This window comes from Peromyscus eremicus, chromosome 5, assembly GCF_949786415.1.
Source record: "Peromyscus eremicus chromosome 5, PerEre_H2_v1, whole genome shotgun sequence".
Taxonomy (NCBI): domain Eukaryota; kingdom Metazoa; phylum Chordata; class Mammalia; order Rodentia; family Cricetidae; genus Peromyscus; species Peromyscus eremicus.
The window spans coordinates 105,321,688-105,393,776 of record NC_081420.1 but is presented as its reverse complement, the minus strand read 5'-3'; the positions used below and the strand labels follow the sequence as shown (position 1 = coordinate 105,393,776).

The 72,089-nt window shown below is 43.7% G+C and overlaps 1 protein-coding gene and 1 long non-coding RNA gene across 2 annotated transcripts; one reads left to right on the top strand and one right to left on the bottom strand.

Moving 5' to 3' along the window:
• Window positions 1-5,973: 5,973 nt before the first annotated feature.
• LOC131911121 (nuclear pore-associated protein 1-like) lies at window positions 5,974-11,023 on the bottom strand. Its single transcript, XM_059263072.1, has 3 exons — window positions 10,879-11,023; window positions 8,411-8,580; window positions 5,974-7,829 (listed from the first exon to the last, which is right to left on the bottom strand). The coding sequence occupies exons 1-3, from the start codon at window positions 11,021-11,023 to the stop codon at window positions 6,855-6,857; spliced, it is 1,290 nt and encodes a 429-aa protein (XP_059119055.1). The 3' UTR covers window positions 5,974-6,854.
• A 34,109-nt stretch (window positions 11,024-45,132) lies between these two features.
• On the top strand, window positions 45,133-53,387 carry LOC131910732 (uncharacterized). Its single transcript, XR_009379204.1, has 2 exons — window positions 45,133-45,270; window positions 53,222-53,387. It is a non-coding gene; the product is annotated as an uncharacterized LOC131910732 (long non-coding RNA).
• The last annotated feature ends 18,702 nt before the right edge of the window (window positions 53,388-72,089 follow it).

Sequence of the window (72,089 nt, the reverse complement as noted above, 5' to 3'; positions counted from 1 at the left end):
GCTGATAAAAAGTGACTGTCACTAATACAATAATAATGGTCACTATTATGATGGCTAGGTAAAGAGAGCTGTGCATTAACATCATCTCCTAGAAGGTTCAAGAACTCCCCTAAGATGGAGAAGAGAAAGACCTGCAGGCATTGGAGGAAGAAACAGTATCCCTGGATGCTGGAGCATCTGAAGCATCCAGAGAACCCTCACCATTCTGGAAAGATAGAAAGAATCCACATGAGCAAGGATATAACTGGGCTAAAGAGGAAAGGAACTAAGGCACCTGCGTAGGCCAGTGCTTAACAGGCAGGGAATGGGACATGAGCTTGATGCTCCCCTTCAGCATGGCCTGACTCTCTTTGAGTGTTCTCTTAAATTTCCATAAAAGTAGAAGCACTTCAATAAAGCAAGAACAGATGGCCAAGATACTGCTACCTCACTACACAAGGACCCACCCTGGCTTTACCACTGCTTCTCACCTGTCCTGCTTGCCTTTTTTTCTGATGAGCTTCTTCAGAGACCATCTGCTGAGTGTTAAAAGCTCCATGGGGTGCAGAGGGCTGATTTGGGAAAGAAACATCCTGGAAAACTAAAGTTTCCCTTCAGTTTCATGATCTCCTGAGGATATGGATTTCCTCCACACGGGACTGTTATGGTGTCTTGAGTCTCAGCCAGTGACAAAGGATCACATGATCCCGCTGAGATGGGGGAGGGGACACGAGGAGGTGCTGAAACTTCCTAATGCTACTCTGGAGAAAAGCAAACCCTGATGTCACCACCCAACCTTTCTTTCCTTATCGACTCTGCTATTATGATCAGGCCATTCAGAGCACCGTGACCTCCAGACCATATGAGCTGGGGAGCATCGGCATGTCCAGCTCTGCTCTGCTTACCTAGGTCCCGTGATTCACAACTATGATTCTCCTCTCAACAACCTGTGTCTTGGTTGTTTGTGTTTTGCTTTTTTTTTTTTTTCCCCCAAGGTTTGTAGAATCCAAGTGAGGCTTTACTTTCCACAGGTCACAAGATCATAAGTGAAACTAGCAAAGGTACCCAGCTACTGTTACCACTTTCAGTGGAGAGGCATGGGGCGCAGGGCAGTTCAATGTGACTGGTAAACAAGCCAGATGTGGCAAAGAGGAAATCTGGGGAGTCAGGGCCTGGCTTTCAGATCAGAACACAGGTCCATCTCAAAACAAGGGGGGAAACAAAGGGAAGGAGGCCAGGCCGGTCCGACACTGTGAAAGGCAGGTGCAGGCTGTTTCCAACCGCTCGGATCTAGGTTAGTTGATACTGGCGTTTACTCCACTCCTGCTGTTCGTCAGAAATTCTTTAGTGTTTCATTTCCCTGTAATCCCTGCTGGGCCCCTCTAATGGGTTTGTCTATTGTGGTAGCCTTTTGTCCTGTAACACATACTCAGGACTGTCACTATATCCAAGGGAAATGTTTGTCATGGCTCAGAATTTCAGAGATCTTGGTCCATTATTCATTGATTCCATTGATTTGGGGCCCATGGCAAAGTGGCCTTGCACAGAAGAGCAAAACTGCTCAGTATGTGGCCTGGAGACAAGAGAGAGAAAGACCAGAACCTGATCATTTTCTTTGAGGTCTTTTCAATGGTCTGAAGTCCTCCCACTTAGCTCCACCTCTTAAAGTGTCCAAAATTTCTCACTAGCTCTCCCTGGGGAGGAAGCTTCTCTTACCACATTAGGGGATGCTTTAGAGGACACTTCAGGGGATATTTAGGGTCTAGCCTGCCACATGTATTTTCATATTTTATAGATGAAAGTGAGATATGGCTGTTTATAAATTCCTGTTCTTGCCTTTCATAGCACACTGGAGGGTGATACCTTCTGTCTGGCTCTTAGGTGGCTAATTCTATCCAGTCAAACTGGCTGAAAGATGTACTTCCTGCTCCCTGTTTTTCCCCCACCCCGAGAATCTCTGTGCTTCATTCTTCTTGTATGCTGGCTAAATGCAAAAGATAATGCGCCGATCTCAGAGGCTTAGAGCACTGAACAGAATCCTAGATAACAGAGCACACATGGAGGTAGGGCCCTTGGCAGATGCCCAGGGAACACAGTTCTCCGCATAATCTTCTGGGACACACATTTCTTTTCTTTCCTGTGGTGGGCCTCAGTTTCCCTTTCTGTACAAAGTAAGGGTGTGACTAGATGACATGCAAGATCCCTCCACACCTGCCATCTAGAGGTGCTGTGTCCATTTAAGAAGGGAAGGAACACTACGGGTTCCTCTCCTCTTTGGCTCTTGCTGGCACTCTAAAAGACTATGTGATGCCTCTGTTTAGAAATCAGTAGAAAGGTTCAGGACCCAGAAATGGCATCTGGTACCCTTCCTGGGATCCCCTGTGTTAGCACCACTGGTAAGTGCATTTTTGCCTCCAATAAGCATGGACCACTTACCTCTCTCTCCAAGAAAGGTATTCACTCAGCTGACAGAAAACCTCCCCTGTGTGAAGTCCCCTGTCACCTGTGGTCTCCTGTGGCCCAGCACTCTGGAGGCATGTCACTAAGAGAGGTTTGTCTTCTGTCCTTTGGACCTGGACACTCCTACTGGACAGTGACGTTTTATTTTCCCCTGAGGCTCACAACTGGTTTTATTATGCTTAAGTCCCTGGAGACCTGTAGAAGCAACAGGAAAAAAAAAAATCTACAGCTGCCTGCTAGGGCCATGGAGACCATTTCTGCTGCCAGAGTCCTAAACAAGGGACATGCCTGGCTTCCTAAAACCCTCCTGATTATTTGTTGGTGGTGTTATTTCTCTCCCCATTCCCGCTTCCTTGTCTCCTTCCCATGAATATCTGTCTTTAGCACTCACTTCTCCAGAGGCATTTGTCTGCTGGGAAAATAGCAGCTGACAGCAAAGGTCACCGCGACCAGGTCTGACTCGCCGCATACAAATGTGCCTTTTAGCGGTGGGCTCTGCAAAGACGGCCCAAGTCTTATTATTGATAAATCCTTGAAAAGACTCTAATGTATCTTCATTTCAGGGAAAACAACTGCCTTCAAGGTTGTACCGAGAAAATAAAGCAGGCGGCCCAGTGACGGATTCGAGAAGTTGGCGTTTTCCCGAAGATTAAAAGATAATAACACTTCTATTAGGATCACTCGGCCACGCTGTATTGATCTCATCAGGGAAGCCACTGCAGGTCTCATATGAACAGAGCGCGTCCTGGAATTAATCACGAGGGTTTTTATTATGGTTCATAGGGCGTTTCATTCAAGCCACATCGTTTGCAATATTTATGATCCTGCTCCCTGGCCATCGTTAAGAGCGAGCGAGCGAGCGAGCGAGCGAGGGAGGCTGGCGGAGCTGAGCCTGCCGGGATAGAACACAGAGTCATTCTTCAAAGGTAAGTCTCATCCAAACTGGGCACACAAAACCCACCATGTTTTGATTTACATTTTAATTCGAGGAACAGGCTACATGCTGGAATAGAGGATTGGGGCAGTGGAAATCCGTCCAGGCCCTCTTTCCAACCAGAGGTACCACCTCCAACAAGCTTCCCTCAGTTTCCAGACCTGTAGAATAGGAGCAACGGAACCTATACCTGAAGGCAACAGGAGGAGGAAATAAAACAGCATGCACCACATACAAAGCCAGGCTTGAATGGTCTCTCAGAAATAACCAACGCTCTTCTCATTGGAAAACGTCCCTGACCAACCTAAACAAAACTCCCAAGGAAAATGGGCTGATTGAAATCTTGAGCTAATGATGAATACGGGTGGGTTTCATGACTAGTGGAAGCCTGGGCTGTAGCTCTCCTGCTGGATTCCCTTGTACAGCCACTGGTGGACTACTCAGGCCATATCATGTAAGCCAACCTACTAAACCACCTTTGTAGTACAAGTCTGTTCTACTGGTTCAGTCCAAGAAGACAAATATGCATTGAATGTTGACATCATAGAAATGCCCCCTGCTCACTTGAAAAGGGTTCCTCTGCTGTGAGGTGCAGTGTTTTATGTATGTTAGGTGTAGGTGGCTTGTAGAACTGCTTGAGGGTCCTATAACAAGACTGAGCTAAAGCTCGGTACTCTATCAATTATTATTTGTAGAGCTATTGGATTTGTCCCTTACACATTAGTGGCCAGGCCACTGGAAACTCAGTCATGGTATGCTGTGTATTTAGCTTTCCCCAGGCTTTGGTTTGGTGTGTATGGGTCACATGTACACATGCACAGTTAGCGGTGGTCCTAGGAGTTAAGATATAACTTCATTGGATCCTTGCTTGGGATCTCTCCATGGACTTCCTAGACATTCAAGGTCCTAGGTGGGCTTTATTCAGAAAACTGGGGCGATAATTTCTCTATTCTGTTTCATACTTGATATTGAGTGTATCCTGAGAGAAGAGCAGAGAGAGGAAAGGTAGCATGGAGAGACAGAGGTAGGGAGCAGGTGATGAGAGAAGAGCAAAGTGGACTGTCCCCACAACCTTGGGTCTATAGCCAGTCAGAAAGCAAGCTACCCAGCCTTGGGGTTTACATTCCTGCCTGTTAGCCTGCTGCCATCATCCATCACTGCTGTGGACACCATGGTGTTTTCTGAGGGCTGGAATAGGAGAAAATAGTAAAACTAAACACCCCTTACCATTTCCTCCATCCTCTCAGGTAAGAACTCTGATTCCTGCTCCATGGACCAGTATGTTAGTCATCTCAGGCTCCCCTATCAAAATGCCCCAGACTGAGTGTCCTAAATAATAGGCATTCTGTTTCTCACGTAGGTTTTTTCCCACAGCCCTGGAGGCTACATATACATGATAAAAGTATCCTTGGGTTAGCTCTGATGAGGCCTCTCTCCTAATGGGTATCTATTCATTATGTCCTACTGGCTTTTCTTCTCTGTCATTCAAGGGGTTGGGGAGGAGGGTACCAGTGCTTTCTGGTATCTTCTCGTAAGGCCACTATTGTGTTGAAGCCCCATTTTTAAGAGCCAATTTAGGTTGAATTAATTCCAAAGAGGCAGCATTTCCCAAACACAGCCACACCAGGGCTTTGGGCCTTTAGGGTTTGCATAGGAAATGTCCTCTTACTGGCTTACGCATTGGAGTGGTCTTCTTGCTGATAGTACTATTTTGGGAGGTGTTAATTTTAGAAGTTGGTGCCTAGCATGGAGGAAGTAGGTGACAGAGGTTGCATCTTTGAGGTACATATCTTGACCAGAGCTTTTCTTGATCCTTCTGTTTCCTGGCTATCATGATGTTAGAAGCTTTCATATCACATCCTTCTCCTGACATGATGATTAGCCTGACTTCAGGCTGGAAGCAAACAAGTCCAGAATCATCCACAGAAACCTATAAACGCGTGGGCCCAAATAGGTCTTTGCTCCTTTAAACTGTATCGAACAGGAAATTGGCAAAGATATACACACACTCTAACACAGTGGTCTCACCATATAATTACTTCGTAGGGGAGACACACAAAGAGGCATTGTATAAAAACTACAAATAGAAGCCTTTTCTTGGAACTCTTTCTGTCCATACCAATTGCATTCTTATTGATTTTTGGTTGGCTTAGAAAACCAGTCCAGAAGATACTGGAGGAGAGAAATAACAAACAAACAAACAAACATAAATAAATAAATAAATAAATAAATAAATAAATAAATAAATAAATAAGCTTCAACAGAAACCCCAGAAAATTCATTGCTGCTTGAGTGGAACTTAAATTCTGGTGTTTCCCTAAACTCCTCTGTACATTTACAATTTCAGTAGAAAAATCACTTCAGTTATTATTGAAAAATTAAATACAAAGTGTTCATGAAACTCAGCCATGCCATAAATGCAAAGTAATTTACAAGAATATCAACACCAGTTTCTTTTTAATAAATTACTAAAAATAACAAAAAATACTATCAACATAAGAAGAAATTAACTTAGGATTGCCCAGAATACTACTCAGGAGAATAATCAATACACTCATAAATGCAGGCTAAATACACAGTACCCACACTTAGTCAACAGGTCTGTGGGCATCTGCAGAAGTGAATTTTATACTTGCATATGAAGATCTGTAAACAGCAAAGGTTGTGCTTGCCAGCCTTGTGTAGAAGTCAGTCCAGGGAGGGCCACTCAGCCCTCTTCTAGTGTCCTCCAGCCTCCACTTGCACAGCATCACCACTGTGTGCAGATGAGCGGCAAAGTTTGAGAACAATAGGGGCAACAGAAGCTCTACTGTCTTTCCCCTTCCGTCCAGCAGTGTATCCTGTGGACACTGATCCTTGTGTGAGCTTGCCATGGGCACAGTTCTCTCCAATCAGTGGCACCACAGGTCTCACCAATGGTGATGTGCCAGGAGTGAAGTTGATGGGTGATGAGCTGTAGTTCCGAGCCCACTCCTGTGTGGAGGGTAAACCCTGAAGTGGGCACAGCAATGTAGGAAGCACCTGAGCGCTTCCCACAGACCAGCACAGTGTCATTAGGCTTGCCCCAGTGAACAGGTGATGTTGAGCCTGCAAATCCTAGTTGAGCGGTGCTACCACTAGCAGGTTGGCCAGCTAGTGAGGTGAGGCCAATTGCTGCTGTTGACGTGGATGGATTCCTCAGAAAGACACAGCCGTTAGGCCGAGGCCCATTTAGCAGTGCAGGGGTGGACTGAGAGGTAGCTCCAGTATGGTTGCAAGCCTTAAGAGGCCCCCAAACTGACTGGGGAAGCAGACTGTTGGAGACATGGTCAGCAGCAGGGGAAGAGTGCAAGATGACAGCTTTAGAAGGAGGGGTGGTATCCATGAACTCCAAGTCCATGGCAGCATGAGAAGGTGTTATTGCTGCTATGGCAGGAAGAGCTGGGTCCAGCCCAGGCTGAGTCCAAACACCAGGATCACCAGAGGGAGACACTCCCTGCTTCTACCCATTGCTAGGCCTAGGAGTGTACAGATTATTCCCAATGGGGGTGTGGCAGGGCACCCTGAGTGTGAGTGGGCCAGTGGACACTGCAGCGTTTGCAGCCAGCCTCTGGTGCATACAGCCATGGCTAGGAGCAAATGGCAAACAGCTACCACTGCTGACTGTGGGTGAGCTCAGAATAGCTGCCTCAGATGGGGGTGTGGTATCCATGTCCATCACTGCAGGCCCTGAAGATGGCTCCCAGCTCATGTCCTCACAGGCATGGGATGCCATGGTAGACACTGTAGGAGGGTTCCTGAGGGAAGGGGCTAGAGAAGTATCAGGGAAGGGGAGGGGAGGGTGACCAGCTATGCTCATTGGGGCTGGGGACACCCTCCTGCAGGAGGGGAGGTTGAAAGACAAAGGTTCAGGACCAGGCCTGGGGAGATGAGAAATGGCAGAAGCCAAAGCTGTGGTCAAATCAGCCGGGCCTTTCTTTGCATCTGGTGGAGTCTCCACACTGGGCCTGGCCCTACAGGGAGGAAGAGGCTCAGAGGGGAGAGCTGAAGGAGAAATGGGGATTGTGGGTATATTTGCTGTGAGGGGAGGTGAAGGGACAGATGGGATTGGGGGCCCAGCAGCCTGGCATAAAAAGAGAGTTGGGGCAGGAGGACCAGGGCTGGAAATCCCATCAGTGGGCAGAGACAGAAAGCCTGCAGGCCCTGAAGGAGGTGGGGGGCTGGGCAGGACAGGCAGAGGGGCAGTGTGGACTGACACCATCTGGTTTTCAGGCTGTAAGGCATCTGCTTTACCATCTGAGATCTGGGTGGCTTGACCCTTCACGCTCTTCATGCTGTCTGATTCTTTCTCTGTGTCAATACGTGGCATCTTGGGAGGTGGGGGCAGGTCACCTCGATCCCAGGGTAGTTGTAGTAGAGCTGGCAGCGGCAGCGGCCCTGAGGAGGGCAACAGAAGATCCAGCATGGTTGCTTTTCTCTTTTGAGGGATTTTTCACGCAGGCGCAGGAATAGCAGGGCTCCCTGGTGCACTGGTCTCAGGTTCCCCCCCCCCCCCCCCCCAGCTTCTCCTTCCTTTGTTCTTGAAAATCTGCAGAACCTGGAAGACTAGTTAGCCCTAGTTCTTTCTTGGGAAAAGTCTCCCAAGTGTGGCGCAGCTAGCTGAAACTGGTTCGGGGCACTCCAGTGCACCCTCAGCAGCCTGCTCAAGAGGAGAGTTGTCTCCCTCAGAGACGTGAGAGCTGGGCAGCCAAAGCCATGGGAGAACTTCCTGGGACACACCAGGGCAGTCACCTCCATGTAGTGTGGTGAGTCCTGGGGGTGCCGATTTCCCTCTTGTGGCCCGTAAGTCTGCCTCAGAGAAATCATTTCCACCTTGGCAGCCAAGGTTCTAGATGTCTTTCTTTTCTTACTGTCTTGACCTTCAGTCTCCTCCAGCAGCCGTGAACCCTCCCTTTCCCCCTTCTCTTTATTGTCCTCCTCCTTCCCCTCCTGCCTTTCTTCCTTTTTTCCTCCTCCTTTTCTTCCTTTCCCCCTTCTTCCTTTGCCACATTTTTTCTCCTCTTCCTTCTCCTCCTCCTCCTTTTCTTTATTCATTATCTCCTCTTCTTTCCTCGCTTTTTGATATTCTTCTTTGGCCCTCACCTCTGTCGTCTTTGGAGAAGGCAGATGGCCCAAAGTCTGTGGGTCTTGAGCGTCAACCACTCTCCTTGGCCCAGCGGTAAGGAGAATGGGATTTCACCTTGGAGGAGGGATCATCGCGGTTTTTGAACGACAGAATATCCCGAAATCGTGCTGTCTCCTTGGGGAACTGTAGAGGCCAGTAGACCAGGGGAAATCGCGGACGTCCTGCCTGCGCACAGACGAATTCACCGTGGCCAGAGAAACCTGGCGACGCTGGCAGTGCAGGGGCTGCTTCCAGGCCATGGGAAATGGTCAGTTATGGCCCAGAGTGCGCTGGCTGCTGGGTGGGCAGCCACGCTGCACAGAAAGCGTTCTCAGTTAGGGTAGTTAACCCAGAGATCTGCACGACGTCAGAAAGAAAAGTGAGCAAGTGCCAGCTACTCTGGATCCAGGCAGGCTCTGGCCCTTGTGACATCAGACGGGAATGTGTGACAGATAGAGCGGAGAGTAGGTTCGGTAGGTTCCAGAAGGGAGAACGAGGTGCCAGCAAACATTAGGAGAGGCTCCACAGCTCTAAGGATGAAGCCAGCTTGACTTTCTAGCTCCGGCACCTCCTGTTCTTCCACGTGTTGGCATACAAGATGCCACACAGTTTGGGGTGTGCGAGGACTGTGGGATGTCTCACCAGAGCTCAGAGACCTTGGACAGAAAGGAACTGAAAATCCAGATGAGCAGGTGAGTGCGAGCCTACCAAACCTCCTGGGGCCTCTATAGTGTCTCTGTTACCACCTTCTCAGAGGCCACCTTGGTGAACTTGGGGACACTGCTTGCCTGCAGTTTCTAAGTGTCCAGGATAGGTCATAGGTCCCTGAGCTGACTGGGTGCTGCCATCCAGCATCATGCTGGCATGCAGCTTCTGTTCACTTCTTCTTATTCACTTGGTAAAGACACACTGAAGATCACCTTTAGGTTACACAGTTGTGTTCTTCAAAGGTTAGCCAGCATGGGCAGCCTTGACTTGGTTTTTCAGATCACTATTTGGGATTTAAACTCTGTCCATCCTATATCAAACACTTACTCCACCCTATACCCCTGTTCCTCCAGAACCCACTTCTAATTCTGCCTTCTTTGTTATGGACGTATTTTTTTCTTATTGAAAGCATACTGATTAGGATGTTTTAGAATCCTTATTTGATCACTCAGTCCTATGGGCTCTGTAACCTAACTGAATCTGTGGGAGATACACCCTGTACCCTGGGCCTGTCCTTGCTCTAGGCAGCTACTTAGTGACAGAGCTTAGCCTACAGCACCCATCCTTGTCCTTGAGGTGGTCCTCTTATCATGAAAGATGCTGCAAGGCATGACCAGCCCCAGCTCAATCCCGCTTCTGGCTTCATTACATTTTCTGACTGGTTTCACTGTCTCAGTTTGGTGACCTACTGCAGAGATACTGCAAGTGGAATATCAGAAGAGTAGCCCCCCCCCTTGATTGTAAGACAGGGCATTTAGCTTCCATTGTTAATTAAAATATATACCCACTTGAAAGGTATGGATCTTAAAGGGACAGCTGAATATTTTACCAGATACGTATACCTTAGTGAAATAGCAGCTCGAAGGAAAGGAGGAGGCATTTCCAATTCCCTCCAGAGTTCTCTCCTGTTCCTTGGCAATCCACCCCGGTCCTTCACTCCTCAAGAACTACTGTTGTCATTTCTTTGTTCAGTTCTTATACATCTTACAAATAGAATCATATGCTATATATTTCTTTCTGTGTCTGGCTTCTTTTTCTCAATTTGAGGGTGTCACTTGTGTTATTCCATTAACAATTTATTTTGTGTGTATGTGTGTGCATGTGCAAGTTCATAAGTGTGTGCTGGTGGTGTGCAGTTGTGTGCACTCAGGTAGAAGCCAGAAGACAGCCTCAGATGTCATTCCTTGGGAAAGCCATCTGCCCTTTGGAGTGACTGTCTCTTAGTCAACCTCAGATTTGTCAAGTAGGCTAGGATGGTGGGAAAGCAAGTGCCAGGGACCCTCCTGTCTCTGAATCTTCAGGGCTAAATGTGGGTTCTGGTCATCAAACTCAGGTCCTCATGTTTCCAAGACAAGCCTTCTATTTACTGAACTGTCTACCCAGCCCTTGGCAGATTATTCTTTATGCTGATGAGTAGGATATGCCATTGTATGAGGGAAGCTCAATCTGTCTTCTTTGGAAGACAGGGCTCTTTCAAGTTTGTTGGCTCTTAAGAACATTCTAGTATACCACTGCTCTTGGCTGGGTACCTAGCAGCAGGACAGTACAAGCATCTTCTACTTGCTGCTCTCACACTGTCTGGCCTGAGGGAGCAGGAGGACTGGGTGTCTCCAGGATCCTGGTGCTCCTACAAGATGTTTTCCCAGCACCTTACCTCTACCAACCTGAAACAGAAAAGCCTCCTTCCAACTGACACCCTGTGCTACAGCCAGCTGTTCAGTATTCTCCCCAGCAAGGGACAGATCCTGCCCCTTCTTTATCTTCAGAGAGTCCTTTTCCACCGATGATGAAGGCTTCATGGCCCCCAGCCCGGTCTCCAGCTCAGTCTGGCTGTGTTTTAAATTCCTCCTGAATGTCTTCTTTACATATCTCTTTAGGGGCCTGCTTTCCTGTCATGAAAGTGACCCTTCTTCTTCCAGGATGGATGGTTGCCCAGAGAGAGTGAAACCCAGATGAAGCGGCCTGAAAGGCCTAAGTGTGGAGATGACCAGGCCAGGTCCTGGTGGAGCCTGAATTGGGGTGATGCTCACTTCCTCTGATCCAGAAGGCAGGCTCTAAGGGACTTCCCTCAGGCTCCCATTGTGCCCACCTTGTTTTCCACCCCAGCAACCTGATTCAGCCCTGAAGCAATGATGTTGCCCCTTTGCTATCTTGACAGTAAACTTCAAAGAGTCTACATTAAAATCCAAATTAAGAACAGAGAAGGCCGGCACACGGTTCCTATTACCTGGTGGTGTTGTAGCACGTGATGTAGGTGCTTTAAAACATGTCAAATAAAGTTACAATAAAATGCATCCAGTTTTTGACTCCCTCATCTTCTTAGGTTGGACAGTGTTGACAGTCATTAGTGTATCGATTATTACAGTTCCTGCAAACTCTCTGTGTCCTGTGGCCCATGAGCCTCATATTCTTATATAGAGAGATCTGGATCCCAGACCTAACTCTACCCTTATCTTCTGCATCATAATTTCCAGTAACTTCTGTGGAATGAACTAAATGATGTTGAACATTTAGTGTTTAAATCCATCTGGACAGAAATTTATTTTCCAGGAGAAGGAGGTCACTAAAACGGAAGCCATCCTGGACAGCAGACAAGGGAAGAAGGTGGAAATGCTTTGCCATAAAGCACACTGCTGTCTCCTGCCAGAGAGTGGCCTTCCAGTCATTTCTTTCCCTTTCCTCCTTCATCCTTCCCTACTTTTTCATTTGGTTTATGTTCTTTGTGTGTGTATGTGTGCTGCCTGGCCAACATTGGTGCTGTGGGTTGCTGGATCTGGTTCTCATAGCCTGCCATCCCTGTCTGAAACAGCCAGGTCCATCTTTCTCCGATTTTTGCCTGTGATGTGCTTTTGTTTGTGTTTTTTTCTTTTTGAAGGCATATATTAATAAAAGCGAAAACTTCAGTCATGTGCATAAGTTCTCTGGGAAAATGAAAGCATCATCATTACTTTGGCTTTTCATCCTAAAGGAAGGTCTAAATTCCCCATTCCTCTCTCCATTCCCTAAAGCTTTCAGACCCCAAACTCTCAGCCTGTCCTATCTGACTTAACATACTTCAGGTCCACAACCCTGTCATCTTGTCTCTTTTCTTTTCTCTTGACACATAGGACCAACATGAAAGACTCTAATAACTTGGTGTGCCTCCCTGAGGGTCACCTTTGTCTCTCCACCAGAAATGGTCATCACCGTTTCTTTGATCCCATTTTTTAGAAAGGCTCTCATGTAGTCCAGATTGGCCTTTAAGTCACTATGTAGCCCAAAATGAACTTAAATTTCTGATCCTCTTGCCCTTACCTCTAGAGTGCTGGGACTACAGGCATGTGGTACCACATCTGGTTGTATTGGGTGTTGAGATCAAACTTGGGGTTTCATGCATGCTAGGCAAGCACTTTATGAACTGAGCTGTAACCCAGGCCCAAAATAATAATGCACCATTTGAGGCATCTAATAATTTCCCTCCACAGTATCTGCCACAGCAGCTCATGAGTATGAATCAATGATAGTGTTCACTATCCCAGGACTCTCAGCCCAGTTCCTCATCAAACTGTTATAATGAAGTGAAGTTGAAATGGATGTCTTCATAACTTTCCTTATTCTCAGTTCAGGCCTTTAGAACACCACAAAACACTTTGACAAGAAATATTTAATGTGGACCATTGGACTTCCCAGTCCTCCTGTAGATTTATCTATTTCCTTCCTTCCTTCCTTATTTATTTGTGTGTATGGGTGTCTTGCCTGCATGCATGTCTATGCACTATGTGCATGCTGTTCTCACATAAGCCAGAAGAGGACATCAGATCCCCCTGGAACTGGAGTTACAAACCAGATGGTAGCTAGCCAGGTGGGTGCTGGGAATCAAAATCTTTTAATCACCAAGTCATCTCTCCAGCTCCCTGTCTTCCACTTTTACAGGATAGATAACAGGCCTTCAGCTCCTGTTCTTGTAACTCAGCTCACCGACTTAACAAGCCAGGATATGCTAGTTATATGTGCATCTAGAGCAAGTCTGCCCTGGTTGCTGGGAGCACAGCAAATGAAAATGGGCAGCCTTCTGTGAAGGGTGCTAGGGGCCCTACTTCCATGTGTCTTTGATGGCTTGTCAATCTCTTTTCTTCTGTAACTGTGTCTCAGGGACTCTCTAATGTTGATTTTCATTTTTTTCTCTACAACTTCAGACACCAAAATTGATCCCCAATTCCAGGTCATGGTTTGACCAATGCAGAGAGGCACCTCAGCTCCTTACCTTTGCTCCACTCTGCTCTGAATGTCCAGGAATGAATGTTTTCTAGATGGATATTTGCTTTCTTCCTTCTAAAGATTTTATGGTTACAAATTCCCTCATCTTACAGGGAATACCAAGGAAGCAGCTAGTTTGGAATTGGTCCCATGGGACAAAAGCCAAGCTTTTAAAGCACTTCTTGTCTAGAGCAATGAATAAACTGAAATTAGAAATGTGGAAGGTCCAAGTGCAAGTGTGTGAGTGTGCAAGTGCAAGGGCTGTTAGCTACAAAGGAGAACTTTCTGGTCCTGAAGGAATAGCTTAAGACAGTTGCCCTTAGCAGCAAGGTATTGAAGGATGATGCCTGGAGAAGTAAAGGATGGAATGCTCATAGGGAGAGTTGAGAAGAGGTCAGACAGCTAGGACAGAGGGATCCCTTGGGGCAAGTGCAAGCTGAAGGATGAGCAACATCAGAACATGAGCAGGAATGGAACTTCCCCCAGATAAGTGGGTCTCATTTGTGGCCAATGGTCGATACAAAGGCCAGAAGCACAAGTTTCAGATGTAAAGCAACCACACACCTGTGCTTCTGATTGGGGGTTGGATATCAAAGAGGACAGCAAATAAGGTGGGCCGTGAGGATATCTACAGCATATTCAAACACTGAGCATCAACCTAGTGAGTACTTTAATAACCTAGTTTTATTGAATAAGTCATCTTTGCTATAAAATAGATTTGCTTCCCCTGCCACCCCCAGTGCTCTGGTGTTGTAGCCTGATAAACGTAAGTAACCCTGTTGCTGCCATAATATGCACCTCATAAATCCACAGGTGCCAGCATCATCGGCTTCTGAAGAATCCCAAATAACACTGCCAAGAGGTCCTGTGGAAGCCCTGGCTACTCCCAGACACTCCTCTCCCCGCCCAGAAGGAGCACTTCATGCAATACCCAGATGGATGCTAATGTCTGTGCCAGAAAAAAAAAGCACACATCACATGTTCAGTTTTTAGCTAAGAAACACTCTACTTTGGGAAATGGCATCAGTAGAATAGTCTAGATTTCAAAGGAGCACAGAATGACATTGCTTAAACACTAGAATATTGACTCTGCCTCTACATCTGGCCGTAGAAGTGACCAGTGACCAGAAAGGCATCAAGTGCTGTGTAAAAGACCAGTCCATGGTGTGTGATGCTAAACTCAGAAGCTAATTTCCCAGGGTTTATAAAGCAACTGTTGCTGCTCTTCATTGTAAAGCATTTACATTTTGACTCACAGATCCTCATTTGGCCTAAGTGGAAAACACTCTTACTTCAGCTATAGCTACCAAGCCTTCCCCATTAAAGTCCAACCCATACTTTAAATTTAATACATGTACATATTGAATATTTATGAGTGTATATACCCCATACATAATTGACTATATACAAGCATACATTGTATCTTTGGATGGATGGATGTGCTTGAGAGTGTGTAAATTTGTGTGTGTGTGTGTGTGTGTGTGTGTGTGTGTGTGTGTGTTAGAATGCTCACATGCATATGGTGAAGAAGAAGAAAATGATGTCATGGCAATACATACAAATATACTAGTATGTATCTGACCACTGGCTGTTTGATTTTTATGAATTTACCCAGAGAAAGCCAGAAACTAGATTGGCATTTCTGGGGGTGGAGGGATTTTTGTTTTATTAATTCATTAAGGTAAAAGATAAATTGCAAAAGAAGAAATGCAAATGATTGATTAACATATGAAAATTGCTCCATCTTTTGGATAATTAAAGGAAAATTAATAAAATGGGGCCAGTAATGAAATTCCATCACAGTGTCTTTTAACTTGGCATAGACTAATAAAAAAGAGTAATATTCAAAACTGGAAAGGCTGTGGTAAGACAGTTCCTCTCATCCATTAAGGAGGCAAAAGTGAACGTCCCTCGCTGCAGTGGGGGTGATGGTAACAGCCTTTAAAATGTTTATTTGATGCCTACAGTAAACGGGAGCTTTGCTTTGATGCATCATTACAGGAAGTCTAAGGATAGCCCAAGACAAGAATATGACATTGCAGCAGCCCAAGGAAGAAAGACTCTGGAAAGAGAAGAGGCTTCACCAATGGGATAGCTCAGAAGATGGTCTAGTCAATAAAGAGCTAGAAGCTGACAAGCATGAAGAGCTGGCTGTGATCTGCAGCACTCACGTGAAAAGGTTGAGCATGGTAACACAAGCTTGTAATACTAGCACTGAGAAGGTAGAGACAGGCAGATTCCCAGGGCTGGATGGTACCAGCCTACCCAACAAGCCCCAGTTCAGAAAACAAGGCATTCACACACAAGCACGCGCGCGCGTACGCGCGCGCGCACACACACACACACACACACACACACACACACACACACACACACAAAGACAATATAAGGATAGATAACCTGACCAGTCTAGGAGGAGATTTCCCCAGAGTGAATGCTACCTACAAGTTTGATCAGTTGTTCAATAGAAGGGTCAGAAAGACCTGTTTTGGAAGCCTCCCATCTTGAGTGAGATCAGAGTGAAAAAAGAAACTCACCCCGTAGTGGTGGCACACACCTTTAATCCCAGCACTTGGGAGGCAGAGGCAGGTGGATCTCAGTGAGTTCAAGGTCAGCTTGGTCTACAGAATGATTTCCAAGACAGGCTCCAAAGCTACACAAAGAAACCCTGTCTCAAAAAAACAAAAAACAAAACAAAACAAAAACAAAACAAAAGGAAACTCTATATGCTTCAAGCAGCAATTTCAGCCCATTAGTTATTACTAAGTAAAAAAGAGAGTACTGAAAAGTACATTCTGGCCCATGGAGGTGCTGGGGCCTGAGTAGAAAAATTGTACTGGCACTCTCTTAGAACTCCTTAAGAATTCTAAGCCCAAGAAAGCTTGTTCCCACCTGGACTTTTACTACTTTGGTATATGGGCTTCTGGTGACCAGGTTTTACCCACTACAGCTGCCAGCCAGAATCCTCTGAAGGGTTCCTTTGGTGCCACTAGATAACTTATATGACACTGGACTCCACATTTAAAAAAAAAAAAATCTACCCAGCATTCCAGAACATTAAAAAAAAATTTTTTTGAAAGAAAAAGCTGAAGTGGAAAATCCTCAACTACCCATTCAGATACCTCAGTTTTTGGAAATTCATTTCTACATTTGTATCAATAAGAATTAATATGACAAACATATATTTCAGTGTATTCATTCGGCAAATGTGTCTTGTGCCTTCACCAGGCTGAGTCCTGTGTCCTGAGATGAAGCAAAAAAAAAAAAACAAAACAAAACAAAAAAACAACAACAAAAAAAACCAAAAAACAAACAAACAAACAAAAAAAACCACCATGGGGGCTGGAGCAATTGCTTGGTGCTTAAGAGCAAGTAATGCTCTTGCAGAGGACCCAAGTTCTATTCTCAGCACCCATGTGGCAGTTCACAACCATCTCTAACTCCAGTTTCAGTGACCTAGCGCCCTCTTCTGACCTCTGCAGGCATCAAGCCCACACATGTTATCCACACGTACATGCAAGTAATATCCTGAAATTAAATCTTTTGGGGTAAAAAAAGAACAGTACCTTTCCTGCAAAGATTCTTCACATTGACAAAGGAGGCATGACACACATAACAAGTAGGTCACTTCAAGGCCTGCTTGTCTCCCTCTCCTCCTCTCCTCACCCTGTAACGGGAGCCAAAACTTCGCTTACTGCATTTGCCACACATGGTCCTAAGAGTGACTACAGTCTCAGTTGGAGCCCTTATAAAGGCACCAAGAGCATCTAGGGAGCAATAAACCTGGCTTCTGTGGGGCTTTGCAACAGGACTCAGATTGGTTTGTAGCCAGCTCCTGTGCCTCAGGTTGAACACTGCAGTCCTTCCTGCGGAGAAGGACAGAATTACTGTTCTAGTTAACTCTCTACTTGGGGGAGAAAAAGGGTTTCTTCGGCTTACACTTCCAGGTCATAGTCCATCACTGAAGTCCGAGCAGGGGAGCAGGAGCTCAAGCAAGAACTGAAGCAGAAAACACGCGGCACTATGCTTACCGGCTTATTCTCCAGCTTGCTCGCTGCCGTTCTTATATAACCCAGGCCCCTCTTACCCAGAGATGGTACCACTCACTGGAACCAACTGAGGAGTTGTGCCCTCCATGTCACATCAATCATAAATCAAGACAATCTCTCACAGACGTATTCCAAGGCCCCTCTGATTGTGACAATTCTTCAATTGATACTCCTCCTTTTGGGGTCCCATTAGGTTGTATCAAAATTAACCAGAACGATTACTAAACTCACCAACCACATCAGACCCTGGAGGAATGAGAGCCACAGTTTCTCCTCCAGTTATTCAGAAGAGTACATTTCATCTACAAGTTCATGTAGGATACAGCACCGTTGATTACTGGGGAATAATTTTGAAAGGAACTCAGGGCCAGACAGTAAAGAATTTTGTGCCTGACCACGCCCTGATTTATTAGAGTATGTCTGATATACAAAGAACTCAAAAAAAAAAGTCTATAATTTGGTGAGTTCGGGCACATGCATACATTCAGGTTACCTTCACCATGATCAGGGTAATAAATACATTCATCCCTTGCAAACATCTCTGTGTGTGTGTGTATGTGTGTGTGTGTGTGTGTGTGTGTGTGTGTGTGTGTGGTGTGTATGTGTTTGGTGTGTGTGTGTGTGTGTGGTGTGTATGTGTGTGTGTGTGTGTGTGTGTGTGGTGTGTGTGTGTTTGGTGTGTGTGTGTGTGGTGTGTATGTGTGTGTGTGTGTGTGTGTGTGTGGTGTGTGTGTGTTTGGTGTGTGTGTGTGTGGTGTGTATGTGTGTGTGTGTGTGTGTGTACATCCATGAGCACACACACATGCTTCAAGATCATTTAACCTGAGGTCTAGTCTTTTAAAAAGTTGGTAAGTGCCTAATATCTACTGTGGCACTGTGCATTGTGGAACCTATTCAAGTCTTATGTAACAGTAACATTAGAGCCATTGAAAGGTTTCCATGCCAACCCCCACTCTCAGAACCCAATCCCCAGCCTCTGCTTCTATATGTTGACAATTGTAGATACTCTATCTGAGAGGACTCCTGGGTTGCTTGTCCTTCTGTAACAGACATTTTTCTTAGTGTGTCTTCCATATTTATGGACACAAATAATAGGACAGAATTTCTTTTTAATTTTTACTAAGTAAAACCTGTATTTATGATAATGTGGACTGTGCTTTAATAGATGTACATGATATGGAATAGCTAAATCAAGCTAATGGACATACAAAATATGTCATATGATCCTTTTCAGCAGGGAGACTGTTCCAACTGTTCCCTTATTGTTTTTCAGATATAAAACTGTGATTTTCTATAGTCAACATGACATACAGTAGAGCTCTTGAGCATGTTCATTCTCTCTATGATTTTGTTTCCTTTGACTAACACCTCCAAGGTCTTCTGCCCTTTGGTCTGTGGAAATCTCCAGTCAATTCTGGGCTGTCAGTTAAGTTCAACATTTGTAAACGGCACAATGAGCGAGATCATGGGATGTTTGTCTTTCTGTACCTGGCTATTTCACTTAGCTAACATCCTAGTTTCATTCATTCATTCACCTCCTTTCTTTATCCAGGCATCCTCTGATGAACACAGGCTGATTTTAGATCTTGGCTGCTGTGAATATCACTGGAGTCAATGCAAGAGTACAGATAATCTCTTCAACCAACATGTCATACTTGCATCCTTTGGATCTAGACCCAGAAGTACGATTATGGGTCAAATGGTGTTTCTATTCTTTTGTTTTGTTTTGTTTTTCGAGACAAGGTTTCTCTGTAAAACAGTCCTGGCTATCCTGGAAACTCACTCTGTCCGCCAGACTGGCCTCAAATTCACAGAGATCCACCTACCTCCACCTCCCAAGTGCTAGGATTAAAGGTGTTTGACACCACTGCCCAGTGGTATTTCTATTCTTAATGTTTTGAAGAACCTCCATATTGTTAATTTATAATGGCTTTCCTAATTTACATTCACACCCACATTTTGTGAAAGATTCCCCTCTCATTTTTAATCATATTCTCATTTATAGTTTCTCTTTTTGACTTCATGCATCCCCAGCTGATATTTTTATTGTAATTTAATCTGATGATTGGTGATGTTCAACATTTTTAATATAGATATTTTCCACTTTATGCCTTCTTTGAAGAAATGTTTGAGCCTTTTGTCTATTTTTTTAAATGTTTTAAAATTGGATTGTATGGGTTCCTTGTATATTTTTGGAAATTAAGCCCTTATGAGATGCAGATTTGAAAATACTTTTTCCAAGCATATAGGTTGCCTCTTCACTCTATTGGTTGTTACCTTTACTGTTCAGAAGACTTTAACTTGATATTTTCGCACTTGACTGTGATTCTAGTGGCCTGTGACTCAGGCGTCATATCCAAGAACTCATTGCTGAAATGAATGTCAAGGGTTTTGCTCTGTTTTATTCGGAAAGTTTATGGTTTGGGGTCTTTTTATTTACTGCTCTCTCTCTCTCTCTCTCTCTCTCTCTCTCTCTCTCTCTCTCTCTCTCTCTCTCTCTCTGTGTATGTGTGTTGCATGCATGTAAGTGTGTGTGTGTTGCATGCACCACGTAAGAATGTATAGGTGTGTGTATAGACCTGCGCATGCCAAGGCCAGAGGAGGACCATCAGGTTTCTTCCTCTGTTGCTCATCATGTCATTCCCTTGAGATAAAGTCTCTCATGGAATGGGAACAAAAGCTTACCATTTCAGCTAGGCTAGCTGGCCAGTGAGCTCCCAGAATTCTCTTATCTCTACCCCCTCAACACTGGGGTAAGAGGCATGTGCAGCTGCAGCCCTGCCCAGCATTTTCTGTGCATGCTGGGGACTCAAACTTAGGTCCACACACTTGTGCAGCAAGCACCTTTACCCACGGTGTCATCTCCCTAACCTCTGGTTTTGAGTTTTATGTTTAACTTTTATCCCTTTTGTTTTGAATTTTACGTGTGAGGTAAAAATACGAGTCCAGTTTCATTATTTTACCTATAGATGTCAAGTTATTCATTTAAAAAGATTATTCTTTCTCTGTGGTGTATTGTTGGGACCCTTATAGAAATTAACTGACCATATATTTGAGGGTTAATTGTATCAATTCTGTTTTAAAAATCAGTTTTAATGTCAGTACCATCCCGTTTTACACACAGTAGCTTTGTGGTCTATTTTAAAATCAAGAAGTATGATGCTCCTGGTTTTGTTTTCTTTACTTAAATTACTTCAGCTATTTCATGTTTGTTTTTCATTTGTTGTTGTTGTTTTTGTTTTGTGGGGAGGGGTGTGTGTGTGTGTGTGTGTTGTGTGTGTGTGTATGTGTGTTCATATTTTTTCTTATTTCTGCCAAAGAAATCTTAGGACTCTCACAGAGATTGCCTTAAATCTATAGATTGTTTCCAATAGTATATGGGTATTTTAACAATCGTCTCCAGGCAGTAGAGAATATTGGTTTTTCTTATTGCTTTTGTTTATTTATGTCTAAATATTTTATCAAATATTGGTGCTTTTGTCAAATAGTTCTGGACACCCTGGTCAAAGAATTTAGGCAAGATAAAAAAAATGAGTTATCCAAGTAAATGTATTAAAATTTATCTCCAACTGTAAGTGACACAATCTTGTGTGTTTAAAACCTTTAATGTTCCATTTTAAAAAAAAACTGTTACATTTAACAAACAAATTCAGTAAACTGTAGAATGTAAAATCAACTCTGAAAATCAGTTCTTTCTATAATGCCAATAATTAACTGTCTGGAAGGATACTGAGAAAACAACCCCATTTATCACAGCAACAAAGAGAGTCACTTAGGAAAAAGCCTAGCTAAAGAGGTTAAGCCTAGACTTTGATGGCCAGGCTCTATTTCATAGATAATAGGGACTCAAAGAAGGTTTGGAGCAGTTTCTGAAAAAATAGAAATGTTATATGTGATAGAGGTAGATTGGGGCCAGAAGTCTGTTTAAAAGTGAGTTACAAAAATCTTGAGTATGAATTGAGAAAGGAAGACTGGCCTGGTGGTAGAGGCTGATAATCTCAGATACCTGGGAGACTGACACAGGAGGATCCCAAGTTCAAGGTCTGTGTCAGCTTTCCTGAGTTCAAAGCCAGCTTGGAGACCCTGTCTCTAAATAAAAAGTGAAGAGTACTGGGGATTGAAAACGGTTACCAGGTATGTATGAGGCATTGGGTTCAATTTCCAGTATGATAAAAAAAATTCTAAGGAATAAAATAGGAAAATGAACATGGAAAGAGGAGTTCATATACTGCCCAGGCAGAAGGGACAGGAGTAGAAAAGCATCTGACAAGCAGTAAGGGAAATTGGTGAGTGTTTCATACCTAAGTATCTAAGCATCTAGAAAGGATGGCCATGGAATTAATGGAAATTGGGAAACTGGGACTTCTTTTCCAGAAGCCCCCTCGAAGCTTCCAAAGCATTACATCCTCCTCAATAAGAAGCCTGGTTTATCCAGTTTGATATGAGTTATCAATACACTATCTAGGATGAAAGAATTTGTGAGTAAAACTGAGGCATGTAACACAGACTCAAACCATGAGAATTAACTTACAAATTTGGTGTAACAGAAAATGAGCTGGTCTTTTATCCTAGCACCTGACACCCTTTTTGTCCATGGTCAGAGGTAGAAGGGGGTCCAGTGACCTGTGCCCCTTCAAAGTCTAGATGACTCCTTTGACATCATTTGCCTAAGAAGCCAAGAATACCCCAGGTTCTGAAGAACAATATTCATGACACAACAGCAAGAGTTTCATTTCTGGCACACTGTTCTAGTGAATTTGTGGCACATGCAACATTCAAGTTTGGGTGCTCAGGGGGCTGTGAGACCAAGTTTTTCAAAGATGAGGCCCAGTAAGGACATGTGGAGACCACCCCACATGAAGGTCTCTCTTGAAATCCAAAGACACTGAAAACAGAACTAACACAAAGGAGAAGGAGACAAAGACATTAAGAGGAAAGTTACTTTCAAGTGAGTGAATGAGGAATAAAGGAGCGGGAGGCTTAGATGTGGCATGGCAGACAGCTTGAAGAGTTCACATGGGCCACAGAAGAGGGAAGATGGAAGAATACTAGATTTCAGGGCTGATTTGAGTTCAGTGGTTCCAGAAATTTCTATGTCTCTAACAACCTTCAGGGGCAATTTTAATAGAATGTTTTAAGGAGGAAAGCAGGTTATATATTGAAGACCATGGCTACAAGTCATTTTAAGAAGCTTCTAGGGTGCAGCAACTCATGGAAACAGATGCAGAGACCCACAAGCAATCATTAGGTGGAGCTTGGGGAATCCTGCCAAAAAGGGAGAGGAAGGATTGTAGGAGCCAAAGGGGTCAAGGACATCACAAGAACACCACAGAATCAAGTAACCTGGGCTCATAGGGGCCCACAGAGACTGAATCAACAACAACCAGGGAGTCTGCATGGGACTGACTGAGGCCCTCTGCATATATGTTACAGTTGATAACTTGGTCTTCTTGTGGGACTCCTAACAGTGGGAGAAGGGACTGTCTCTGACTCTGTTGCATGCTTTGGGGACACTTTCCTCCTATGGAGGATTGCCTTAATAGGATAGGAGGTGCCCAGTCTCACTGCAACTTGATATACCATGGCTGGCTGATATCCATTAGAGGCCTGCCCTTTTCTAAAGAGAAGCAGAGGAGGAAGAGGGGATGGGCAGGGGATGGGCTGAGAAAAGATGAGGGAGGGGGAACTGCAGTCAGGCTGTAAAAACAAAAAACAAACAAATAAACAACAACAACAAAAGCTCAGGGAAGGATGGGGGAGCAGGCAGCATGGAACTGGGTCTAGATGAGTCCCCACTGCTGAGCATGTGCTTATTCTTTAAGACAGAGGCCCTTGTCTAGAGCATGTCACAGTGGTGCTTACATGTAATTGTGACAGGAATCAAAGCAATTAACATCAAGTACTGATAAGTACCCTTCACTAATCAAATGTCCTTGCCTCAAATTAGAACATCCCTATTTCCTGATTTCACACACAGAGAAACTGAGGCACAGAACTAATGCCTTACCCAAGTTCATATAGCTAGAAACAGCAGAACCAATTCAAACTCAAATGACCTGGACCTAGAAGCCATATACGTGGAATTAATAGAGCAGGGGAGGGTCATCAAACCCCAGCCCTGTATAGTACTATATGCTAGGCACCTGGAGCTGTGAATGGTTTTATTATTTGTACATCGTTGAAATAACATTTCATGATGTGAAACAAATTCTTATTGGACAAAAGAAGTGAGATGAGAAGAAGAGGTGGTCACTTGGAAGGCAGTGGGAGGAGGAAAGAAAGGTTTGAGTTAGTTTATAGGCCAAGACCCTGAACCAGCAGGAAAGGAAAGATCTGTTACTAGGGAGACCCTTACAGAAGGCAGACATCACCTAGAAGAGCACAGGTCTTCAGCTGCTCAGCTGCCCATCACAAGATGTCTCAGCAAAGTTGCTTTCTTTCAGTGAAGAACCTTCTCCTCTATAAAGTACCAAGTGCCAGTCATGTGTTTGAGGACTTCATGGAAGAGCTAAGCACAAGATGTTTTCCATGCACTCAGACTCCAAGCGCACTGTTGGCATGGGAACCAAGAAGCTTGAGAAACCAGACTTTGAAAATTCATTTTACAACCCCATTTGCATTTTGTGTGGGTGTGGATGCTAATGGTTACACTTAGGTCAATAGGAGGACCAAAACATACTGTATTACTTTAATGAGCTTCCTGATACTTGTTTCACCAGCCAATCAACACTTGTGTTTTTGTACACTAAAAGTATTTACACTAATACTTTTCCCATCACAATGCCACCTATAAATGTGGCTGGCTCCCTGTCAGCTCTGCTACTGAGGGCTCCATTCTGTGTGTACTGTGACAGCAATGGAGCAAACCAGCCTGTGACGCCACATACATGCACAGACCCTCCTCAGACAGCCTGACCCTCTCCTAACAGATCACTTTATTACTTCTGGGGCCAATAGTACTTTACTCAAAGTGATGAATCACTCTCATTAAATTAGGGTTGGCCAACTTCATGTGACTTTATTTTGACCAGCGCCTGTTGACTGTAGATTTTATTGATTACCAATTTTAGCTAAAACAAGCCTGAAGCATCAGGAATTCTGGCTTACCTCACTAACAGTGCAGGAGCTAGCAGCAAGACAGCACTGTTGGTGTGCTTCTCAATAACTTGGGATATGCCTGAAGGATCAGTCCCCACTCCTGATGCCCTGCAGGCGACAACCTCATCAGCACTAAGCAACCTTATATTCCCCATGTGCACCTTCCTTTCAGAGAAGGGGGACTCTCAGATCTGGCTTTGACCATGGGAAATGCTGAGGTAGCATGGTCCCTAAGGCTTCCTTTTATGTGAGTCCATAGTATAGTGGGAAGCAGCAATTGATGGAGCACACCTTGGCTTTTTGAGTCTTCTCTGCCCCATTAACAAAGCTGGAGGATTTTGTGGTCTTTTGTTGCTGTTCCTTGAGTATGTGTCACACCAACTCCTTACCTAGATAATACCCCCCCCCTTTTAGAAAGCCAGATGGAACCAATGCCATGTCATTTCTATTACTTTGTGCATGCTTTCCACATGAAACTGAGAGGTACCCAAGAGTGAGGTCATGCTTTTGTGACAGCTGTTTCTGCACTGCTTAGCACAATGACTGCCACATGGACGATACTCAGAACTGGACTGGTTCATAAGAAACTGGTATGTGAGGAGTGGAGGGAGCACCCAGCACCTGCTGGTGGTTAAGGGAGGACAAAGAAATCTGGGGTTTTCCAGCTTTCCTTTTGGTGAGGGTTGTGTGTTTTCCCCCAATTCCCATGTTAAGTCTGAGAAGTAGAAAATGTGTCCTTTGTTTTTCAGATTTAGAGACTTAGAGAAAAGAATTTACTAAAGACAACCAGACAAAGTCAAGGTGAGGACCCGAGGCTCATAGTGTTCTCTAAGGCTTGTCTCCCTTTCTCCAGATGGGGCTTAGCTCAAATCCATTCTAGGCCATGGCAGTGGGTGATATTCTGACAATTTCTATACTTCAAAGTCACAAATATTATCCATGCAGCACCCACAAAATGTCTACTGATGGATGGGTCATCTGATTAAAATAAAATGTTTCCTGAGAGTGGTCACTTTGGATAACATGAGCCAGATGCTTTTGGGTAGCCATCATCTATTCTCCATGACAGCATCCCATTAGAACACCATTGGAGTGAGCCATCATCAGCATCAGCAAGCCAGGCTCTTACTCTCCTACTGTAGCCAGGCCTATCTACCCCTACATGATCTAATCTCAGTCCTGGCTCTTCTTGTGCCAGGTTAAAACACTTTTTACAAAGGGGAGGGTTATAGGCAACAAACAGGGACATTCAAGTGTCTTCAGATTTAAACTATAGGAGGGGAAAGGAAGAGACAAGCAGAGACAGGCAGCACAAAATGTACAGGTGTGATAAGGACCCAACAGCCGGTTTAGATGACCTTATGGGAAGCCTTGGAGTTAGAATGGCCATTCAGCAGCAGCCTGAGTTGTTCTTGGATAAACCATGCCAAGGATAGATATGACTTTGACAAGCTGGCTTTCAGCCATCCTTAAAAAGTCTGACGGTTCCCAGATTATCTCTGAAGGTTCACATTGAAGGGAAACTTCAGCAGTATACTCAAATACCTTCCGCACATGGTAAAGAGCTAAACTATGCCTCCTGATATTAAGAAACAGCATGCCCTCATGCCAAAGTCACCCAATCAAGAGTAATGAGCATGTGTGCTTAATGAATACTGTGCATTTGGAAAAGTGGCTTTGCGGTCCAAGAGCACCTTCTTAATCTTTGTCTGGATGAATCAACTCTGGCATTGAGTCTTGACCTCCATTTCTCTGTCTAGTTATCTGCTGAGACTAGGGTTGGATTCTCAGCTCCCATCTGATTTCTGGGGACCACAGCTCACCCTTAGTTTCCACTCAGCAAGGAATCCAAGCATTCATCCTACTTACATTCCACGATAAATAGATGAAGCAAAGGAACCAACAACAGGACCCACTGCCATTGGTTTCTATCCACCCCTCCATGCATTCAACTTACCTACTGCACCAGCTTTCACCAGATAGCAAGATCAGTTCCCTCCAAACAGAGCTCACTTCCTCAAGATAACTAGAAGCCTTTGATTCCAGGCTCTGGTCCCATGTCAAGCGACCTTCGTTCCATCACCTCCCTGGCAGCAACTAATCTTAGATAATGATACACCCTCATGGCTGATGTGCCTGCAAGAAAGGTTGCAGGAGATTTTAAGGGGCTTGCAGTGGCAGGCATGTGAGGTTGAGAATAACTAATGAATACAATAACCCTGAAGTACCAATGAACAACTAGGAGAAACCGGAGAAATACAAATCGGTTAGCTGATGCCTCTTCTTGTCCATTCAGTTACCCATTTGTCCATCCTGTCAGCAGGCACTGGCAAGCACCTGCTCTGGGCCAATCTTCTGTGATTTGCAGGAGACACAAAGACCAGGAGACTTGGATGGAAACCCACATGTGGTCTTTCCCCTGTGCCCTCACTTTGTTTTATGAAAATGGTAATTATGCCACATTCCCATCCACTTCCTCATGTAGGGAGGTCCCATAGAGAGCACTATTCTTCTCTTTTCACCAGCTCTCTGTTCTACCCTTGCAAAAAGGATGACTGTCTACTCCAACTGGTCAGTCTGTGTGGGACATCTCCCTCGCAAGCAGAGATATCATCTAGAAGAATTTCTCCTTCCTCTTTGGCCTCCAGGACCTCATATTCTCCATCCTCCTTTTCTTGCCTGCCTCTCCATCACAACCCTCCTAGGGAAGGTTCCCCTTCAACGTTTTCAGCCCCACTGTGCGCCCTCACTCTCCTCTGTGCTTCCCGTTGACTTGAGTGGTTAATATAGGCAGGCCAGCAGTTCTGCTTCACAAGGTTGAATGGCTGAAGGGGTTTGGAGTCCATTCTGCACACCATGCTGTGTAGCATGTAATTTTTCTCCCAATTGCGTATCTTGAGGTATAAATGTAGGATAACAAGAAAAAGATGCCAATTCAGTCCAGATACAAGTCACACATTTCTACACAGTTACCACAGTCCAGGTTTGATGGCTTGGGCATTTTATAGCATTATTAAAGCAGATAAAGGGATCCTCATGCAGCAACCTGTTCTTTGTGTGTATATTCTCTAATGACCAGGAACTTGAATGACAAAGATAAAGAGTAGGGTTTTTATGCCTCAACTCTTAAAGAAAATAAAGTTTCTGCCATCCTGGAATTTATGGTCTGGTTGTAAAACATAAAGATATGATAAAAATACATACAGAAAAAAGTCTACCTAACCCAGCATGAGAGAGGCCATCAGGGATGGTTTTCTGGAAACAGTGCATGCAGAAAAGAGTCTCAATGATAAATACGCTAAATAAAGGTCATGGAACAGGAGGGTATGAGCTAATGTTCAGAGGCCACTGTGGTATTGGGGAGGGGGGTGCAGGCAGTCAGGACTGCTGTGTGACTCGCATCCAGTCAAGTTAAGCTCATAAGACACCTGCACAATGTTAGGACAAAGTGCACACTTTGTTCTCTGATTCCTCTCTAGGTTTGTGAGAATGTACTGAAACATCAAGCTCCCCGTGCTGTATTTACCTGTAGTCTTAATTGGCTCTTGAATTTTCAAAAATAGCTCTGACATGAGCTCCCTTGAAATCCTTTTTACAAAGAAGGGAATGGCAGTCAAGCCAGAACCATGCATTCCTTGTGCTGGAATGGTTCTGAGCATCAGAAGAGACAGAATATCCAAGAGAAGCCCTATGAAGAACAACCAGTAACAGCCCGACCACTGTTACCTTCCATTAGCTTCCTGTCCTGGTATTTAATTGATCTACCTGTATACAATCTGATATTCTCAAACTTACCCTTTAAACCAACCCTACTAGAAACAATGCCACATATGAATCTACTGTTTCAGTAGATCCCAGGCTCTGTCCTGATAAATAACAACTTCTTTATGAAGTTTTGAAGGCTGTGCTGTTCAGATACAGACCACAAGACAAAAGACAGTATGTGGGAATATGGGGCACACTTTTGAAGTTATACCAGGGAGACAGGAAAAAAGATTGAATAGAAGTTGAGCATCAAGTCTCAACAAAGACCTCAGCCACCTGTTGGGGAAGCTGGAAAGTAGGATGTCCTGGCAGATCTGATCTAAGTTGGTCAATGAAACAAAGCTTTAATAATGATATGCCAACAAGTCTTACATACAGGCTCCCCAGCAAACACAACTCTCAATCCAAGACAAATCTTAAAAGAAAAAAAAAAGATGACAGCTCTGGAGGTAGCTTTCTTAGCAGTTGAGGAATCAAAGTCATCAGTTCTGATTGAAGAACTGAGTGTTGCGTGTTGCATCAGAGCACTCAGAAGACATACATTCACTAATTTCTGTTGTTTTTTAGACCCTACTGCATTCATTTGCAAGAGACACCATGACAAAGCACCACAGGTGGGTGTTCAAAACAACAGAAATTTAGTTTCATGCAGTTATGGAAACAAAAACTCCAAGATAAAGAAACAGTAAGATTTACTCTTAGAACACCCTTCTTTGCTCACAGATGGCCATCCATCCTCTGTCTTCACATGGTATCACTTCTGTATGTGTCTGTGTCCTGGTGTCCTCTTCTTATGAGAGAGAACACCAGTCCTATTGGATTGGTACCTACCCACCACTCATTTTTACCACGTTTTGCTTTAGTTACTTCTTCAAATGGTCTATTTTAAGTACAGTAACATCTTGAGACACTATGGACCAGGACTTCAACATATAGATTTTGAGGGGTGCAATTTATCCACCTGCAGCTTGTCAGTTTTACTTAACTCTTACTCACCCACATACTATCAAATAATATCAAACCACTACCTGATTCTCATCCCCAATCTCAGAATTTTATTTTATTGCTCTGATTCTTAAATCATTATCCATATAATGTTATATGATCTGTCTATGTGGACTTAGCAAGAAGTTTGCTTCAGAATTTGGCACAAATCATGCTACTATATCCTTGAACACAAGTTGCCTTTCCCCAGATAACTCTGGCTTTGATTGGCTTGCTGCTAACAGATCCTGTGTTATCCTTTGCTTTGTACACACAAGCGTATCTCTTGTCCAAATAAAATTCATTTTCACTTCAGGCATAAATATCTTCAAGAAAATCTGTATGTGCCTTCTGGTTTCAAAAACTCTGCCAGCAAAAGTGACCTGGGGACAAAGCTTTCCACATGTAGTTATCATTTGAAAGTCCAGATGCCAGTAGGTTTCCATGGACTCCTACGTGGCTGGACAGCTCTCTCTGGCTGTCTCTAGAACATGTTGTGCTGGTCTATATCTCTATAATTTGCACATTCTCTAGCAGAAATACTCTTGTCTGTCAAATGGGCACTAGTGTATGACCAACGTCTCCTTGCAAGCTCTTTCTAAAGTCTCCACAACAGCATCTTATCTCTGGATATTTTCCTTCCATAGAGAGCCAGATGTATCAGAACCTCCATGTATGTAGCAGACATCTATCTTTTGAGGGGTTCATTGACAGTTAGTGGGATGATGGATTTTTCAAGAGTTCTGCTGTGGCCATGGACTATATTCTCTCAATAGATGAGATTTCAGTGTAGATGCCTCTTTTATGCACAAATGTCTTCACTGTAGATGAGATAAAAGTGGATTTTGAGGCCACTGTCCTTCTGTATTTGTGACTGACATAAAGAGTTTCCCCTAGATGCCTATATCCCATTCTCTGGAGTCTGGGAATATATTCAGTTATATAGCAAAGTAGAGTTATTAAGATTGCAGGAGTAGGGATAGGGAGGTGGCTCATTGTTTGCTATGTAGACACGAGGACCTGGATTCATATCCCTAGTATCAACATAAAAAGCAAAGCCCAGTGGCATGCATCTGTAACCTATCACTGGTTAGGTGGAGACAGGAAAGTCCTGGGAGTTCACTGTCTAGTCAGACTGGCCAAAATATTGAGTTCCAGGTTCAATAGGAGATTCTGTTTCAAAAAATAAGACAAAGAGCAATCAAGGAAGATACTGATCTTGCCCTCTGGCCTCTACACACACACACACACACACACACACACACACACACACAGAGAGAGAGAGAGAGAGAGAGAGACAGAGACAGAGACAGAGACAGAGACAGAGACAGAGAGACAGAGAGAGACAGAGAGAGAGAGACAGAGAGAGAGAGAGACAGAGAGAGAGAGACAGAGAGAGAGGAGAGAGGGGAGGGAGAGAGAGAAAGAAACACACAAATGGAAGATTGCTAGTGGATTAATAATGTGAGTAAACCAAACAGATATATTATCCTGGGTTATTCCAAAGGACCCAGGGTCATCAGAGAAGCCATTAAAAGTAGAAGCAGGAGGAGTAAGGCAAAGCTCTTTGGGAGCAGCTTTCTTAGATGTTATCACTGTCATGAGAGAAGAACAAAAGGCCAGAGAGATGCAACATTGCAGGCTTTGAAGATGGAGTTGGGGCCATAGCTAAGGACTGTGTGCAGCCTCTGGAAGTTGAGAAAGTAAATCGACTCTCTCCTGAAGCCTCTGAAGAGAACACAGCCCTGCCCATAGCTTGATTTTATCATGGTGAAATCTGCCATACACTGAGCATACAAAGTGTATGATAATAAATTTGTGTTATTTTAAGCCACCTAATTTCAAGTAACTTGTTATATAGCAATGTGTGTGGGCCGGGGGGTCTAAGTCATTTTGCCCACTGATCTCATGCTGTAATTGTTGCATCTGCTCCAGGAAGGGCTGTCACACTCACCAACATTTGTGATTTTTCCTGCTGTAATGTTCTAAGCTTTGGGAAAGCCATGAGAATACATAGGGCCATTTTCTCTTTTCTGCTGATTTTTAAATAATTTTTATTATTAAATTAATTCAAATGTGCATAATGAATTCTGTTAGTTCTCACTCTCCACCCTCTCCTGTCTACCCTGCCACCCCTATTCTTTCCTAAAACTTCCTTTCATTCATGTCTTATTTTTTGTAACCCATTAAGTTTAATCAGGGCCTTCTGTATGACAATGGGTTTGGAATTGTCCATTGAAGCCTTGTGGATTCACTCATGGGTACACAAATGAACACAATGACTTTCCCTCCCCCAGAATCCACCAATAGTCAATAGCTTAGTTTGAAGATCCCCATCCATGATTAAATAATGAGAAGACTAGTCTTGTACAGGGCCAGTATAGGCAACCTCAGGTACTGTGAGATCATGCTTGTAACTTAACTTTAAATGCACTTGGAAAACTTTATTGAGGGAACTTTCTCTGTACACTATAATACAAGCAATGTGATTTTACAGTGCAAGGTACCTCAGTTTACTCATAGCCTGCAGAATAGATGAGATCTGTACAGAGCAACCAAGTATGTTTATAAGAGGATAATTTTTCCTAACAGGGAGATGTTTGATCACAGATAGATGCCAAGATTTCATCATCTTGAAAAGCACCCTATCTTATGGGAATTCTTCTGGTTATGTATCTATACATGTTCCTCTTCTCTGATCCATTTAAGACAAATATCTTCAGAAGGCAAGCTGGCACTAAGCATCATTTAGATGGCAAGTGATTCTTGTGGAGAAACATCATGGAAATTCATGATGGCAGTGCACTGCTGTAGGTGAATGTCAGTGCTAATCATGAAAAGTTAAGTTTGCAAGATGACTGTGAAAATACAATAAACAAACACTTGAATGCAGATCTTGAATAAGAGAGACTTGGGAAATAATGCCATTGAGTCAGGGCACATTCCAGACTCTAGGAAATATAGGAGGCAATGTGGAGCTGTGGTGGTTTGAATAAGAATGGCCCCTCTAGGGTCACCAACTGGATCAGGCCCTCTGAGTGGGTGAGACAGTTGATTGGCCTGATCTGTTTGGGAGGCATCCAGGCAGTGGCACTGGGTCCTGTGCTCATTGCATGAGTCGGCTGTTTGAAACCTGGGGCCTATGCAGGGTCGCTTGGCTCGGCCTGGGAGGAGGGGACTGGACCTACCTGGACTGAGTCCACCAGGTTGATCTCAGTCTGTGGGGAAGGCTTTGCCCTGGAGGAGATTGGAATGGGGGGCGGGCTGGGGGGAAGGTGAGGGGGGCGGGGTGGGGGGAGAACAAGGAAATCTGTGCCTGTATGTAGAACTTAATTATATTGCAAAATAAAAATTTAAAAAGAAAAAAAAGAATGGCCCCTCTAGGCTCATATATTTGTATGCTTAATCACCAGGGAGTGGAACTGTTTGGAAAGATTAGAAGGTGTGACCTTGTTGGAGTGGGTGTAGTCTTGTTGAAGTAGGGGTGGCCTTGTTGGAGTAAGTGTGGCTTTGGTGGGGGAAGTATGTCACTGTGGGTGGATTTGAGATTTCAAAAGCCCATGCCAAGCCCAGGTTCTCTCTCTGCTTGTGGGTCAGGCTGTAGCTCTCAGCTACTTTTCCAGCACCATGCCTGCCTGCTACTACGCTTTCTACCATGATCATAATAGACTAAGTCTCTGAAACTTCAAGCAAGTCCCCAGTTAAATGTTTCCCTTCATAAAAGTTGCCTTGGTCATGGTGTCTCTTCAGACCAATACAACAGTGATTAAGACAGAAACCAGATTTTAAGCAAAACAAAACAGAGTGAGAATATGGTATCTAACATGGGTGTGCCTGTGTGTGAGGCAAAGACAAAGGAGAAGAGGGCATTGGACAATTATGAGTTCTATCTCTGAATCCAGGCTTACTTTCTTACCATTCCCAGCTTGTGGAATCTGAGAGATCAGATGTGGCTTCTAAATGAACACTGATAGCATTGTGGACTTCATTCACTTAATCACCACAATAATACATCGATTTTCTTTTCAAAAAACTAAAGAAAAAAATTTTAAAAACCTACTGAAAATGGATTCTAAATACCAATCATCCAAGTGCTACTCTTAAGAGCAAATAGTAAGTGCATAAACACTGAGGAATTTTCAATCTGACTCTCTATTAATGGCATGAAAGATTAACAGTATTTTAATAACAAATATCTTTTACATTTGTTCTTGAAGCCTGTCATCAAAGAGTGGGTCATGGCTTACAAATTGAAGAATGATAGAAATAAACCTGTAAGCAGTATCTACAGCACTCTTTCCATTGTGTATGTGTGCATGTTTGTATGTGTTTAAGCAAGTACACTGTGTGTGTATATATGTGTGTACATACACACATGCCCATGTACACACGTAGGCCAAAAGACAGCCTTGGGTACCATTCTGTAGATGTTGTCCACCTTGTTTTGTGAAACAGGCTCTCTCACTGGCCCTTAACATACTCAGTAGGCTAGGATGGATGGCCAGTGAGTCATAGGGATCCACCTGTCTCCAGTTCTCAGAACTATGATAACCAGTACTGGCCTATGTATCCAGCTTTTTTCATAGATTCTGAGCATCAAACACTGAACTTCATGCTTGCACAATGAACACTTTGCTGGCTGAGCTATCTCCCCTGTCCCAGTTCTTTGCATTTTGCATAGTGTTTCCTCCTGCATTATGTCATTGGACTAAAGAAGGACTCTGTGGAATTTTTATCCTAAAGACTTGGAGATAAGACATCAACTCCAGGTAGCCTCTCTAGACACATTTTGTTCTTTCCACACAGTTGTAATGCTTTCTGTGTCTAAATATATGGTACAATATGTGAGAAGAAATGTTGCATGATGCCACATGGTATACTATCTAAATGAAAACACCCAGAAAAACTAAAGCATAACACTCACGTCCCACATAGCCAGAGATTGTCAGCCCAGAGCCCTAATTCCTGATACAGAAATACTGAAATGAGTGTGTTACTGAAAAATCATCCTGGGTCATCTAGAAACATCTCAAGCATGAGGAATGTGACCTCCGCTCCTGGGGCTCTAAGATGTTACTATTTCAGACTTGGTTGGATCCCAACTACCTTGCGAGTGGAAGCAAGTGAGAGATTCTGTCTCAAGAGAACAGGGTAGAGAGCACCCAAACAACAGAGGAGGTTATCTTTTGGCCTCCACATGCATGAGCACACACCTGCAGCTGAACACACACACACACACACACACACACACACACACACACACACACACACCAGGGAATGTTCTGAGAGTCAAGGAGAGGATCTGTGTAAATTAGTTAGCTTTGTCCTTAGCATCATGCTAGTGGCTATTTGTTTCACCTCCACTCTCCTCTCCTTCCATGCTCTGGGATGTGTAATCATCTAAGAAGCAGCTTCTGGCTCTAAAACTCATAAATCCAACATCTGACTACAGCCCGTTTCTTCACAACCCCCTTAATCACGCGGCATCTTTGATTTGACTTTATTATGGTGTCCATCCCTTTGAGCTGTTCTCCTAGCACATCAGTTCCCAGATTAATCCTCCCTTCATTCCACCATTGGAATTCATCACTTTAATCGGTCCCTAGGCTTTTGCTCTACAGTTACTCTGTCATCCTGCTTAGCCAGTTCAAACCATCTGCCACTGCTCCTGCCCAACTATATCCTACCTTGTGGTAAAGAGACAACCCCGCCCTTCCCTACCCCAGTTGTGACACTGACACATCTTGTTCCCTAAGCATACCTCCACAGTTGATCTAGACAGATCTGCTACTCCGTCCATGAGACCTCAGCTCCACCACCTCTCTCAGCCTCACAGCCGAGGGCCCTGCCTCCCATTGCAAAGTGATGATTAAAGATTTGGGTATAAACTCTTGTATTCAGATTTATTACTGATGCATTTAGAAGCTTCTATATCTCTTCTCGCTTACTTCAGAGGAAGCTATGTCAGCTTTGTGCTCTCCTCTGGACCCATGTATCCTTCTAGGGCTCTTGCTCATCAATTGTCACAGTTGCATTCAGTATTGGTAGGCTTCCTCTTACCAAAGATCTGTGTAATTATGTTCAGAGTCCCCATATCTCAAAACCAAAAATGAATGTCTTTCTTCTCTCCCTTTTGACCAGTTCCTTCAAATATTGGCTTCCCTCTCTTCATTAGCTCCACTGCCCCTTGCCTTCTTCCCTCTTGAAATTACTTCAAGTTCAGTAAGTGCAACATGGAGTTGTACCTGACGCCCTTCTTTTATTTCACCTATCCAGCAATTCAAATCCCCATCCATCCTGGTTCTATTATATTAATATAATACTTTTAAATACTATCCATCTTTCCATCTGCTAGTAATGTGTTTCAGCTTTTCAAGTTCATCCAAAGACATCTAATCTTAACCCTTATTCTATGCCCCTAAAGGGAAAATGGGAATGCTCTTGCTCTTTCTGGTATTCTGTAATGGTGCCACTGCATCACCGGACAAGGGCTAGTCCTTATGATGTGGCTGTAGTGAGCACAGCTGCTGTAACAGCTGGTGCCAAAGGCAGTGTGTTCAGCACCTGGTCCCTGGGATGCTGATGTTTTAACACAGTGGAACCTTTAAGAGGTGGGGCTAGTGTGAGGCGTACCCCTAAGGGGTACTAGGGAATCCCAACTCCCCTCTTCCTCTTTGCTTCCTGGGCAAAAGGAAGCTCTACCATTCTGCCACACTCCTGCAATAGTGCCCACTGAGGATGCACTGGGACTTGCTAGAATGTAAAGCTACAGAAACCTTTTCTCGTTATTTATTTTTATTACATTTTAAATATTTTATATATTTTCATACAATATATTTTGATCATACTCTTTCCCTTGCCTAAGTCTTCTCATATCTTTCCCATCTCCCTATCTACTCCAGCTTCGTGTTCTTTCTCACTTAAAAAATAATAATAAAAGCAAGAAAACAAAACAAAGCAAAAACCAAAATGACCAAAAACAAATAAACAAATAAAAAATACACTCAAACCATGGAGTCCCTTTTATGTTGGTTAACTGAGATGGAGCTCTCACTGACATTGTGAAGCCAAGACCTGAGACTAGATAGGTCATGGTCGCTAGGGAAAACTTACAACTATTATTCTGTTAAATGAACATAGCAATAAAATGACTAAAATGACTCCCAATGTTATATCTGTAGATCAGTGCATGCCTCAACCATCATAAGAGAAGCTTCTTCTTGTGGTAGATGATAATTAACACCAAGACCCATAATTGGACTATGTGCAGACGCTGAGAGACTTTGGAGCACTCATCCCTAAATGGGAGGACTATGTCAAACCGCTCTCCTTAAGGCCCAGGGATCTCTATGGAAGAGGGACTAAAAAGATTGTAAGAGCTGGAGGTTGTGGATAACTGAAACTTATCTTTACAAGTTCATTGTCTCGGTTGTTTATTAGAGTGATGGCAGGCTGACTGTAGCTAACTGAATTATGGTGATTTTGTGACTAACTGAACATGAGCTCCCTTCAGCCATAAGCAACTTCCTCTTTCACAAAATGCTTTTAGTAGGAGATCAAAGGTTTCCTGACATCTCATCAAACATGACTGAAACTAGAGGGGGTGATGGTGACTATTTTGGTGATTTTTTGGTAGTGGTGATGGTGATTTTTGCTTTGTTTTGTTTTTTGCTTTTGCACATTTTAAATGTTGTTTTGGGAAGTGGCTTTCATGTTATTCTCCCAGTCCTGAGAATCTACCATTCTCTCAAATATCCAGGTCATTAATATCCATTTCCCAATCAGGACCTTGATTCCACAAAGAAAAATTTCCTTAGTGAGATGGTTGATATTCATTGTCAACATGACTAGATTTAGAACTATTTTAGAGGGCCAGCAAGATTACTCAGTGGGTAAAGGTGCTTGCCCCCAGTCATGGAGGCCTGATGACCTCAGTTTGATCCCTGGAACCCACATAAAGGTACATGGAGAGAACTGGCTCCACAAGGTTGTCTTCAGACCTCCACCACTTGTTTGCTAAGTACACCAGAAAGTCAAGTCTTGCTATATAAACTAAGTTGTTCTCAAACTCACAGAAATGCACCTCACTTTACCTTCCCACAGAATGCTGAGTTGGTTTTTATTTTTAATCAACTTTTATCTTTTTTATGGGTCTTTTGCCTACATGTATATCTGTACAACACATACATGCCTAATGTTCATGGAGGCAAGAAGTGGGCAGTGAATCCCCTGGAACTAGAGTTACAAATGTTATGAGCCACCATGTAAGACACTCAGGTCCTCTGCAAAAGTAGAAAATGCTCTTAACCACTAAGTTCTCTCTCTGGCTTCTTGTTTGTTTGGTTTTTTGTTTGTTTGTTTTGTTTGTTTGTTTTGTGTGTGTGTGTGTGTGTGTGTGTATGTGTGTGTGTGTGTTTAAGTGCAGGGGTGAGCTCAGAGACCAGAAGAGGGAATCAGATCCCTTAGAGCTGGAATTACAGGCTATTGTGAGCTGCCTTATATAGATCTTCTGCAAGAGCAATATGTGCTTTTAACTGCTGAGCCCATCACCAGCCTCAGGTCAAGTCTATTTGATCCTCATTGGGCTACTGTCCCCAGCCCCACACTCCCATCTCAACCCTGAGCCTCCTTCCCATCCCTCATCTGGATTATTTTTGGTTCTTATTTGTCTTCCCACTGGAACCTGTGCAGGCCTCTCTGAACCAAGTGTAATTATACATAACTCCTCTGTTTAATTTCATTCAACTCCATCACCTGCAGCAAAGAACTTGTACCTTTCTCCTTAGTGATCATCAAAGCCAAGGCATTCATTAATTCACCTGCTCAACAAATCTTTACTGAGTATCTAGTCCATGCCAGCTGTGTCCTAAGCACTGGAAATAAATCAGACATTGATCTCTGCCTCAAGAAGTTTGCTGAGGAAGAAGGAAACCAATAATAACCTTAGTAAGGAGGCAAAATATATATTTGTTAGAAGGTGGTATGTGTCCCAAGTGTGGTGATGTGTGTCTATAATATAGTATACTGGAGGCCTAAGCAGGAAGATCTTAAGTTCAAGATTGAGCTTGACCTGGGCTACAATAGTAAGAATCTACCTGAAGAAGAGGGAGATGAAGAGGCAGAGTAGCAAGTGCTGTGGGAAACATGAAAAGTAGCTTGGAAAGGTGATCCTGAGTTCTGGAAATGGGGATTCAGGGGGGTTTCAAGTATCAACCAGGTGGTCAGAATGGGCCTGACTCAGAAAATGACCTTGGAGCAAAGACATGGGCAAGTTTAAGTCTCAGGAATATTTGTAGGAAAGTCATTCCAGGCGATAGGAAGACATGGCGTAAAGGCCATGAGTTGAGAGTACAACCAGTATAATAGGGAAACATCACAGAGACCAGAGAGAGCAACGCACAGTGAACATGAGAGAAAGGAGTAGGAGCTGCCATCCACAAGGGAAAGGACAACGGCTGTCCTTTGCCATCCTCCACTCTTTATCAACATTAGTCACAGTTACAGTTTCCAAGTGTGCCGGGTTTCCTCGTATCTTAAAGCTTTTACCTACCCCCCCCCATGCCATCTTTGTGCTTCCATCGAGCCTTGATACCTACAGAGCTCTGATCACTGCTCCCTCCCCCCCCCACTCCCGTGCTCCTGTAGATCTTGACCATAGAACCATTATATCTGTTAACACACTGAAGGCAAAAGTCCAGCTCCCTGACTAGATCATCCTGGAAAGAGTTCTTTGGAGAGAGAAATTCCATCGTCCTATTATTCCCTTTGTCTCCAGGAACCATCACCTGACTGACTACAGAATAGATGGATATTAAGAAAATATTTAGGAGGAGAAGATAAGCTGAAAAATACTATCTATCACCTATTTACTCCGTGTGTGTGTGTGTGTGTGTGTGTGTGTGTGTGTGTGTGTGTGTTTATACACACATCTATGTTCCCACGTGTTCAGATATCTAGGCTCATATATGCATGGGGAGGTTCAAGGGTGATGTCAGATGTCGTTCCTTAGTCATTTGTTTACCTTATATCTTTTTTTTTAATTTTTATTTTGCAATACAATTCAGTTCTACATATCAGCCACAGATTCCCTTGTTCTCCCCCCTCCCGCCCCCCTCACCTTCCACCCAGCCCGCCCCCCATTCCAATCTCCTCCAGGGCAAAGCCTTCCCCACAGACTGAGATCAACCTGGTGGACTCAGTCCAGGTAGGTCCAGTCCCCTCCTCCCAGGCCGAGCCAAGGGACCCTGCATAGGCCCCAGGTTTCAAACAGCCGACTCATGCAATGAGCACAGGACCCGGTGCCACTGCCTGGATGCCTCCCAAACAGATCAGGCCAATCAACTGTCTCACCCACTCAGAGGGCCTGATCCAGTTGGTGACCCCTCAGCCATTGGTTCATATTTCATGTGTTTCCGTTTGTTTGGCTATTTGTCTCTGTGCTTTATCCGACCTTGGTCTCAACAATTCTCACTCATATAAACCCTCCTCATTCTTGCTAATTGGACTCCCAGAGATCCACCCGGGGCCTAGTCATGGATCTCTGCATCCAGATCCCTCAGTAGTTGGATGAGGTTTCTAGCACGACAATTAGGGTGTTTGGCCATCCCATCACCAGAGTAGGTCAGTTCGGACTGTCTCTCGACCATTGCCAGCAGTCTGTTGTGGGGGTATCTTTGTGGATTTCTGTGGGCCTCTCTAGCACTTTGTTTCTTCCTATTCTCATGTGGTCTTCATTTACCATGGTCTCCTATTCCTTGTTCTCCCTCTCTGTTGTTGATCCAGCTGGGATCTCCCACTCACCCAAGCTCTCTTTCCCTCGACCCTCGCCCTTCACTACCCCCACTCATGTCCAGGCTGTTCATGTAGATCTCATTCCATTTCTCTGTCATTGGGCAATCCCTGTGTCTTTCTTGGGGTCCTGTTTTCCAGGTAGCCTGCCTGGTGATGTGAGTAGCAGTCCAGTCATCCTTGTTCCACATCTAGTATCCTGTTATGAGTGAGTACATACCATGTTTGTCTTTCTGAGTCTGGGATACCTCACTCAGGATGATTTTTTCTAGATCCATCCATGTGTCTGCAAACCTCATGATGTCATTGTTTTTCTCTGCTGAGTAGTATTCCATTGTGTATATGTACCACATTTTGTTTATCCATTCTTCAGTTGAAGGGCATCTAGGTTGTTTCCATGTTCTGGCTATTACAAACAATGCTGATATGAACATAGCTGAACAAGTGCTCTTGTGGTGTGGTTGAGCATTCCTTGGGTATATGCCCAAGAGTGGTATAGCTGGATCTTGGGGGAGATGGATTCCCAATTTTCTAAGAAAGCGCCATATTGATTTCCAAAGTGGTTGTACAAGCTTGCATTCTCACCAGCAGTGGAGGAGAGTTCCCCTAGCTCCACATCCTCTCCAGCATAAGGTGTCTTCAGTGTTTTTGATCTTAGCCATTCTGACAGGCGTAAGGTGGTATCTCAGAGTTGTTTTGATTTGCATTTCCCTGATGATTAGGGATGTTGAGCAATTCCTTAAATGTCTTTCAGCCATTTGAGTTTCCTCTGTTGAGAATTCTCTGTTTAGTTCTATAGCCCATTTCTTAATTGGACTGTTGGGCATTTTGATGTCTAATTTCTTGAGTTCCTTATATATTATGGATATCAGTCCTCTGTCAGATGTGGGATTGGTGAAGATCTTTTCCCATTCTGTAGGCTGTCGCTTTGCTTTGTTGACCGTATCCTTTGCCCTACAAAAGCTTCTCAGTTTCAAGAGGTCCCATTGATTGATTGTTTCTCTCAGTGTCTGTGCTACTGGTGTTCTATTTAGAAAGTGATCTCCTATGCCAATGCGTTCAAGACTACTTCCTACTTTCTCTTCTAGCAGGTTCAGAGTAGCTAGATTTATGCTGAGGTCCTTGATCCACTTGGACTTAAGTTTTGTGCACGGTGATAGATATGGATCTATTTGCAGCCTTCTACATGTTGATATCCAGTTTTGCCAGCACCATTTGTTGAAGATGCTTTCTTTTTTCCATTGTGCACTTTTGGCTTCTTTGTCAAAAATTATTTGTTCATAGGTGTGCGGATTAATGTCAGGGTCTTCAATTCGATTCCATTGGTCCACATGTCGGTTTTTATGCCAGTACCAAGCTGTTTTTATTACTGTAGCTCTATAGTACAGCTTGAAGTCAGGGATTGTGATGCCTCCAGAGGTTGTTTTATTGTACAGGATTCTTTTGGCTATCCTGGGTTCTCTCACTGGTTCAGCTGGCTAGGCTGGCCAGCAACACCCAGGGGTCCTTCTGCGTCTGCCTGCCCAGCACTGGAATTATAGGCATGTGCTACCTGACCCAGCATTCTGCTGAAATCTAAACTCAAGACTTCATGCTTACACAGCCAACATTTTTCTAACGGAGCCATCTCCTCAGCCCCTGAAAATTGATATTTTTCCTGAAAATTAAGATTGAATTGTACTAATTGATACACTCTGTTTGAACTTCAGTTCCATATATGTAAAGTGATGGCAGCAATTTTGGCCTCACTTGCCTTCCAGACTTACTCTGTGGATCTAAAGAGAAAACAGAAAAGCACATCTTATGGCACGGGACTATGCAAGGGTGAAATCCTCGTTGTTGCTTCCCCTATTAACTGGGAAATCTTTTGGGCCTAATCAAATGTAGCCTTTAGTTTCACTCATGTGCCAGCTGCATGCCCTGGGTTCCTACAGAAGCAATATGGGGGTGAGGTTTATCTGATGTCACATGTGATTTGTTCTCAAAGTGAAGCAAGGGGTGTCTGACTCCTTGTAGAGATGAGCCCCTCAGTGATGAATGAGGAGGGCCCTTCAATTGATCCATTCATTTTTTTTCTGTGAATAGATCCTGCAGCCACTGGCAGGCTGAACCACGGCTGCCCTGGGAACCTCCAACATCCCTCCCCCATCTAATCCCCACCCCCACACATTGTCAAAAAGGCATCATGATAGATAGAGCTCCTGTGTGCCACTAGGTGAGTGTTTAAATCTTTTATAAGACAGTCAATGGCCTTTATAAACCCTCAGACGAGAATTACACTGTGTCTGAGATGGAGCTGAAAGTCAATGGGAAATTGATTCTGTCTAGCTGGTGCTGTTTCAAGCAGGAGGCTTGCTGGGTGCCTTCAGGATCAAATGTGCCATCTCCAGTGTGCCCTCAGGGCCTGGCTTGTCTCACATGGAGAATATTGAGATGCCAAGGCCCTTTTCTGGGTTGAGGCACACCACCCCAGCAGCTGCAGGCTCCCAGCACAGAAAGGCCTTGAAGGGCAGTGCTGGGTACCTGAGATGGTTATAAAGTATGTTTACCTTCCCAGGAATTGATACCAACACCAGCCTGATGCCATTGCCTGCACCCCAGGCAAAGATGTCGGAAGATGATAAATGGCCATTGATCTGGCTGCAACGGTAGAGCAAGGCACACCTACAATTACTCTCCTTTGCTAATGACCCCATTAGCCACTGGATCAAACACAGTTAGTGGGGGGTGATGATGCTGCAGTTATTTCCTTGTCAATACCCATTGGCCTGATCCATACTGTCTGCCAATGGATTCCCAAATAAATAGTAAAGACCCCCTCTTTGGAATTAGGGAAGTCCGTTATCACAGTTCTGGGTCAGAGAGGAGTGGGTGGACTTTCATAGATAAATCAAACAGGCACATTAATGGGAGCTGGTGGGTAGAAAGAACACCCACTTTGGAACCAGGAGAACGGAGGGGATGAAATTCTGACACCATGGCTTGGCAGTGGCACCTGCCCAGGGGACAGTTTCTTGATGTGTCACCTAGTGATGATCTTCATTATTTTGCCCCACCAGACTGCTATGGAGCTAAAATGTAACTGTAAACAGTACATGCGAGCATAATGGCTTGCAGATCTTCTCAACACCAAATGCCAATCCCAGAATATGAAGAGGTTGTCTTGTTCTCTTTTGTGTTATTTTCTCCCCTGCCCTCTCTCTCTCCTCCCTTTCTGTTCCAGAAGCACATAAACGGAGTCATCCAATAAAAATGGGAAGACCCTGAACCCTGGCCTCAGATAGTAGCATCCAGCACTCGCTGTGTATCATCTCAGTCCTTCCCAGTCATCTTTGGATACACAAGCTGCTATCCCCATTTCGCAAGCAAGGCCACCTGAGCTCAAGGACTTTCAAGAAAGAACAAACACTGAGGCTATGATTGTTGCAGGCCTACCTTCACTGATCACTCTCCAAGGGCTCCAGCCCTTTGGTAAGAAAGGCAAATGAGACTCCAAGGTCAGGACCTACCTGCAGTTTCCCTCATTAAGAAGGAGCCCTTTTTGCATGGTCAAGGTCAAAGTGTCCTTCGCATTTCTCCAAACTCTGCTGTATTTTGCAGAGGCTGGGACAGGTTCTGAGATTTTGACACCATGAAAAGGGAGAAGAACTGAAATATTGAAATGAAACTGATGCTTCCAGATCAAGGGCATTTTCTAATGGTCTGTGTGTTTGCTGGCATGCCGTACTTGACACCACCACCAGCACCACACAGATACCGCTCAGGTCTACAGAGCGCCAGCATTCCACTCTGCAGGGGACTGCAGGAGGCAGGCAGAAGGTTCAAAATCACTTATACTACCTACAAGGGAAGCCACAGCATCAGGTTCAGATGAGAGACAGAGTGGTGCAGCACCCCAACATCTCTGCTCCTCTTCCTTTTGGTTATCAGCCTTGGTGCTAGATAGTCAGGTGTCTTTGAACTTCAATAAAGGAGATCTTTTTGAAAACCCTTCAGGGTGCCAGAAAAACAGTCCTTTTCCACATCATCGGTCTACCCCAGGCAGGCTCCAAAAGAAGAGCAAACATCACCGGCTGCCACAGAGGGGTGGGAGAGGGAGCAGCAAGGTGGTGGAATTGTTAAGGATGAGGTCAGGCAGGAAGGGACAGCAGAAAAGAGCTTCCCTGTTGTCAAACAGAGACACAAATAAAGACTCGCTGGCAGCTAGAAATTCGGCTCTTAAACCCTGCAAAACGAGAAAACCTTCGCACGGTCAGAAAGGGCATATTGCCTGATGGGTTACAACAGCATGGAGCTGGATTTGACACAAAGGCCACTTCACAGTTTGCAAAGGAATACAGTATGAGAGACACAGAGCTCAGCCTCAGCTTTTCCTACCTGGAAGATGGGCATAAGGCAATGACCCATATGCTTAGGGGCAATGTTTCCATGCTGCCACGGGATTGACAAGCTGAACATACACACATCTAGTCATTCATCAAACAAATAATGAGCTCCAGCTACATACAGACACTACGCTAGGTATCAGAGAATTAGGCAGGAAGGGAACAAGCTTGCTATCTGCCTTCATGGGCTTTAAACTTAGCAGTGGAAAACATACATGAAAGTAATTATAGGGAAAACAGGAATGGCCTGGTATGACCATGAGACCAAGGAACGAGGTGAGAGGAACTCTTTAGATGGCAGTCGGGATCTGACAGGTTGGAGAAGTAAACAACATAATAAGGACACTGATTACATTCAGGAGGTTTAAGCAAATCAAGAATTACATTGAGAAGAATAACAGCCAGGGTTTTTTTTTTTTTTCATTTTTAAGGAAAACATGTATACACACAGAAAGGGAGATGGGATGGGAGGTTCTGTGTTGGAAGTGATGTGAATTCATGTGTCTAAACTGTAAACTTTAGAAATAGATCTAAAACAGTGGTCATCAACCAGGATTTATTCTTTCCCTCAGGATAAAACTGATAAAGTTTGGAAATATTTGAGTTTATAACAACTGGAAATAAGTGGGAATGGCTACTAGAATGTGCAGGTTATAGACAAAGCATGCTGGTAAATATCCTGAAGTACAGAAGAACAGCCCACAGCAAAGAGTTATTCTACTAAAAATGTCACTAGCTGAGGTGAGTCATCCAGATCAGATAAGGGCTTTGTATAGGTAGATGGATGAATGATAGATGATAGATGGATACATGATAGATATGTCATGATAGGTAGATAGATAGATAGATAGATAGATAGATAGATAGATAGATAGATGATAGGTAGACAGAGATGAGAAATAGATGGATAGATAGGTAGATGAGAGATAAGATAGATAGATAGATAGATAGATAGATAGATAGATAGATAGATAGGCAGACAGACAGATAGATACAGATGATATATATGTAGTATCTTGGTTTCTTTACCTGTTACTGGGATAAAATTCCTTGGCAAATCAACACATGCAGAAAGGGTTTCTTTCAGATCACAATTTCATGTCACTGTCCATCATAAGACACACAATCATAATTACAATCACAATCAGGGACACAGCAATGAATGCATGCAACACTCAGCTCACTCTCTCCATCTAATGTAGTCCAGGATTTCCCTGCCTAGGGTATGGTGGGAGGTGTACCATCCTGATCAATATAATCTCTCACAGACAAGTTTAGAAGCCTAGCTCTAAATCTGGTCCAGTTGACAATTAATAGTAGCTCTCACAGATGAGCTGGGACAGAGGTGGTGGTGGAGAGAATATTATGGAACAATGAGAAAAGTGTTTTTAAAATTAAAAATCTGGATGGTTAAGTCATAAGAGTTGACATGGGTCTCAAAACTTTTATGATGTTTAAAACAGAAAGAATGTAAGAACACATGTTGTATTAACTCCATTGTACACATTGAAGAACTACATGCAAACAGCGCAATGCTCCTGTTATAACTCCATATCCCATTAAGCATGTCCAAGTACAGGACAGACATGAACAAAATACACAAATATTTCAAAGTTATTTTAAATTTATTTAACTATGGGAAGTTTTGTCATTTAATTTCATTTGAGACAGAGTTTTACTATGTAGCTCTGTTTGTCCCGGAACTCACAAAGTAGACTAGCCTTGAACTCATAGAGATCCACCTGCCTCCTGGGATTAAATGTGTGTACAACCACATGCACCTATTGTTTTCCTTATTTGTGAAAAAAAATAAGAAAGGAAGGAAGGAAGGGAAGAAAGAAAGAAAGAAAGAAAGAAAGAAAGAAAGAAAGAAAGAAAGGAAGGAAGAAAGAATTCTGTTCAAATAGCCATAAATTTCTTCTGTGAACATGATGTTTTATTTTATTACATTTATTTGGTTGTTTGTTTGTGTTATGTGCATGCATATGTGTATACCAATACATGCATGTGGTGGTCAGAGGACAACTTGTGGGAGTCTCTTCTTTCCTTCCATCATGTGAGTCCCAGAGATTGAACTCAGGTCATCAACTCGGCAACAGGCAACTTTCTGCACTGAGATATCTCACTGGCTCCATAAACATGTTTTAGTTAACTAATTTGTCATCACAAAATAGCATTGTGTCAAAATAATTTGAAAAAAATAAGTAATACCATTGAATTGAAAGGTCATTATGCCTCCAGTGAAAACTGGTACTCAATCAGCCAGTCAGGAAACTGTTTGCCAACTGTTCAGCGGGTCCCCTGGCTGGGATGGTAGAAGGAGAACTGACCTATAAGCAAGCTGGGCTGTGCTGTGTTCCTACTCGGTGGGCAGACCTTCCTCGTCTGCATAATACAGCTCATACTATTCTGTAGAACACTTGCAAGACTCACATGAGACCTGAAATGTAGAGGTGCTTTGTAATCTGTCCAGTGGTTGCCTGTGTGGTGACGTGCATATACAGAGAAGTACTGAATTCAACTATAATTCATAATTTCGTCGTTGGCATTAGTCCTATACTACCTTTAACTCACTCTGTTCTCAAGAAACAGAGTCATTATCTGGAAGGCATAGCCATTTACAGGTGAGGAAAATAAAGGAGTTTTGATCTCCCAAATGATGGAATCAGGGTGGATACTTCTGGCTGAATAGGCAAAGATGTCATCTCCCCATTGCCAGGGCATCTGCCTGCTTTGCCCTCCTGAATGGTCTGTTCTAGTAAGAAAATGCCTTTCAGGAAGAACGGCCAAAGCTCCTTTAACTAGACATGCATACTTCAGAAGCTCTCCAAGCCCTCTGGAAGCTCAGCCATCTTGCATAGTGTTACTCCCAGCAGGAGGGAAGCCACTGGGCAGTTCTTCTCATGCCCTCCATGCACTCTCCTTAGGCTCCCACAGTGCCCTGCAGCAAATGTTCCTCTACTTCACAGCTACCCTTGTCAGTCATTATAAGCCACACTTAGCCAAATGAAAACATTGAAGTAAACAAGGAAATAACCCACTAAGAGTTCCCCTGAGCCTGGCATACACCCTTTTAGTGGTTCCTGGCCCATAGGAATAAACCAAATTGTGACCAAGAGGGACAACTGGTGATCAAGGTGAATGGCTCCTGATGCCAGGATTAGCCACCCTATATGTTGTTCCCAGGGGTCCCTGATGAAGGGGTCTCTTCATTTATTTGTTTTAAAAGGGTTTGGGCTTCTTTATTAAAATAAAAAACAAATTCAAAACCTTCAGAGACTTTGCATGAAGTAAAAAGGTCACTGGGTTCTATGCATTTAAGATCTTTAATTTCACCCGTAAATGAGATCTTCACTGTGACTTCTGCAATTATGAAAAAGAGCGGGGAAATCAGAGTGTGAAGAAGATTGATGGTTCTGAAGTGAAGAGTTCTGCTCAGTAGTCTGGCTGCCTTTGTCAGAGTCAGAGACTGTGTTCTGTGGGCTCCTTGAGTTGAAACTGAGGGAAGAAGCAAACATGCCCTTGTTCAGTGCCTCATGGCTGCTATGTGCTCTAGCTAAGATCTGCATCCTAAGCCTCAGCAGCAAGAACCCACCATTCCTTGGAGCAAAATCATTCCTACACCAGCTCTGCAGCCATTAGAACACACGCTTCCAGGAGGCAGGGAAGTGCATCTCGCCCAGGTGCTCATGATCTTGAAGGTTTCCATTAGGCAAGTTTTAAGCAAAGAAAAGATTTCCAGGAGCTGGAGAGATGGCTCAACAGTTAAGAGCACTTAATCCTCTACAAGAACAACCATCCATAACTCCAGTTCCAGAGGCTCTAACGCCCTCTTCTGACCTGTGAGAGAACCGCATGTATGTGCTACACATACCTATGTAGGCAAATCTCACAGACAAAATAAAAACAGACAAATCTTTTTTAAAAAGAAATGATTTCCAGTATCATCTTGGTGGGATTCTAACACTTATAAAAAATACCATTTTTATTTGCATTTTCAATAAATGTCTGTATGGCCAACTCCCAGGCAGGTCCTGCACACACACTTGCAAAACAAAAGCTGACTAGTACTGTGATAATTAATCAGTTGGCATTGACTGAAGCTCTTAATGAAATGAAGCATGAACTGTTTGAGAAAGCAATTGAAAGCCATCATACACGCCATGAATCATCTCTCAAAGGCACATTTATTAAATCAGAATTCATAACTTTGATATTTTGTCTAACAGGTTTGGTACTCTTCTGAGACACTATTGGTGGATAAAAAAGACAGATGTTTCCAGAGCTAGACTGAAGGGGGTGTGGGAACCTGCCTGATACCAATTAAGCAGACCAGGCAAGAAAATGCTATTACCCAATGTTTGGGGGATTATACTATGGTCTTAGGATAGAATTCAAAGACACCTTTGGTATGAATGGGCCCTGAAGCAAGATGGGGCACAGAACTGTGGGGGGGCCTGCCTGAGATGATCGGACGAATGTAGTGGCTCAAGAGTCCACTCATTGATGGATTTGGGAGATGGAGAAATGTCTTCATTTGGAGGAACTTTGGTCGAACAAGAATCAGATTGATGCAAAACCCTGTTTTTACTTGCTCAGGGTACCAGGGAGCTGGAGAATCAGAACCCTCTCTTAGTTCTGAGCTCTTCAAAAACACCTGTTCCTTTTAGTTGGAGCAAATATATATGACATCAATGTCACATCCAACGACAATTGTCCCAGGCACCTCTTTGGGTGATCAAATGAAAGTGAACTGCAAAGCCTGTGAAGATGTTTGGCTCTTTTGACTGCTGGCAGCATTAAATTGGTGGATCAAGGTGACATTGTCCCCCACAGTTCACAACTACAATGCTTCTTAGATCCTCATATTCATAAAAGCAGACCTGGAATCCTTGTAGATATCCCTCTTGTGCTAAAAGCAAAAGGGCCTTTCCCTTTTAACTGCTTTGACACAATGCAGCCATTCTTCAGTCTTTCATGCCCATCCCTTTTCCGACCCAAACCATGGTCCAGCTGTTGACTTAGCTCGTCCTTTGCACAGAAGACCACCTATTCAAAAGATGTCTTTCCTCCATTGTAATCTAACTCAGCCCCTGGAGCTGTGCAATAGGGTCATCTCAAAAGTGAAGCTGGACATGGACACATTTAGGGAAAAGTAACCATCCTATGGGATGGCGATAGTTCCTTTTATCTATGTTAATTAAACAAAGGATATCAAATTCCAAAGCCAAATGAAAGTAAAAAAACATTATATGATGTGAGCAAAAAATGCCAATGAATGCAACAGACAGGCTTCCAATCTCTCTTTCTTTTTGAAAAAAACTGTAAAACTGGTTATTCTACAGATGCACACAGCATTTGTCATCATCATCTCCTGATACAAGAGTGGAGTGGGGCAGAGGAGGGGCTGTTCCCATCAGGACAGCATTCCTCTAGTTCATATTAACAAATGCACCTTATGACCACCTGACTGCTGGGCCCACCACCCAAGTGCTTCTGATTCAGTAGTCTGGGGCGGGGGCGGGGGGCATGACTCAACAATCTGCACTTCTAAGAAGCTCTTAGGGAATGCTGATGATGGATGGCATTGCCGGTCCACAGCCTAACAACCACTTCTTAATACACAGAAAGCCCCACTGGCAAACCCATACAATTTCCACGAGACAGTGTGGGTGATATGAAATTCATAGATCTTCTGGCAGGGTGCTAGTGCCACTAAGCAGTTTCATTGTATTTCTTAGTTTGCTTTTATAAGCAGTAACATCCTAGCCTCTTAGTTTAGAAATATCTATAGAATGACAGAGATTGTGTTAGTCAGGGTTCCTTTCATATATATGAAAGGGATTAGTTAGAATGAATTACAGGCTGTGGTCCAGCTAGGCCCACAACGGCTGTCTACCAACAGAAGATCCAATAATCCAGTAGTTGTTCAGACCTCAAGGCTGGATGTCTCAGCTGGTCTTCAGCATACTCCAGAATCCCAAAGAAGTAGGCTCGAAGGCCGGTGAAGGAATGGACTTACCATCAAGAGGAAGGGCAAGCAGGCAAAGAGAGGGCCAGCTTCCTTATTCCATGTCCTTTACATGGCTGACAGCAGAAGGTGTGGCCCAGAATAAAGGTGCATCCTCCCACCTCCAAGATTCTGATTAGAAGTGGGCCTTCCCACTTCAAATGATTTTATTAAGAAAAAGTCCCTCACAGGTATACCCAGCCATTTTTTGTTTTGGTTAAATACAGATGTAGTCAAGTTGACAACAAAGAATAACCATCTCAGAGATGCTTTCTGACATCACAAGAATCATCAATGGTGATGAGGAAAAGGCTATTAGAGATTCTTTAGACCCATCCCAGTCCCAAACCCCAAACTGGGATCAGACAGGCTGAGACACTTGCCTGGATCTACAAAGCTGAGTTGGAGCTAAAACCCAGGTATGAGGAGGATACCTTGCTCAAGCCATTCCACCTAACACTTCTCTGAGCAAAGTGAAATAGCCTGCTGATTCTAGCAGAGTGGTTCCCTGTTTACAGGATGGGCCCTCCCTGGACCAGTGGTTCTCAGCCCTGGTTGGCTTCATTTTAGCATCCTCTGGGGAGTTTACAAGGATAACAATGCCAGGCCCTGCTTCAGAGATTTTGACCAATTGCTTGGGGTGGTGGCAGGTATACATAATATTTTTAAAGCTCCCCAGGTGACTCTAAACTGCAACTGAGCTTGAACTGCTACCTGGACCATGGGATCCTCAAAGGCAGAGTGTATTATTTTTTGATCAGGAGAACACTGGAAGATTCTTGGGGGAAAATGTTTTGAATGGAAATCTACAGCGGTGCTTTAAAACACAAAAACGAGAGCAGCAGCAGCTACTTAGTGCTTGTTAGAAAGACAAGCCCTCAGTCCTCATGAAGATCTCTATTTGGGAGCCCCACAGTCTGCCTTTTAGCCAGCCCACTAGGACTCTAGCCCCTTCTGAGGGATGCTGTAACTGAAGATTACTGGAACTGAGGAATGAACGGGGTATGGAAGAGCTGAGATAGAGACACGAAACCAAAAGCAGGGTCTGTGAGGAATCATTGATGCACTGCCCAGGAAAATGGCAGTGCTAGCAATTGTGGTAGGAGTCAGCATTTGTGGGAAGTGGAGGAGCAAGCTGCACTAGAACCTGATGAAGGCAAGAGGCAGAAACCAGGCTGGAGATGTTGCCAGGGCACTGAAGGACAGACTCAGGAACTGAGTGTTACTGATACTGGGTGAAGGCAAGAGGTGGAGGTGAGACTTAAGAAGTTCCTGGACCTTCTTGAGGGGTGGGGTCAGGAACTGGGGTCACAGTTTAAGTGAACAAGTGGTGGAGGACAGCATTCACTTCATTGGAGAGCAAAGGCCACCACCAATGGCATAGCACTCAGGTAGGTAAATGATTCAGGGAGCCAACCTTGGGGACTGAACAATATACTGATTCCAGGACCCTCTTGGGGCTGGCTGTGTGACAACTCAGCTATCAGTCCTTAAGCAAGAGACAAGTTCTCTGAACTTTACCTTCATCGTCTCCAATGCAAGCCCAATGCCTCATAGCAAGGGTGTGATAAAGACCAGAAAAGTAGAAAGTAATTACCAAAGCCATCTAAGTGCTTGCAATGAGTACTGCCCTAACATGAAGACTGCATGGGGGTTTCACATGGTGAGTTATGGCCCCAAAGCCACTGTCCTCATGGGGCAGTAAAGGGGATGGGATCATTTACTTAGTAACAAGGAACACAGAGCCCACCCAGATGAAAGTACACAATGAGGGTGATTCTTTCTACATTTGGTGGTTGGTTTCCAAAGCTAGCCCACCAAATAGGCTTTCATTCAGGGTCTCTGAATTGAGGCCCACAACCCTGACATGAGGAAGCCATCAAGCTCTCCCCACCTGTAGTTTGTCTACTCTACCCACCCAAGGACTAGCATGGCTGGCAGGAACACAACTGGCAGAGATTTGCCCTTTGAAGTATTATTTAAAAAAAAAATACAAAAGCAAAAGAACTCCACCTAAAGCAATTAACTTAAAAGCATATGGAAGGCACAAAAAGCTCTCTGCCTTCATTTCAGAGCTGAAGAGGGGCAGCGTGGCTTTGAAAATGAGCACACACCACAGGTGGCCACATTCAGTCCTTATGCCACCGTTCACTGATCACAGAAGTGTGTTCTGTGCATGGGGCATAAGAAGAGCTGAGTTCCCATAGCCCTGTATTGCTGCGATTCCGTAATTAATAAGTGTCATGCCTTGTGCTAAGCACCAGGGAGCAAAGATGAACAACGGGCCTTCATTTGGTTCCCAGACTAGAATGCTGGAGACATCTCTCAACACTATTAGGAGGGTAAAGCTATCTCTCCCATTTTATAGACAGGAATACTAAGTCTCAGATGGAATAGATAACAAGTACAGCAACTGTTTTGATGACTAACTGGAAGAGGTGGGATCTGAACTCATGACAGTCTGTGTGTCATGCATAATGAGAATGAGGACCAAGTCATTCCTCCTCTTTCTAACCCCTGGGATTCTCATCCATGAAACAAATGACCTTTTAAAAAATTCCTTGAGTCTGCACTGACTTCATCCATCTTTTTATTTGGCAAAACCCTGGAGTTTTGAGGTAAATACACATGTTTGTAGCCTATTGGATGTTAAGACCATCTATTCAAACTTGTCTTTGACAGATCAGCAATTGAAACCCAGAGAGGAGAAGGAAGTTCTCCAAGGTCACACAGCACAAAAAGATAACATAAGGTCTTAAAGGTAGGGTCTTGTAATGCTCAAGTGTCTTCAAATTTTCAAGTATGCACACAATTGAACACCGTGAATAATACCAATCATCATAATTAATTTTTAGTGGTCTCTCTCTCTCTCTTTGTGTGTGTGTGTGTGTGTGTGTGTGTGTGTGTGTGTGTGTGTTTATGCACATGTGCCCAGGTATACTAACCTATGTGTGCATCCATGGAGCTTACTATTTTGGATACATTGGCTGACCAGTGAGCCCCCAAGATCTGCCTCTGCACTTCCAATTCTGTGGTTCCAGACATGTGTCACTGCACCCAGTTTTTACATGGTTGCTGGGAATTCAAACTGGGGTCCCCAAGCCTGTGCATCAGTACCTTACCCACTGTGGGATGTTCTGTATGGCAAATGTGTTGCTAATTAGTCAATAAATAAAACACTGATTGGCCATTGGCTAGGCAGGAAGTGTAGGCGGGACAAGGAGGAGAATAAAGATGGGAAGTGGAAGGCTGAGTCAGAGAGACACTGCCAGCCGCCACGCCATGATGAGAAACAGCATGTGAAGATGCCGGTAAGCCACGAGCCATGTGGCATGGTATAGATTAATGGAAATGAATTAATTTAAGCTGTAAGAACAGTTAGCAAGAAGCCTGCCACGGCCATACAGTTTGTAACCAGTATAAGTCTCTGTGTTTACTTGGTCGGGTCTGAGAGGCTGTGGGACTGGCAGGTGAGAGAGATTTATCCTGACTGTGGGCCAGGCAGGAAAACTCCAGCTACAGTTCAGACATGTGTCACTGTACCCAGTTTTTACATGGTTGCTGGGAATTCAAACTGGGGTCCCCAAGCCTGTGCATCAGTACCTTACCCACTGAGTCATGTCTCTGGGCACTGTCATATTTAACTTTGACTACTAAGAAAAGAAACCCTGGAAAAAAAGTATGCAGCAGCTTCTCTCTCCAGCAAAGGATGACTCTTGCTTTGTTGGGGACTAAAAGGAAGCCTCTAGAGTGCCGTATCCAGTTAGCAGGAAACCCATTCTTCCAGGACAGATAAGGGGATTTACAAATGCCTCAAAGTCCTAGCAATAAAGCCTGGCTCTTTCATTCTTCTATCACAGACAAGGACCCAACAGAGGAGAATGATGAAAAAAGTGGCCACATAAACACACATTCTTAGAGTTCACTTGTAATTAGTCTATATTCATTGTGCTGTGTGGGTAGAGGAAACTGTACCATGGAAACTGAAAATCCAGATGTTTGTCTCAAGTAACTCATCTACCAAGTGACAGGCAGCTCATTCCCTCCTCCATATGAGAGCCAGAATGGGAGCCAGGCATATAAACCTTGATATTGTCTTTCCTGCCCTCTTCCCCAAGGTTCACAGTACCTCACGTGGCTCTGAGTTAATAATATTCTACCATTCCTTAATGTTCCTCTTATAGGCAAAATTCTGTCAGTTGTATATGGTGATATTTTATTTGTGCTGAAATGTGATTTTATTTGTATGTTAATAAATAAAGTTGCCTGGAGATCAGAGGTCAAAGCGAGCCATAAGCAGAGGCAGGTGGTAGTAGCCTATGCCCTTAATCTGATCACATGGCAGGCAGAGTCTCTGTGTGGTCAAGGACAGAGCCAAGCGTGGTGACTCAAACATTTAATCCCAGTACCAACCATAGAGACCTGGAGGTCTGTATAGACAGGCAGTGATGAGGAAGTCATGTGGTTGGGTTTAGAGACAATGAGAAGGCAGAACAGAAAGGAAATAAAAAGACAAGTCAGACAGGAAGAAGCTCTCTCTGGAGAAGTGATGGCAGCGAGGTGGTAAGATTAGGTAGTCGTGACTCTCTGATCTCTTTGGCTATTTGACTGTGTTTCTTAATTACTAAGACTGTTTAGAATTTTGTCTACAAGAGGTGGGTGGGTGTTTTTTCATCATTTAATGAGTTATGGATATTGTCATTGTTTACTATGGTTGGTTACAAGTTATTAATTGTTAATGGTCAAAAAAAAGCTAAACAAAGGAGATCAGATACAAGGTTCTTGTTTAAAAAAAAAGAAAAAGAAAAAAGAGGATATAGCAAAGAATATATCATTGAATCTACTCAAAAAAGGTAAAATACAGAAATGATAAGATAAAGGGTAGATTTTTGGATCTACTCAGAAAAAAGAATACGCATATGATAAGATAAAAAGGGAGATTATTGAATCTACTTTTAAAAAGGAACTACTTGTTTTAAATAGGATAAGTAATAAAAATTTTTATCTGAATTTGTCAAATGATAATGGACTGGACATTGTTAATATATATAATGGAGTTTTTGTCTGAATCTGTCAAATGTTACTAGACTAAACATTTTTAATGTAATTCTTGACTGCATATACTGTATACTCTATTGGATATAGTTTTCCTTGTATTAGTTATAAGCTTTTTTTAATTTTAGACAAAAAAAGGGAAATATGGTGATATTGTGTTCCCCAAAATATTGTGCACCCTAATAAACTTATCTGGGGTCAGAGAACAGAACAGACACTAGATATAGAGGCCAGAAGATGGTGGCACACACACCTTTAATCCTAGCATTCCGAAGGCAGAAATCTATCTGGATCTCTGTGAGTTCAAAGCCACACTGGAAACAGCCAGGAATGGTGACATATGCCTTTAATCCCAGGAAGTGATGGCAGGAAGCAGAAAGGTATATAAGGCGTGAGAACCAGGAACCAGAGTCTGGTTAAGCTTTTAGGCTTTTAGCAGCAGTTCAGGTAAGATTCATTCTGGATGAGCCCCAGAGGCTTCCAGTCTGAAGAAACAGAATCAGCTGAGGAACTGGCAAGTTGAGGTAGCTGTGGCTTGTTCTGCTTCTCTGATCTTCCAGCATTCACCCCAATACCTGGCTTGGGTTTGTTTTTATTAATAAGACCTTCTAACAATTCGTGTTACAGTTGTATATGCATGTAGCGGCCACAAATAGCCACCAAGTGTCTGCTCTCTCATTCCCCACCTTGACAGCATCTCTAACTGAACCTGGAGCTCATTGATTCACCTGGATTGGTTGCTCAGAAAGCCCCAGGGATCCTCCTGTTGCTATCTCCCTAGCACCTGGATTACAGGCATATGCTGCTGTGTCCAGCTGTTTTGCTTTACATGGATTCTGGGGAATAGAACTAGGTCTTCAGGCTTGTGCCGCAAGCACTTTACTGACTGAAGCATCTCCCTAAAAAAGTAAAAATGTAACCAACATGGTTGACTTCTCAGGAAACATTGGCCGTATCAATCATTGTGTGAAGGCAGAGAGAAATGTCTGCTGACATGAAGTGAAATCACTAGCAGAGTGTCATGCCCTTGGCCACAGGAAGACAGGGCAGATGCCCTACAAAGGAATCACTATACCACCTCTGACATAACCTCACTCTGTACACTGAGGGAACCACGATGGTTCTTCTGAGATTGACCTCACAGAGTTATCTTCCTTCCTATACTTACAGTACTAGAGAAAATGAGTACCAAAGTCCAAATTAAATATGCATCACAACTCTAATTTGAGCCTTGTGAAAACTCCTAAAAGTTGACCATGGGCTCTACCTCATGACTTGAACCTTTTGTTGATAAAAACAAACAATGTGTTAAATATACAGAGATGCATGCACCTAACAATGTTCATTGTCACAAAGAAGTTAAAAAAAAAAAAAACTATATTAACCTGACCTGGCTGACTTTCCATATATGACAATTTTCCATAAGCCAAGTACATGGGGTCAGGGTAGCAGAGACACTGTCATACGCAAGTCTCACATCTCTGTGGGAGGAAAGGTAGGCTTCTCCCAGAGTGAAAGACCATCATTTATTTGATCAGTTTCCTAGGGATGTCAACGCTATCTGAAGACTAGAGCTGTTTCTTCAGTCTAGTCAGAATCAGAAGAACCCTAGGACAAGACACAAGCATCAGAGAAGTTTCCTGAAAATGCATGAACTTGTCTATGACCATACCACCCTGAACACTCCCAATGTCATCTGATCTCAGAAGCCAGGCAGGGTTTGGCCTGGTTAGTACTAGGGTGAGAAAATAGATGAACTCACATTAAGTATAACCTGTACATGTATATTCAATATTTAACAATTATAAACCTTTTTTCTCCAACAAAACGGCCCCCAGCTTATACCAATTTGTGTCTGTGGTCTGTTTTGTTCTTCCAAATCTGGTGCTCAGTCCAACTCTTGGCACACAGTGTATGCTCAGTAAATTTTTGTTGCCTGATTCAACACATCAAACGAGTGAAGAAGGAACATGGTATCTATTTTGTAGTCATTCTTTGTTGGATGCCCTCCCACCAAATTACAGTCAAATACTATCATTCTCAATCTCACAAGAAGTACCAGCAGGGTATTTGAGGAGTGGGTGACTCGGAGTTAGAGTGTGCGTAAATGGATACAGCAGAATCAGGTTGAGGCTCTGGGGGAGAGGGGCACCATGTATGGCTTCCCCACTGCAGCTGCTCTACAGTAAGACTCCGGTTTGGGGACTCTTGAAAGGCTTTGCAGGTGATTCTTACAGCGGCCAGGATACAGGGTCCTATAGCAATGGTCCTCAGTGTCCTCCCCAGAAGAGTAGCCTCAGCATCATCTGGGTACATGCTAGAAATAAGAGTATATTGGCTTGGTGCAGACTTACTAAAGACAAAACACGGGGGTTGTGAGGACTTTACAACCCCGCAGGTGAGTGTGTGAGCAAGCCAGTAATCAAAGCCAGACTGCTGCTCCTTGAGAGACTCCAGCCCAGCATGGGAGGATGGGGCAGGGTCCCTTCCTTCTGCTCAGAGCCTGAGACACAGAATGGAGACTGCAGGAGCAGCAGCAGCCCCAGGGTACATGTCACTGCTCTCCTGTTCTAAAAATTGCTACATCTGTACATGCAACTGCTAATAAAAATGTCTGCACTGTGGGGTTGAGAGCTTTATTAATCACTGCTTGAGTGCTCCGGATCGCCCCTTTCCAGATGGAGCGCATGCTTACCAAGGGCAGCCTGATACTCATCGTTTTCCTACATCCCAGCTCTAGACCAATGGGGATGTCCCATGAAACTCCATTATCTTCCGGTGGGCTTCTCTGGGTTCTTTCTGCATCCTCAGGTCCTTCCTGATTTGCTTGTTCTCTTTATTCAGTCTCTTCTTATCTCAGGCCCACACAGACTCTATTTTAATATCCCAAGAGCCAGCCCTTTGAAGAGACAAAGTTTGACCTTCTCAGCCTCAGAGGACAGCTTAGGAACACCAGGAGAAAAGGAAAATCCCTTTAGAAATGCCAAACTGGAAAGCAGAGACAACAAAAGAAGACCATAGCATCCCAACATATAAAGGACGCACAGGAGGCAGGGGCTCAGAGATTCAGTGTCACACAGACCAAGAGTAATAAGAATGAGACCACCTCAACTGTGTCCCATATCTGAGCTGCAGGTTGTACATCTACACAGCTTCCACACAGCTAAAGTGAGGCACCATGGGCTATTAGGACATACTCAGGAGTCTATCAGAATATTAGACATTATATGGTAGTTTTCCTAGGCTCTTGATGGAGCAAAGAAGGGATAGAAGAAAGGAAGTAAGGGAAAGGTGAGGAATGAAAAGAAAGAAGCTTGGGAAAGGAAAAGGAGAGAGAGAGAGAGAGAGAGAGAGAGAGAGAGAGAGAGAGAGAGAGAATGAGACAACACACACACACACACACACACACACACAAAAAGACTAGACACAATTCTCTATCTGTCTCTTGAGACCTCCTTTTGCACCCAGTGTGGTGCTCTGAAAACCCCACAGCAGGCCCAGTGCAGCAGACCAATCTTATGAGATACTGGTACATGAGGAGCCCCAGTCAAATGATAGCGGCTTTACTGGAGAAAGAGTAAAGAAAGGAGAGAGATAGAGATAGAGAGAGATGATAGAGAGAGAGAGAGAGAGAGAGAGAGAGAGAGAGAGAGAGAGAGAGAGATAGATGGATGGATGGGTAGGTGGGTGGGTAGATGGATGGATACATACATACATACATACACACATACATACATATCAGAAAGAAGATAAAATGGTGGCACAATAATGACAGAATAATAGCCTATGCTTACACATTTCCTATGCACCATGAGCATTGTCAAGGCTTCCTGAGGACAGTCTTCCTCAAAGCTGCTAAATGAGGAGGTTTCCAGTGGGTAGGGAAACAAAAGGCAAGGAAATCTGACCAAGATGTCCAGGGATCAGGCCTGCCTGTCCCCTCCTCACTCCCTCACTAAATTCAAGCCCTCGGTGCCCCTGTCTTAGGGGGAGAATGGTGGCCATAGCACCCACCCTGCTGTGTCCTATGAGGGCACACCGTTGATTGGCAGAAGTTGAGAGCTCAGTGATGGCAGCTGGAATGAAAAGACAGATGAGGATGGTACAAAGGATCTGTTGCTGAATGTTCCAATCAAAGCCACAACCTCCAGCCAGACCTGACATTTCATTGGCATTCAGGAAATAGGCTTGATAGGAAATAGGCACGTGTATAGATAGGAAGGATTGTACTGGCCCTTGGTCACCCTGAATTTTCCACGTGGGATTTCCCAGGTCTATTACAGCATGTTCACACTCAAGGCATTGCTCACAGCTCCAAGGGCTGGCAGGACTCATGCCCATACTACACTCATCTCATTTGGGCAGGTATCCTTCCCCCGACTTCCACCCCACCCATACACCTGCAGCCTGCCTGCATCCCTGTCCTAGCGATGTGTTTCTCCTCAGTCTGGATTCATTAAGAAGCCCCTTCTCAGACACCAGAGACTGAAATTACAGCATAAGGTGGGGATTGCCCTGCAGGGAACACAAGAAAGGAGCCAACTCCTTCTCTGGAAATAGTAGCAGATTCTGCACCAGACTGAGATGAATGACAGCAGGCTCTGGCTGTCAATCGTGCCACCTTCGATTTCTTCGACAAAGTACAAGTAATGATGGCTTCCTGGCCAGGTGTTCTAAGGAATGGGTCCACGTGTTGAAAGCTCAGTGAGTGGAGACTCCATACCCCTCAGTCTTTAACCACACGGACATTTCACACAGCCACCATCTCTGTCTGACACTGCACCCACCTCCACATCAGCGTGCTTCCTCTTCTCCATTTCCAACCTGCTCTGGAATGGGACACTAGCTGTATGCATGACACCAGCTGGAGCTATGTCTCAGGTCCTTCCCACGGCAGGCCCTGAGAAGAGCCTGTGAGGTAGAAGGGACGAAAGCACTGGTGTCCACTGCGACTGCCTGGTTCCACCTTCCATCCACAGGCTCATTCAGAATGCCACAGTTCCAGCAGGAAGCCCTCTCCAACAAGGGCAGCTCCTTCTAGGTTCCAGTAACTTGGCTAGCTCCCCTTGCTGATTGAGCCTCAGTATGGCAATAGCTCCATTGTTTTGCTGTTTCCAAAGTGCGCCACCATCCCTGTTTTCCCCTTAGCCATCCCATCCCCAAATGTCATAAATGTTATTGACCTCTCCTCTATTCCCCTATTAGAGGCACCACGTTTTCTTCTGGGTAGAAGGATTCTCTGAGGTTGTAAATTCTCCCCATCATTTAAAGCACATCTATCAAGACCACTTTTTCCATGGCCAGACCAGACCAGTCTTCCATGACATCTCTGTGCTGCCTTCTCACACACTGTCTAGCCAGTCATCCTCTGCTTCATATTGTCACACCTCAGTGCACACACAATCTTCCCTTCAGTCCAGAAGGGTGCAGACCCCTCCCTGTTCACTCACCATTGCTCCACCACTCAGTGCAAGGCCCGTGTGCTCTGCAGAGCCTTAAGAGACCAATAAGCATTTTCTCCTTCCCTCTTGCACCCTGGAAACCTCTGCTTCAATCAACATAGCTCTTTTCAACACCAAAGACTTTTCATGATGACCTTTTCCCAGCCTGTGACTCAAAGGAAGATATGACCTGGGGATCCACACAGAAGCATTCTCTAGTCACTCCCCTCATGCCTGACTGCCTACATCTGCAGAGAACCTCAGAACATTGAACCTGGAAAAGAGGAAGATGGCTTATTCCCAATCCCTCATCTTCTTGATGAGTAAGTAAGTGTAAAAACACATCTATAAGGAATCCCCAGATAACACTGATGCATTTGTAGAGAGAGACACACACCAGCACATGACCTTTAGATATGGCATTTACTAAGGTCTTGTGTGTGCCAGGCACTGTGGCATGATCCAAGGAATCTCCATGGAGATACTCAGGCACTGCACTTGTGTGTCACACAACGATGTTCTAGACTCTGATACAAGGCCCAAGGAGTCCCATGCATCAGCAGCATCTTGCAGTCTGTTGGCTGTCATTAAAGAATGACACTGAAGTCAGTCAAGTACACTAAGAGGAAATGAGAAGTGTCTTAATTCAGAACAAAACTTATGGGTATCAAAAACTCAGTCATCAAGAGGTACTTTAATGTGATTTTTACAAACCTCCAAATTAATACTCTCAAATCCATAAGGAACCAAATAGCAAAATGTTAAATGCAGATAGCATTCCTCCTTATACTGGCCCAGCTTTGCTTCACTTTTCTCCCACTAATCTCAGTACTATACCCAATAAAACTTTAATTACAATGTAAAATGGACAGTTTGATAATTTGAACTTTTAAAATAGTGTGTCCAATGTTCTTTAACTTGGTCTTTAACAATGTTCTTTAACTTTTTGGTGTCCAAAGATGAGTTCCCATCTCTCCTCATCAGGGCAGGCTTACTAGCAAAACATTTAAAATATGCAAATATAAAGCTGACTCAGCTATCCTGATGAGTGGAATTTAAAAAAAAAATCTGATTTTCAAGATCAAACAACAGACTTCAAACCATGTTGTGCTTGGGGGTGACACTGTCAGCTCTTAAAGCTGTGATTTCACACTCCCTTGATTTGGGGGTTGTGGGGAAGGGGTACTTCACTGGAAAAGAATTGAGTGATAGTCTCCTGGTAAATCAGGTGAATGACTTCATCCAACTTTTGATAAAAGGAAACTAAAGTAGAAGAAGCCTTAGTGTGAATTGTCCCATCTTCTTGAATAAGTAAATGAGGAGAGTCCAGAGAAGGGGCTGGCTAGTTGCCTGGTTAGGTTAAGACATGTGATCCTTTTCCAGCATTACCAAAAAGTAACCAAAACATGTGTCCAAAATATGCCTCATCTGATGTCTTAGCCCACTTCTCCCCAGACCAAGCACACTGAACTTTTGAAATAACAGGTTAGAAAACAGAATTGTGTTCATGTGGTTCTTCCCTGTCCCCCCATGGAGCTTGGTAGATATCAAAAACATCATAATTCCAGGCACTCTTTGCATTTTGGAAGATCAGACAGCTCCCAATGAGTTCCCAACTCCATCTAATTATGACCAAAGGTGACCACTAAAGATAGAAAGTTGGGACTCTATTTGAGATACTTGGTGCCACCTTCACCAAATGTGTCCTGGTCCAGGCTCCCTCTGTGGACGAGTCTATTTGCAGTCATCAACCTCTTTCCTCCCATCTCTGGCCAGCATGGTGTGAACTTCAAGATGGCTCACAAATCATGTTTACAGAAGACTTCCTTGATGTGCCTTTAGTAATCCTATTGCCTTTTCTGCACCTGTCCATTTATGTATTCATTCATTTGTTCATCCATTCCACAAATATCTAGTGAGATTCTGAGGACCCAGTGGCAGGGGGAGCTCAGCTGTACTTCACCGAGTTTGGCATCTCCTTTTCCCCTGAGGCCTGTTTTCTCCCTCTCTTGTGATAAAGCAGTTACACCATGTACTCCACTGACATGTTCTCCTTTGTTCTCTTGACTTAGCTCTAGCACCTCAAAGCCAAGTCCTATTCTTTTTGAACCCTCTGGCACAGCAAGACCACACCCAGAACAGTACTCTGTAAGATTATGGGTGAGAGACCCATCTTTGTTGATCTTGAATCAATGTCCCAAGGACTCTGCTGGTTACCATATCCACGGCCTTGCCCTGTGACTATTTCCATCTTTCCTCAAAGTCTCACTTGAGGTGCCTAAAGGGAACAGTGCTGTTTTTCCATCAAAGACAGTATCAGTGAGCTTGGGCAGGACTTTTCTCCACAACTCTAATCAGTGCTCATTCTTGAGGCAGCTGTCCAACAGGCTACTGAAGGAGTTTGGGAGGCAGCATGCCTAATGTATTGCTTTTGATTGGAAAGTGAGAAAAGAGCTCTCCGTGACCTACCCTCCTTAATTGCATGAAGTAAATACCTCCTCAAGTATAGCCACAGAAGCCTGATTGAGTCTTTGCTTCCTGGCCTCCTATCTGGCCTGCTGACCAGCAGAGGGCAAGTGGAAAGCCAACACCTGCTGAATTGCATAAGCAAAGGGGCTGCAAGCACATCTGCTGGAGGCAGTGGGATTCTGCAGCATCCGTTCTTAATTTGTGCTCCTGTTCCCAGATTCCTCCTATACAGCTACAAACCGTGTTCACATCCTAAACCTTGTAATGAATTATGGATTTGCGTATGAAGAACCATACCATAGCAGAAGGGGCTTCAAACCTCAAAAGCCATTGAGGTCACTTAGAAGGATTCAGGAAATGGAAACCAGAGCCCGAATCTCTCCACTAGCCTGGCTCTTGTCTTTCCTGATCTCTTCCCTAGATTTGTGACAGGGACAGGCATTTCTACCACAGCCCCCCAAATGGGGCAGGAACAGACTGGATAATCCTATAACTAGACCCGAAGAAGGCTGTGGTAAAGGCAGTGCAACTTTATGGCAACAGCCACAGCCAGTTCATGGACCCAACAGGAGTGGCCCACAGGTGACAAATACCCAAGCACTTTCTCCTTTTCTATCAGACCTCCTGTTCACTCACATTGGCCACAAGCAAGAGGAAGCTAAAGTATAGAATGGGCTGATATTCCAGAAAGATCAGCTTCCTAAGACAGAAAGCAAAGGACATCCATACTTATGCAGGTCAGGAGACTGTGTGCCCAATATAAGGATGTGTGAAGTCACACTGACTGCTGAATGATTGTCAGTAAGATGACATGATCTCACTTTCCCTGAGTCCTCTGGCCACCGGGATTCGCATAGTCTCTTCTATTGAACATCCCACAACCTCTGCCCCTCTTTCTAAAAGGCACTCTCTACCTTGAAGGTAAATCAGTCTTTCAGCTCCGAGAGGGGCCAGTCCCTTATGGTCTTGATTTTGTTGGGTTGTCACAGTTGTGTTAGCTAAGACTCTGAGAAATTCCTAGTCTTACAGCCTCCTGTGCCATGCCCAATGTTGTGTAGCAACAGCCTGATTTGTCATGATAATTGAGATGGTTAACCACTAGACCAGTCAAATGACTCCTTGTTTACTTGTTGGTCTAGTGGCATGAAGAATCCACAATGTCCAGATGTGCTGCAGTTGTGCTTTGGATCTCAAACATCCCCCAAAGGCCAGTGTGTTAAAGGCTCATTCCTCAGACATTATAAGGAAATAGTGAAATCTCCCCCAAGGTAGGGCCTTATAGGAAGACCTTAAATCGTGAAGGTATATCCTTGAATGGAATTGGAGAACTCTGTTTCCTTTCCATCCTTTTTGGTCCCTGGTCGGAACACGAGCACTTTTACTGCACCATGCACTCCTGGTGCTAAGTGCTACTTAGTCACGGGCCCCAAGCAAACAGGCCCTCATTCCCCAGTCTTAAACTAGAACCTCCAAAACTGAGCCACAAGAAACGTTTTTGCTTTATAAGTTGAGTGTCTCTTGTGTTTTGTTAGTGCTGAAAAGCTAACTAACAATTCAGAAAGTCCACATTAGTGTTCCCTGGTGGAATGATTGTTGGGCACCAGGACCTCTCAGGTTAAGATATTTAGAATGGCTGTTCAAACAGCTACGGCACTGCTTATGGAAATTGCATATTTGTCAGTACAAACTTATGGGACAAACATTATTAATCTACTCCACAGCAGAGAAAAGCTCAGAGGAGGAGATTAATTTCCCCCTTGACACCAATGTTGGAGAACACCCATGTTCAGGCTCCTTCACTTGAGCCAGGCTACTTCTCACAGGGACACACTGGCTGTGATTACCTCTTGAGTGCTGCATCCTTATACCCAGATAGTCCTTTGGACTCTTGGGGGACATGATGTATTCCCTGCAGGGCCCAAACATGGAAGAGCTGGTAGAAGCAAAATGTTCTCCTCATATTTTGCAGACATTCTGGTATAGTATGTTTCTTCATTTTGACTGTCCAAGGTCACATTACCTGGAAGAGCCTCTTGTACCTATTACAGCTCCCAGTAATAAATTCCAGGCCTCTGCTGGGAGGCCAAGTGATAATCAGAGATGGAGGTACCTAATAAGGGCACCTCTGTAAAATCCCAAAGCTCACTCTCATGCCCTTTCAAATTAAAAGAGTTCCCTCTACTAATATATTAATTAAAATGAAAATTTAATAACTGACCTCTATTATTTATTGGCTGTTTTTAGAGAATAAAATATTGATATCCAAAGAGGAATCAATTTCAATGAAACTTCCCTTTCTGGAGTATGCTTGATTCCTGCCACTTAATAAAGAGATAAGTTTACCTGCCGCATCAGTTCAAAGACGTCGGCTGTAAATGTTGATTTTGAACAAATAAGAAGATTATAAGTACTGTCATAAAATACCCTTCCAGGACGTAAATTATTCAAAGCCCTTCATGGGCAGACATGGTCTCTCATGCCTCAATGATCCTGCTGTACGCACAACACATTTCATTTATTAAAGCTAGAGAAGCCCTCTGTTGATAAAGCCCCCTAAATAAATGATAACTTTCATCTCCTTCTTCCAAATCATTTCCACAGTGAGCTATGGAATTTGAAATGTTTATGCTGGAGGTGACATGTCAAAAAAAATCACAGCCTCTGTGAGCCACACATATATCTTCATTGGAAGGCTCAACTCCACGTGGCAGTCAATCCCCCTTAATGGGAGCAGGCCAATGGGTCTTGGCAGTCCAGTTTAGCTCTGACGGCTCATCTTGAATGTCTCAGCTGCAAGATGGAATGCAAAAGCTGGAAATTCAATGGGGCTGGGCCACTAGTTCTCAAGCATGACTAAGTGTGACTCAGCATGACTCAGCACAATCTGCATAAGTCATTCAGCCTCTCCAAAAATGATGGTTTTGGTTGGTTCTCTTGCATGGAGGTGGGAATAAGGTAGGCATCCATCAGGCAGTCTGGCCTACAATGGGTAATTACTTCTAACAGGATCATCAACCATGGTATAGACTCATAAAATCCTCTTCATAGCCTCCTAGAACGTCACAAAGTGCTCAGGGGCTTCTGCCTGTCTTTTCCTGGACATACTTCTGCAGTTTGTTCACATAAAACACCAGGGAAACCCTGTTACTTTCAAAGACCCACTGGTCATGCTCTCTGCCCCTTGAAGGTTCTTGTGATTTCCTCACTTGAATTCTTTTCCTTTTCGTCTTTCCTCAAATATTTACAGAGTGCTCCTCAAGCCAGTGGGTCAGGTGTTGTTCTGGGCTTTTTGCAGATACAAACTTACAAAGTCTTCATTGTGATCCCACAAGAAAGTCCTATTGCTCTGTTCCATTTGCCAGAAGATGGACTTGAACTCCAGGAGCTAAATCACCAGTTCAGAGCCCCATACAGCTAAGCAATAAGGCTAATATCTATACATCGAAGGTTTTTTTTTTTTTTTTTTTTGTATTTTTAACTGTTCTTATTTCAAAGCACACACTCTTTCTTTTCTATTCCACTGATAACTCTGTTGCTCCAAACCCATAGCTCAGTGTTCCTATCCAGGTTTCACATATCCTGCTTGGTACACGTGCAATAGGCCTTGGGACTAATAATGGATGATGCAGCTCCACCCACTTGGGCTATCTCTGGACCAGCATCCATCATTCATAGTATCCCAAGTCAAATCCATTTTTCCATGCATTATTCTGTTTCTCCTTTTCTTCATCTTTACAGTGGTATCACAGTGGTACCTACATTTTTATTAGCTACATTGTCATCCTAAAGGTTTCTGACTATGTCATCCTGATTCCAAGTCCATATTCACTTCACATTTCACTGAGCATTATGCAGCCATACAACTGAAAACTTAGTCTGTATGTAAGTGGTCAGTAAATCTGGAGTTGCTGGTCAATTATTTCATCTCCCAAATTGCATGTAATTGCTGTTAGGAGCAGCTACAAGGGACATCAGAAGGTGCACAGGCTTTGGGGAGATAGATGGCATTTAAGTTCTGTCTATAATATCTTATAATGGATGCTCCTGGATGTATCACTGAGGCACTCAATGTTTCCTGAGCCTCTAGCTTTATATCTGTAAGATGGGCACTGGAAAAAAAAGCTAGATATCAAAGCTATCAGGTCACTACAGTTTCAAAGAGAAACTGCCACCAAAAATATTGTCAATGGTCCTTTCTTTCCTTTCTTTGTTTTCATTTTTCCTCTTCATCTCTACTTCCTTAGCATTAACACATCCATCCATCAGCAACCATCGTGATAAATGTCACCAATGTGGCACTATGCTCTCTTTCCTGCTGCTCTGGTGTTTAGGGTGTCTTTTACTGACTCACTGATCGGTTTGACTTTTGTCTCCCATGAACAGGAAAGGGTAATAACTGTTCCAGAGACAAGAACCACAGTTTGCTTTATCTTGAGTGACAGTTGCTTAGATATGTCTCACAAATGCCCTTGAAAGGAATTATTCCCATCAATTGTAAAAAGGATCTACTGGAGGGAAAAAAAGGGGACCCCAAGCTGAGCCTTACAGCTCCCCATTTGCCGCTTGATGAAGACTCTGCTATTCTTGCATAATACTAGGGAAAAAATAATCTGTTTGTTGTGATGCCCAAACCAAGCTAAATAATTGTTCAACAGTAATTTTATATGCTCCCAGATTTACAACACACACACACACATGCACATATACACAAGTGTATATGAGGTTTAGAAATCTCCTTGCAAATTCTTCAGAAGGAGCACATTCTCAGAGTTACCTAACATCCAGAATGCAGACTCCATCTGACGATTTTTCCTCTTGCAGTTATTTCTTCCTGTCAAGAGCTGACAATCAGACATGCAAAACAAGTGCTGTGTATGAATTTTGCAAAAGTATCACTTTGGGAAAACAGAAACCAAAACAAATTGAGAAATCATATAAATAATTACTTTGAGCTTCAACTCTAACATGAAAAGGGAAGGCATACAAGCAGAAATGCTAATGAACATGACTGTTTAATTACAGGGACCCAGACTAATAAACTGAATTATTCGAGATTTCCAGCAAGCAGCCCATCTCCCCATGTGATCTCAGAGGTATGGGTTCATTCCAAAAAAAAAAAACCGCTTTGGCTTTTTTTGTCATGTCCAACTGGAACGGCAACAGGAGAGGGGAAAGTGAGGCTCTCATGAAGGAAAACTAGGTCCGCCAAGTCCTTGCCTCAATGCTTAGCTGCGTTGAAGCCTCATCAGCATGGGCAGGTACAGACTTTCACCAGACCATCTTCTATAATTAGAAAATCCTGCCTCACCAGCTACAAGAGTTCAAGCACATGTGCTAAGGGTAAAATTAAACCCAACACAACCACTAAATGGGACTCACTAAGCACACACTACACAGTGACACTCTCCCCTGCCACACACTTTCTCTATCTCCATTTTCTATCCCAAAATGATACATTTGCAAAATCCATATGTATCACCTGTTTTGTGTGTCTGATTGTCAGCTCTTGACAAGGTGGAATTGCTGTGAGGGCAAAATGCATCCATCTCAGCCAGGTGGATGGTATCATATAGATAAAAGCAATCATTCCACTGTATAGCTGTGAAAACCATGGTGCCCAGAGTTAGTCAGATAATCTAAATTTTCCAAAGCCATGTTACTAAAAAACAGAAGGCTCTGGATTCAAAGCTTTGCATAGCTGATACCAAAGCTTGGGTCAGAATTATAGAAAGTATTCTACCTTTCTTACGTACAACTGAAGTATTCATCAGATCATTAGATTGTTCACAAAAGCTCTCCATGTGCCTACTATGTGCCAGTTTGGGGCTGTGTCCTGGGAAAACAGTAATTAGAAAATAAACAGGATCCCATTTTCAAGGAGCAAAGAATGTCATAAACAAAATTATCATACTTATAAGTAAGTTTCCATCATCGTTGATTAGAATTACTTATTAGTCAACTGTCACCGGGACCAATTATATGAGAGAACAACTTAAGGGTCAGATCTATCACAGCTTCAGAAGCTTCAGTCATGTTTGCTTGGCAGTGGGAGTGCGGGGCAGAAGAGGCTCTCAGCCCATGTCATACAAGAAGCAGGAAGAGGTTGGATGGGATATCCTCAAGGCTATACCCCCGGTGACCTACTTCCTCCAGCTAAGTCCCTAACCTCCCTTGCCAGGTACCTGTCTGGAATGGCAACAAAAAAGAGCTAAGTGGGGATTGTCTCAATGAAAACTAGGTCTGCCTAGCCCCAACATCTCTGCCTACACATGCTGAGCCTTCACTGGCTGATCACCATCTCCCAGCACCAAGAGGAGGACCAGAGCTTTCACATGAGCTATTTCACATTCAAACCATAACTGAATAGGATGAAGACACAGGGCTGGCTATGAGAACTTTTAAAAGGCAGAATTCAGTAGACAGGATTACTTTCCTGAAGAAGTAGCAGTTAGTGTGTGATCAGAAAGGCAAGTGTAAAATTGTAATGTACAAAGAGAAAACAGTAATATGAACATGGAGGAATTAGTTCCACTTGTCCTGTATTATGTTTCCATCCACACACACTTTACCTGCTCCCTCTCTAACCTGGTTTTTCTCAACACTGCCATAGGAGTTTATGGAGGCATGGAGGTTCTTGTGCTTACAGATAAGCACTGTGTGAACCAGGAATTCTAAACACAGGGTTTTTTTCCTTCAAAGGGAGGGCTTCATAACCTATTATCCACCCAGAAGGCTGGGATCAGATTTAGTTAATAGCTCTCTATCTGTTTGGCCAAGACTACACAAAATCCTCCCCCAGACCCTTATCATGAGTTTGTCAATTATAGAACCTATCTTTATGGAAGGTGTAGTTAATGTATAGAACCCATCTTCAAGGAAGATGTCACATGTACTTTACAAAGAGTTTTGATGTAGCCATATCTTAAGCTTTATTGTGCACACAGAATTGAATTATTGCTAGGAAAGTTTTCACCCAACTGTGCTGTTTTTAAATATGCCTAAAATTAACTACTCAGGGTCAGACTCTCGAAGTTTGAACCAACACTGGCTACTTGGTCATGTAGAACCAAACCACCTTCTTGTTTCCTTCCCATGGATCATCGCTCTGCTGGGTGTGGTGATTTCAGAGACTCTTGCAACTGGCATCCATGTGGTGAAGCACATGGGCAGTTTCTCTTCTCAACTAAACTGAGCCTTCCAGCATTTGAGGAAGAGCTGAGCCACTCACTGCCTTCTGAAAATCACCTCCCCCTTGGCTTTCTGACAGCAACCTTTCCACCTCCCTGGATTTGTTAATGGTGGTCAGTGTTTGAACCAGGTGCTTCCAGATTTTTTGCATCTCATTCAAAGACTTGAAAGAGGCAAACCACACGGTGACAGAGACTTTATTCAGAGATAAAGCGATAGTACAGTGCAGTAGCAGCCAGCCGGTGGCTCTCTAGTATGAATAACAAGTTTGAGTTATCTAACCATTTTTCTGCTGCTCATATTCTTTCATATGATGCATCTGATTTTAACTACACATCCAAGGCATATGGCAAATAGGGATTTCTTCTTAAAAATAAGAGGAGACAATTTATCTAACTAAACATGCACCCCAAACAAGTCTAGGTTATATTTATACCTCTACTTCTGTATTTATGTATATTCTAGAATACATTTGAGTAGAAACTATCAATGAAAGGGGAGTCATTGATGTTTATTTGAAACAAAGAAATATGGTGGTACCTACACATAGCTCCATGGTGGGGGTCCTGGTTTTCTATGTTAATTTTTAGGACAGGGATGGACATGTGTATCATATGCAGGTGATGGCCTGAGGTTGCCCAGAGCATCATTACAAGAGTGTGTGGAGATACTCCAAGACAAGTGGAATCCAAGGTAATAATTCCCTATGCTTGCTTGCCTCCAGTGCTCCCTGACAATTCTCTTTATTTCATCATTCTCCTCTAAGTCCTTCAAGGTTTGCTTCCAAACACTTCTCTACCTTCCTTTATATTCTTTCCTGGGTAATCACTCTTGTGGAGCACCCTACTATATTGATTCCAAAAATGTGTCTCTAGATCTGAGCTTTCTTTTAGACTCCAGACTTACATTTACAAATTGATAGACAGTTACTCTCAGATCTTTCAGACATATCCAACTCAGCAAGATCAAACTGAGTTTATCAGTGACTCCAGTGTCATCTCAGCACCATCCATCTAGTTTGCAAGCCAGAATCCCTGGCAACATCCATGCCCTGGGCCCTGTTCTCTTCTATAGACAACTAAATGATTACCCTAAACATACTCAGGTATTAATGAAAGGAAGCTATGAAGGCTGCTTTATTGGCAAAAAAAAAAAAGATATTAAAGATGTGATCAAATTAAGGATCTTGAAGTAAGAGTATCTTTGGTCATCCCAATGGTTCAGAGATGTAACTACACGGTTCTTTATGGGCGAGAGGCAGAAGAATGTTTGATGGCAGATGAGAGGACAGGTGAAGACAGAAGCGGAGACCAGAGAGGGGCAACCAAAACCAAGGAATGCCAGCAGCCACTAGAAGCTGAAAGAAACAAGGAATGAATTCTGTTGTGGATACACTG

Bases quoted from the DNA above. Each gene is read 5' to 3' on its own strand.
- LOC131911121 (XM_059263072.1), bottom strand. From the start codon at position 11,023: ATGAAGCCTTCATCATCGGTGGAAAAGGACTCTCTGAAGATAAAGAAG. The intron at 8,581-10,878 runs GTAAGGTGCTGG...GGTGAAATCCCA, and splicing joins TCTGTTTCAGGTTGGTAGAG to TTCTCCTTACCGCTGGGCCA. The intron at 7,830-8,410 runs GAGAAAAAATGT...ATCCCTCAAAAG, and splicing joins AGGAGGAGGAGAAGGAAGAG to AGAAAAGCAACCATGCTGGA.